At 43.3% G+C, this 72,089-nt stretch overlaps 3 protein-coding genes across 4 annotated transcripts in view; 1 reads left to right on the forward strand and 2 right to left on the reverse strand.

Moving 5' to 3' along the window:
• Positions 1 to 3,652: 3,652 nt before the first annotated feature.
• Positions 3,653 to 32,353, reverse strand: TCEA1 (transcription elongation factor A1). Of its 2 annotated transcripts, none has more exons than XM_031441626.2 (10): positions 32,133 to 32,353; positions 23,849 to 23,911; positions 20,437 to 20,542; positions 17,166 to 17,253; positions 14,002 to 14,144; positions 12,763 to 12,819; positions 11,612 to 11,766; positions 9,287 to 9,433; positions 6,727 to 6,798; positions 3,653 to 5,198 (listed from the first exon to the last, which is right to left on the reverse strand). In XM_031441626.2, exons 1-10 carry the CDS (start codon positions 32,193 to 32,195, stop codon positions 5,190 to 5,192), a joined length of 903 nt encoding a protein of 300 aa, XP_031297486.2. In that variant the 5' UTR covers positions 32,196 to 32,353; the 3' UTR covers positions 3,653 to 5,189. The 2 variants fall into 2 exon arrangements, with proteins under 2 accessions (XP_031297486.2, XP_031297485.2); XM_031441625.2 differs by having other exon boundaries at positions 14,002 to 14,147; positions 32,133 to 32,351.
• Positions 32,354 to 35,581: 3,228 nt separating this feature from the next.
• LYPLA1 (lysophospholipase 1) lies at positions 35,582 to 58,094 on the reverse strand. Its single transcript, XM_031441624.2, has 9 exons — positions 57,932 to 58,094; positions 57,115 to 57,146; positions 49,355 to 49,420; positions 47,589 to 47,636; positions 45,977 to 46,047; positions 43,541 to 43,614; positions 41,157 to 41,258; positions 39,857 to 40,033; positions 35,582 to 37,355 (listed from the first exon to the last, which is right to left on the reverse strand). Exons 1-9 carry the CDS (start codon positions 57,998 to 58,000, stop codon positions 37,302 to 37,304), a joined length of 693 nt encoding a protein of 230 aa, XP_031297484.2. The 5' UTR covers positions 58,001 to 58,094; the 3' UTR covers positions 35,582 to 37,301.
• A 10,017-nt stretch (positions 58,095 to 68,111) lies between these two features.
• The window catches only part of MRPL15 (mitochondrial ribosomal protein L15), a 6,025-nt gene continuing 2,047 nt past the window's right edge, over positions 68,112 to 72,089 (forward strand). Inside the window, exons 1-3 of the mRNA XM_010989541.3 lie at positions 68,112 to 68,348; positions 69,265 to 69,419; positions 70,011 to 70,176. Of these exons, the coding sequence (XP_010987843.1) occupies positions 68,241 to 68,348; positions 69,265 to 69,419; positions 70,011 to 70,176 (429 nt within the window). The 5' untranslated portion in view covers positions 68,112 to 68,240. The remainder of the gene's footprint in view (positions 68,349 to 69,264; positions 69,420 to 70,010; positions 70,177 to 72,089) is intronic.

Below are 72,089 nucleotides of genomic sequence, written 5' to 3' on the forward strand. Positions count from 1 at the left end.
CAAGGTCTCACTGTGGCGAATCACTGAGTCGTTACAACCCTCCAAGGCAGGACGGTGTCCCTGTTCACAGATGAGCAGGCAGAGGGGTGAGGTCCTGGGTCGGAGCCTCACAGCTGGTCGTGGATCTGAACCGGAGCAGATCCGAAGCGCACGCCGAGAGCCGCGGCGCAGGGCGCGTCTCCGGGGGGGGGGGGAGAGGGCTGGCGCAGACGCGACAGAGGAAGCCGAGCCGGGAGCGCCTTCTCTGCTGCACGACTCTGGCTTAAAGGACGGAGGGGTCCAGCCAGCCTCCCGAGATGGTGGCTGAGAACAGCCTCCCAGCCGGCCTCTCTGCTCGTAGAACTCACCAAGGTTCAGGTGGGCGGTTTTTCTTACTCAGTATGACACGACAAAGTAAACACTTACAAAAAGTCAGCCTTTGCATATAAAGGTGATACTACTGTCTCGCACAGGTCAGTCATGTTTTTTCCTGTTACTGAATTTGGAGCTAAACCATTAAGCGTCTTTCCTGACATCGTATAATCAAAAATTTGTTTTGAATCATTTAACTTACAGCAGTCGCTGAACAGGGTTCTCCCTGAGCAACACCAACCTAATCCCTCGGGGGCTTAAACTGTGGCCTTGACAGGATAATCGGTCCACTGGAGTTACCTGTCCCAGTGGAATATTCTGGGAAGGCAAATATTCAAATATTAACTACAAGAAAACTAGGAGTTAAAACTTGATTAGCCTCAGAATGAGAAGTCTAAATAAAATAATTATCTACTTAAACAGAAAATGCTTTAAAAAGTAACTGCATGGTAAATGCAGGTAAAAATATCGTATATTTGAAAGTTGCTAAGAGAGTAATGTTAAAAATTCTCATCACAAGAAGAAAAATCGTAAACTATACGTGGTGATGGATATATTGACAATCATCTTGCAATATATATACATATGTCAAATCACTATGTCATCTGTACAACTCAAACTAATACAATGTTATATGTCAATTACAGCTGACCCTTGAACTACGTAGGGGTTAGGGGCACCAACCCTCCACCAGGTTGAAAATCGGCGTAGAATTTTAGTCGGCCCTCCACATCCTGGGCTCCGCACCTGTGGATTCAACCAAGCGTGGATCCTGTAGAACAATAGTAGGTACTGAAAAAATCCACATTGTAAGTGGACCTGTGCAGTTCAGACCCATGGTGTTCAAGGGTCAACTGTAAACCACAGTTCTTTCAGTTTTCAATGCAGAGAGGATTCACGAGCATTTGACCTTACGGAGATGTATGGATGAACTTAGAAAGAGAATTAAAGTTGGAATTATCCAGGAGGAAGGGCAACGGGCCTGCGAATCGAGACACTCACCTGCGGCTTTAACACTCTCCAGATCAAAAATGCTTCTGTGATTAGCCAGAAGTCTTAGTACTGCTCCCACAGGTTTTGATGTTCTAAGTGCTTTTATTTAGAATCATTACATGTTTACTTAACTCAAATACTCATCCAAAACAATTCAGGATTAAAAAAAAATTTTTCCCATTGCTTGCTACAGAAATGCATCTCAAACTGGCTTAAACTCAAAGTAAACTGCCTGGCTTTCACTAGCCGGAGGTCCGGGGTGGTTCCAGTGTCCCCACAGCTGGACCCAGACGTTCAGTGCTGTCCAGACCGTCCCTCCATCTCAACTTCCCTGGGCTCATCACACACGGTGGGGAGTGGGTGACATGGTACAGGGAGCCCCAGGGGCAGCTCCTGCTGGCCCAGCTAGCCTAGCCCAAGAGAAACAATGCTTCTCCCATCTTTCCCACAGTTACCCAGGGAAGGAGCACAGGGTGGGGCACGAAATGACAGGCCCCGCAGGGTCACATGGAGGTGAGGTGTCCCCTAAATGAACTAGAAAAGATGTTTGGGAACGAGCACCAGAAAGATGAAAGGCACAGCTGTGCACCCCCCCCCCCCCTTCCAGGGCTATACATCAGCTATACTTCCTATTGGCAATATTATAAAAATAACTTGGATACATACTGTGAACCACATATTAGGGCAAAAAGAAACCCTTTCATGTCAAAGCAGCTCCGTCTTCCAATTATGTAAACACCTGGGTTAACTGAACCAGACTGGATGGCCCAGCACCTATAAAATGTTGTTTCTCTTTGCAGTCAGAGTCATTAAGGAAAAAAATAATAGTAATTAGGTGTCTTTATAGAGCGGGGAGAAGAACCAGAACAAGTCATTGGAGGCAGTCATCTGCGCTTTCATTTTCCGTCTACCGGTTGGATAAACAAGTAGAAGAGTACACAGGACCATGTGAACGAATGTTTAATTCATAATAAAACTATTGCATCACTCTGCAGAACTGAAGTAGCAGAGAGACCTCCAGAGACGCAGGCTTGTGACACCTCTTCCTCTAGAGCCGAGGCTGAAACATCGCCAGCCACTGGTTACCCGCCTGCTCCTGCAGGACCCGACCGGTGGGACACTCCCCACATCTCAGCTCCCACAGCCAAACGAAATGGAACACAAACGTAACCAAGGAAAACTATTTCGTGAGTGCCTACTGCGTGACACCCGACCTAGGTTCTAAGCACAGCAACGAGCACGTCCCCCGCAGACGCGTACTGCCCACCCTCACGTCACAGCTCTAGGTTTCCAGCACAGCCATGTGATAAGCTGTCCCAGCACGCCTGTCACTTCTGCCTGATTTCACCCCACTTCAGTTTCTTCAACCCAGTTCTTCCATCACTACCTAGGAGCTCGTCAGGCAGTAATGCTCCTGTTTACCGTGAAGTAGCATCTTCAGTGTTGGTTCCTTGCTTATTTTCGAAACTTACAGAAATATGTGGATTTTACGTCAATGACTATTCACATTACATTTCCCAGTGGGACATTCAAATCTTCCTGAATGGCTAATTTCTACAGCTAAATGGGGGAAGGGGGGCCACAGAGGACAGGACAGAGTAACTGTTGATTAAAACCTCTAAAATCACAATACTTTAACTGTAGTTTTTGATTCAGTTCAAATCCCCAAGCACACTCTGCCCTGTAGATAATCACTGTCAAAATCTAGCCTGTTACTCCTTTTGCTGTCTTGTTGATATTCAACATTCTTCCACTTGTAAGGCACGCACAGATTCCGACGTCTGCATGCACAGGAGCATTTCAGAGCTCCCAACACGGCTTCTCAACACCTGCACCGACGCTCATCACCTCTCAGCTGAGCAGAAAACCATGGTGGAGATTTTCTGCTTTCCCAGGACGGGTCTTCACGAGCTGCCACTCTGTCCAGCTTAGTTCCTCTGTGCATTCATTTAAGTTACTTTGCCCTGGAAATAAGCATTATCAAATATCACCCTTGGGAACATTTACTTCCGGATACTTTATAACTGGTGGGTAGTTTTCAATATAAGACTCACTCTCATATTACATCAGGTGCCCACAAGGGATGCACTCATGTGCTCTGCTCAGAACCACCCCCGCACCCTTCAGCAGGGGTCCAGGAGAAGAGACAGACAGACACTACAGCTCAGTACTAGTTCCTACTTAAAACCAGGCAGCCGTCATTTAACTAAAACTGGGCTTTAAAAACACCTTAACAGTTGAGAAAGGAGAACTTTTTAAACAAAAGGTAAAGCAAGCGTCAATGCCTAAATAAAATGACAAAATGTGATACATGTTTAATAACAAGAAACTTTATTGAATTACAAATTTAAAAATGGATCACTTTATTTTAAAGTGGAGCTACTTTAATTTTATTCTTCTTAAACTTATTCTTTCAAAAAGGTACTTTACTTTTCAAATGATAGGTTACTCTGTGATCTGACAGAGCAGAGATGGGTTGGTACCAGTGGGCCAGTTCTCATACAGGGGTCTTAATCTGCACTGACATCGAAGGGAGCAGCAGTGAGCGATGGGAGAGGGGCGGAGGGGGCGCCCAGCACATGCTGAGGTCTCCCTACGTGTCTGATGCACGCAGATGGAGCAGAATGAAGCATGGGCGTGGCACCGGTGGCCTGAAGACGTGCTACAGCAAGCCCACCGAGGAACCCACGTGAAAATCATCTTCTCTTACTCTTAAGAAAATAGATGGCACACACTTAACTGTGAGGTCCTCACGGTAAACGAGCCGTGTCACAGCCCACAGACTAGCTCGTTCCACAACCTCCTTCTTGTGCAACAGAAAGAGAGCCAGCAAATTAGAGTCAAGACAGAAATGTGCCCCACCCTTTCCACGCATAAGGACCACCGCTGTAGAGACTTCTATAAACCTTCAAGTCCTTGGTCAGCGTGGATCTCCAAATTAAAGTCAAGTCAGGAACTGTTCACAGTAACTACACTCTCCTAAAACGCTAACATCTTCTTCCCAGTATGTCTTTCTACAAGGGGAAAAAAATGGTAGAAAACTTTCCTTCTTGGCCTGTGCTGGGATTTATGAAAAGCCTACTAAGACGGCAACAGTGTTCCACAAAACTAAAATGCATTACAAAGTCAAACAGGCAAATAAACAATAAACAAAACTCATTTCAACAAAGTCATATTTCCAAACATAAAATCTATTAAGAACAAGTAATAAACATGTACAAGAAATTACAAGAAATGAAGATCACATTTAGTTACAAATGCAAAATAATATCTAATTATCCCAGACTTGTGTACATAATAAGTAAAATCAATTTAATATGCTAGTTCAAATATTATGTACAATTTAGATAAGCTGGTCAAGTATTATTTGAATACACACCACGTCTGATAAACTTATAATTATATTACCTCTTCTCCTCTTTAATATTTGCAGGTACATGCCAATATGGGAAAAAAATGTAATTTCCATTTGTGTATCAACTGAGAAGAATAACATTGCTACTGCATATGTTTCAGATTGTAAAAAAGTTAAGGTACACTTTCCTTTAAGAAGAAAAAAAAAGGTAAAAATAAACTGCCAAAAGTTTAATATCAACTTACTTATAAAAATGAAAAAAAATGTTTTGAAACAGGTACCATACAATTATTATGTGGTCTTCCTACTGGTCCGAAACTACAGAAGGCATTTAAGGAAGGGATGCTATGTCAAAAACATGACTAACCCAAGGGATATACGTTACTTTAAAAATCTGATTTGCAGGAAAACTAGTTGGTTGGCCTAGTCTTAAAGCTAATTACAAAATCCATTTTCTTAATGGTCCAGACATTTCGCCAATTCTTCCAACTCAACAGAACTGTCAGAAAAGAAGAAACATCGTGTGAGAATTTTAAGTACAAACCATGGGGTATGCCCTCCCCCGTTTACGAAAGCATGCACCGTACACTGCTAGAGAAAGGGGCAGTTCTGAGAAAGACACTTTATTTTCCTGACGCGAATAGCCACCTGTACTAAGCGTTTGGCTCTTCCAACTTAGAAATACTAGGAATACACAGAGGAAGAAATAGTATAAAATATTTTTTATTAAGTATTTAAAACTTAACAAAAAGTACTCTTTAATTTTTAGGTTAAAAGAATTCATTCCAAATTTGAACTTCTAGAGTAAGCCACTCCAGGCACCAGCTTTCTACATTAACTTCAACTTTCTTAAATCTGACAGGCACTGTGTCAGACACCACGCAACAGCAAACTGCAAAACACCCAGTCAGTCATCACCAACACCACCGCCCACCACGCAAAACAAACCCGAGCACGCTGCCTGGCCAAGCCAGACGTGCTCAACGGGGTTGGAAAAAAAAGGAGCACCCCGCTCTCAGACCAATTAAAACACCTGCCGACTCAGGAGAGGAAACAGTTTCCAACCATGAAGGTCCTCTCAACACCACCAATGTTCCCACTCAGAACTAAATCTCTGTGTGTAACACAATGGGTCCTGGCTTCAGCCCCTAAAACAGCACCCAGAGCCAAAGTCTCACACTATGTGAGGATACCGTCCCCTCGGCTGGCTTTTATTCACTTCCGATTTTCAGAAAATGTTTAACCTATGTGAGTAGTTCAAAATAAGCATTAGACTAAAACGTCTAATGTAACTATAATTTAAAAAAAAATCTTGTATAAATTTCACAAAAACTTTAAAAAATACTAGCATTTCTGGAGTACCAACAGTTATCAGGCACTTTAAATATCTTATTTCTGCTCGTCACCACAGCCTGAAGCGTAGGCCTTACTCACATTTACTACATGAGAAAGGAGTTCAGAGTCTGTCTGGCTCCGAAGACCGTACATTCCTGCCCCGTGGGCCTCCCCAACCCCACACCCCTCACCTCCCCCTCCATCCTGGGCATGCTGTGTAGTTCTTCCACCTCTGTGGCTGACAAAAGTCACTCAGGAATGAACCATTCAGTGACAGCTGGCCCACGTGGGGCTAACAGTGTGAACGAAGGCCCAGTGAAAAGCCCCCGAACCCCAACAGTGCTCGTCCGGGGCCCCTAAATCAGCACTAGAGACACCGGCTGGATTCAACCAGGCACAGTAGCTGTTCCAGAATCAAAACCCACGAAGACAAGGCAGACGCACGCACAGGTTTTCTGCAAGAGCAGAAGTCTAAGCAGCTGAATGGCTCCAGCACGCCCAGGAAGGCGGCAGAGCGACTGCCCACCTGAGACTCCACCCGGCCCTTCCCGCACCAGGCCACCGTGACGGCGGGTAGGTCAGGGTGACACTTCACGTCCAGTGGGGCCCCAGTGCTAGGCAGTGTGAGCACGTCACACACCCGGACCCAGGCAGCCCCGTGAGTGGGGGGCAGGGGCCGGCGGACGCCCTACCTTCCATCGATTTCCACACTCGTTGCAGACGACGAACGTTGTCATGGGCTCATCGGCACTCCGCGTCTGGACCTGCGGCAGAGTCAGGGGAAGATACTTCTCACAAAACTACACAAAGTCCACGCTAGACAAGAACGTTCTACATGAAGATCCAATAACCACCACAATGGTGCCACAGTAAAATGTGTACGGGCCTGAGAAAAGTTCAAATAAGCTAAGTAACGTGGAACGAACACACATCTCCAAACTCCATTTGTCCAAGTCCTCCTTGTTTGTCTTTCCATGTTTAATTTACCCCAAATAAGTGGAAAAATCATCTAAAGTCACACATTACTTTTGGTAAATGGCTAACAAATATGAAAAATTTTCATCATAAGAAACATAGAAACATTAATTAAAAGGCATATCAATTTTCTCTTAAAAATTAGCAAAGATGTAAAGCTTACAAATATTTCATTCCTACAAATATAAACTGCTACAACCTTTCTAAAAGTTAGGCAGCAACAAGGCAAGAGCCTTAAATACCCATTCTCTGTGACCCAGGAACTTGGTATTTGGTTTGTTGTAAGGTGGTAATTAGAAACACTAATAAAGGTCCACCTACAGCTCAACACCACTCATCACGGGCAAAATGCAAATTAAAACCACAGGGAGTACCACCTCACACCCGCCAGAATGGCTGTGAGCAAAAGGGCAAGAAACAGCAAGTGCTGCCAAGGACGGGGAGCAAAGGGAGCCCCTGCGCACTGCTGCTCACACACAACGCAAGGTGGTGTGGCCGCTGTGGAACACAGTATGGAGGCTCCTCAAAAAATTAAAAATAAAACTACCATACGATGATCCAGCAACTCCACACCTTGGCATGTATCTGAAGGAAATGAAATCAGTATCTCAAAGAGATTATCTGCACACGTGTTCTTTGCAGTATTATTCACAATAGCCAAGATGTGGAAACCACCTCAATGTCCTTCAGCAGATAAATGGATAAAGGAAAAAACTGCATATATACACAAAAGAACATTATCCAGCCATAAAAAAGAAGGAAATCCTGCCATTTGAGACAGCATGGATGCATGTGGAAGGCACCGTGCTAAGTGAAATATGCCAGACAAAGACAAACACTGTGTGACATCACTCACATGTGGCATCTAAAAAAAAAAAAGCTGATTTCATAGAAACAATAAATAAATGGTGGCTGCCAGGGGCTGGGGGAGGGAGGAAATGGGAAGCTGCAGGTCAAAGGGCATAAAGTTGCAGTTACAAGAAGCAGCTCTGAGGAACTAATGCACAGCATGGTGACTGCTGTTAGAGGAGAGCTAAGCATTCTCACCACAAAAAAAAAAAGAAGAAAAGAAAAAATTAACTATGTCAGGTGATGGATGTGTTAATTATCTTGATCTTGGTAATCATTCCACGATACATAGGTGTGTCAAATCATCACACTTTAAATATATACAATTATATTTGTCAATTATTCTTCAGTTAAAGCTGGAGGTAAAGATTTGTATACAAGGATGTTTGAAGAGTATAATTTTATAACAACACAAACACTGGAAACAAGTTAACATCCAACAGGGATATAATGAAATACATTAGGGTCTATCCATCTGACGGAACAGTATACAGCTATTAAGATGCTTATGAAGGTTTTTTAAAAACTTAAAGGAAAATGCTCACACTATAGTAGTTAACTGGGGTAAAAGTATATAAAATGATTTACAATATTTAGCTGCAACTACATTTTTTTAAAAGCCCACAAAATACTACAGGCACCAAAATATGGATGACTGTCCTCTCTGGATGGCAGGTTAATGAGTGATTTTTAACCTCCTGTTCAAACTTTTCTGTATTTTCCAAATTGTTTGTAAGTAGGTATACTTACACAATAATTTAAATAAACTTAGTATTATTTTTAAATGTTTAATTTTCTGTCAATCAAAAAATTCAACCTCAATAAAAAAAAAAAGAAAAAAGAAAATTCCCTAAACCTGTTAACCTGAAACATAACAGTTAGTTGTTCTTTAAAGGGAAAATTTTGAATTTAGCAGATTATAGATATAGCACAATTTATTTGGCAAATGAAATTAATGACAATAATAAAAAAAAACATCTTCACACACGCACATACAAACAAAACAACTACTAACGTGGCTCCTTTCAGCTGTTTAAGAATAAAAAGGTTAGTCATAACATGTATGAAGATAAAAGTAATCAATATGTTGCAAAAAAGAAATAAATTATCTGGAAACTAGGTAAGCTAAAAGTACCAGGACCCAAGGAAGGAAGAGCAAAGAACTTTCCCTAAATTACATGATCCTGACAAATAAAAAGAATTATAGGCTGTTTACATATTAACCAATAATCAACTAATTAGCTCTTAGAGAAAGAATGTGGCCATTTCCTTAAATTCTGTATTGTCTTACAAATTTCATTTAATTTATACAGCTTTCACAGTAACAATTTCTAAGAAAGTCTAACTACATTAACGTATTTTTAATTAACAGGAACCCGTCAGCAGCACCCCTCACGAGAGAACGAGGGCCCTTGCGCAGCCACGCACCTGCGTGTAGGTGCAGTTCTTCTTCTTGCACTTGCCGCACGTGAACAGGTCCGTCTGCGTCCCCCCCGTCTTGGCCATCTGGTGCTCTCTGATGGCCTCTTTGGTCAGGTTTTTCCGCATCTCCTTGAGTTCGTCACTAGCCATTTCCTACCGGGGAGACGGCAACACCATTGGTCACAGGCACCTTCTGCACACACGCTGAATGCTTTTTATGCTCCATTAGTTTAGTAATAGGACCAAAATCAACTCTTAAAGTTTCAAAAGTGAAAAATTAATATTTTTCCTCACAGGACTCATAAGAGTTTGCTTCCTCTTAAAAGGTTTTCAAATACTTACAGGTTTGTGCGTGAAATTACCATGTAAAGGCTTTAATTACCATGTAAAGGCTTGTAGACAGTGTAACCCTGTAGCAATGGGCACCTCTAGTATCCAGACTGGTGTCTACCGTTGTCCCCACACCCCCAAGACTGGAACCAGGGACCTCGAAGGAACGTGTGATTTCAGCTTGAGTCAAGACATGCACAGGATGAGTCAGGGTCATCTTCCTGTGCCAGAAAGCATGGAAGCCACCTGACTACCGTGGTTAAGTCACATGGAGAGAGGAGCTACAGGAAGGAGCCCCCACTGGCCACAGGTAGGACGGCTTCTTCAGCCATCATACGAATGGCTGGAAAGGCCAATCTCCACGGGATAAATACAGTCGCAGGGCCATGACGACACTCAGAAAAGAACAGCACAAACACAAGCAAAAATGACAACCCACCCCCACCCCCCTGCCCCGGCAGTTACTAGGGCTCCACCCCTGCTTCTGTAACTGTTAAGCGGAGGGAAAGAATGACACGCCTCCCCTGCCCTTCCCATCCTAAGCAACAGGGCAACCCGGAGCCCTCACTCAGGGCAAGTCCTTCTTTATCAAGGAAATCCAGCTAACACACGTACAAGGAATGACAGGATTTTACAAGTCTCTTATTTGCAACTCCCAGTGAAAGAACCAGTTCAGGCAAGGATGACAGTGGATGAACACACAGAGGAAAGGCTGACAGAGAACGTGACCAGACTGCCAGCACTCAACCCCCGATCGATTTCCACACGCTCAGGGAAGTGGCTCCTGATGTGATGCAGCATGGAGTAGGAAACACCACTTACGAAGTATTTACGCAGAAAAAAGCTGAACCTGTAGGTAATCAAGCCCACGGAACTAGCCTGGAGTTCACAGAAAACGGAGGGGACAGAAAAGTTAAATAATATCACAAGGGAGAAACGGGCAGTTCATACTGTGGGACACAGAAGAGAGAAACTGGTTTCAACAGGTCAGTGTCACTGTCCCGAAGGAAGGGGGCAGGAGTAGAAGAGACTGCTTTAGGTTTATTTAGATTTAATTATGTGCAAGATCTTAAGAGGCCAAACTCAAGGTAACATCTCGACTCTGAATCCTTATACAAAACAAACATACAGTCAGGCACACAATGTGAATGTGAACCAGGCGGTAAATACGCCAAGGAGTTGTCATTAGACTTGTTGGCTGCAGTAATGACAATGTAGTTACAGAAAAATGCCACATTTTTAAAGCCATCTCTCAAGTACAGAGAGGTAAAATGATGTAACAAAATAAAATAACTGAAAATAATTCAGGGGAAAAGAAAGAAAAAGGAAGAAGGGATAGATGAAAAGGGTGACAAATTATTTAAAATACCTGAAGCTTGGGTGAAGGATATATAGGATTTCATAATACCATGTTCTCTACTTTGTGAAAGTTTTAAATTACTCTAATGAGGTTTTAAAAAATTAATTAAAATATAACAATTTTATTAGCTATATAGAAGGACAAATTCACTCTCTTGGATGCTTAGTAAAATAGTGAGATTACAGACACACAACAGTTACTGTCCATAAACAGGAAACAATGAATTTCATTTTCACCATCATTCCTTATATAAATTTAAGGAATAGTCAGTAAGATGTGACCAATTTTACAGTATTTAACCATGAAAAAAGCTTAGAGGTTACAAAGTCTATTTGCAATTAGAGATTCAACTCTTTGATTCTACATGAGTCCAGAATAAGTAAAAACACTTGTTTTTTAAACAATAACTTAAGGCAATCTCCCAAAGATCATGGTAAAGTTATGAAAGGGACAAGTATCAATGCCAAGAGATTTGATCACTGCTGGTGTCTGTCTGATGTACTGTATGTATGAGTAAATCAGAACAGCCAATCTTGGCTCATTATACACTTGGTACTTACAGAGTACTTTATGATTTAAACGGACTTTACCTCTGATGTTGTGGAACCTGTCACGGAAACGTTATATTCAGATATACTCACCTCTGCCGTCATTCTAGCAAACAGGTCCGGAGGAATATTCCCACATAGCACATTCTTCCTTAAATTTGGATTCTTAGCATCCTTAAGATTCGATATTCTACTTCGTACTCTATTCTTGTATTTCATGTCTGTATTCCTTATTTCTTGATATATAGGTATTCGGCCATTAAGGAACAGAGGTTAAATGGTAATGGTGAGACCATTCTTCCTCCTCTTCTGCCACAGCAAGAATTCCTGAAATTTCTAAGCAGTGTTTCCAACCTAGATTAAGTTAACAACAGGCTCTGTTTCTGCCTGATTTCCTCACCTGTAACTGGCAAATAACAGTGGTCATACATCCACGCTATGGAACAGCAGTGCTTTCTCAGTGTTTAATGCCAAGCAGCACACAAAACAAAAGGGTTTCAAAATGTACCTCAGGTACTCAATCTGAGTGAGAACACCTTTGAAAAAGAACTTGAACTTATACATACTTTCCCTTGCCCAAGTCTGAATCCTACCAAGGATCCTAAAAAGCCTCAAAAAGACCACACAGCTCCCTGGAGGGCCTTCTAAGAAGGCCATTCACCCACCATTCACAGTGGCCCTGAGGGTTCATTCCTCCCCGGCTCAGCAGGAAGCTAGGTTAGCAGGTGGCTTTTCTCAGCAGAACAGGCTGAAGCAGGGACCAAGCCCCAGGACCCCCTTTCTAACAAGGACAATCCCCTGGAAGGTTCCTGCTCCGTGCACCTACATGTGAGCCCCTCCCCCAGGGCCCACAACGCGGTGTTTAGCATGAGCACACCTACCTCCAGCGTCATGAGCTCAGAGGACTGTACATGCTTTGCTGCGTCTGCCCAAATGTGAAACCCAACTTCATACTTACTAGTTCACAGTTACTAGTGTGAAGTGAGTGTTTCCATGCCCTTCTGCACAACTTCAATTGAGACGCTACATTCTCAATTTGTAAGGCAGAAAAAAATACAATTATGTGATTTACTTCTGAATGACAGGAAAACAAGAAAAGGACATGGATAGACCTCCCCTTTCCCATCAAAACAATCAAGATAGAAACTGAAGAATAAAATGAACTCTGAATTCTTTACAGAAAAGAAAAATTATACTTAGCCTAGATTACTTAAAACAATTACGCATATACACACAAAGGATATCTTCCTCAATCTGAGATCCTAATTCTTCCTCATCAGCTCCAATAGCGATGTAATCATCTAAACACAGGCACAAAGAATTGTCAAGCATAAGCAATTATAACAAATCAAAAGAAAATTTCAATACAGAGTCAATTAAACTGGGTTCCCATTGCTTCAACCCCATGTGCCCTGCACAAAGACTCCTTTCAGTTTCATTTCATCAGAATCTGGTCTCTTTACTCCCCACTTGGCTCCTGCTTGAGCGAGTCCTCAGCCCTCATGAGTGGGGAAGTAATTCATCTCGCAGACAGTTTCTCAATTCACAACTCCGTAAGTTCTGGCTGCTCCAGCAGAGAGCAGAGAAAGTTACACAAAGAACTATCTTGGCTCCTGCGACTCAGACTTCAGTGCAAAGAAACCATTCATTTTATCTGCCAATCACATACACGGACACATTGAGAAGGCTCCTATGCAAATACTCAAAAGGACAGAAGGAAATAAAAAAAAACTAGGAAGAAAAAAGAAAAAAATACATGAAGAGAAAGGAGAGGAACCAGAGTAGAAAGGGGAGAGTAAGGAGAAGAACAGGCCACACGGACTGTGGTTCCGTGTGACAGAAAAGAAAAAGGGTGACTCTGCACAGGACAATAAATACATACTCCTATATATGGAACCTGGAAGTCAAACTTTTACATAAGAATGAAGACCCCGGGGGAGGAGGGCACAGCTCAGTGGCAGCGCACGTGCTCAGCATGCAGGCGGTTCTGGGTTCCTAAATAAATTAACCTAATGACCTCCCACAACCAAAACAAACAAACAAAAAAAGAACGAAGACCTCCGAATTAAATTAAAGCTCCCACATACAAAGCTCTTTTCTACTTAAGAAACAAGAAATGTAGGAAATGAAATGACAAATATATATATCATACTAACATTTAACAAGGGGACCCAAACACAGTGTCATTAACTCTCAACCTGAGGGGTGGGGTGATTGGTTTGCACATTAAATGTGAGGAGAAAAAAGGCTGTGAAAGAGACAAATGACTAAACTTCAGGAGAAGCACCTGCACATGAGAAGTGCGGAACTGCATGGGAATAAGCAGAGGCCAGATGGCCCGCAGTCTGCCCTCAGTGACCTGCAGCAGCCTCTCCCCGCGGGGCAGTGGTGGCAGCTCTCACTGGGGTCCCACTGGTAGCGCAGAAGTAAGGGGGAGGGCAAGGCCAAAGGACAGAGAGCGGAGCCACGGACACCGAGCTTACCTCCCGTCCGGAGAGCTGCAGCGAGCATCTCCCTGCACTTTAACCGCACGGAGTCAGAGGTGCCCGGGGCCCGAGGGAAGGAGGACACGTACGTGTCTCGAGCGTGCGGCTCGTCCTTCCGGCTGCTTCCATTGCCGCTGGAGCTGCTGAAACACACACACGTGCACACACACCCCGAAACAAGTCAGGAAGACTCTCTTACAGTAAACATCATCACTACCACTCTCTAAAAACTAAAACTTTTCCCCTGATTAAATGAGATAGTATTTCAGTGACTCTTACGTGAAAAAAAAAATTTCCCACGTGGAGATTAAAAAGAAGCTAAAATTTCAGTAAAGATATGAGATACAAGTCTCAAGTATTCTTTAACCTTGATTATTGTTTTAAACATTAAAAATATTTTTAATACACAAAATACACATTACAGCTTAACACAATAAATGAAAAGCAAGGATATTGGTTACGAGAGAGGTGAGGGGATGGCACCAGAGAGTATGACAGCTCTGATCCAAAAATAGAGGGGAAAAAAGTTTGAAAAACCCTGTTTCAATTAGACAACCAATGAGGTTTATACATAAAACACCCACTTCTGGATAAAAACCACATGTAGTGAGAAGTAAGTTGTGAAAATACAAAAATGTCTGGTAATTTCTCCCCAGAAACATCAATGCAATCAAGACAGTTCTGTAATTTTTCCAGTCAACCTAATCATTTCAACTGCTTCTGATTAACTTCTTGTACTGGACTCTTACCAAAATACTTTTCTGGCTGGTTTCAATTAACTCCTATCACATTAGAGATTTCTGCCACAAACCTCTCCAGACTAATAGAGCCTCTCACCCTCCACGGATGTCACTTGCTGCCTGGCTGCAAGGAGGTCCCTCCCTGCCCTCTCCCCTTCCCCACCCCGCGACCTCCGCAGCCGGACCGCCCTCCACAGATGACCGAGGGCACAACAGTCGCTTCCTTCCCGAAGCCTCCTCCAACCTGCCTCCCCAAGTACTGTCTGCACACAGGTGTGTACTACGGTGACTTCCCCGTGTCCTCCCCTCCTAGCCTGAGCTCTGGGAGCAAAGATGAGAACTTATTTCCTCTTCCTTGTACTCCCAGGACGCAGCACACCACCTGCCAGTGATCAATCACTGTTTCAAACTCCACTTCTTAAATCCTTCAGTTACGTGCCCACGTCAGCCCGCGGGTGGCCAAACGCCTCGCGCGGCCTGGGGGCTGTCCAGGTGGACGACGGGGCCTTTTCCTCACTAGCACCACTGCCACTGGCCCCACCCCTGACATCCTAAGCATTTTCCCACATCACTTCCTCCTTAAATTCTTACACCAAAGTGTGAAACCCTGCACGTCACCTAGGTCTTCCTGTAGATGATACCTCTGACTTGTTTCTCCAATCTGTTAAAAATTTTCTTCACTGTACAAGTGTGAGTGTGTGTGTATGTGCGTGCGTGTAGGTGCATGTGTGCGTGCATGTGTGTGTGCATGCGTACATACCAACCACTTACTTTATTAGGCTTCACGTAAGTAATGCTATGCTTTTGCAGATAAGCTCTAACCTTAAACTTCAGTTACTTAAATCTGAAAAAATAATACCAAGAACTCCTCTTTCAATATTTATTTAAAATATTTGTCTATACCTTCACATTTTATATTAAAGGCATTAAATCAGTGACTTTAAATGTAACATAACTGAAAGTGTGTGTTAAAAAATAATGGCCTGTACTTTCCAAAAATATCAAGGTCGTGAAAGACACTGACAGACTGAAAAATCATTCCAGGTTAAAGGAAACCAGATATGGTAACTAAATGCAATGTGACCCGAGATGACATTTTGGAAAATTTTTTTTCTTTTGCAACAAAAGACATTATTGGGACAAATGCTGAAATATGAATGAGGTCTGCAGACTAGGAGGAAGGATCATATTAATGTTAATTTCCAGATATCGCTAACTCTATCACGGTCCTATGTGAGGACATGTCCTTGTTCTTAGAAAACACACACTGACGTAGTCAGTATTCAGGGGTATGAAGGGCATAATGCCCGTAAGTTACTCTCATTTGGTTCAGAATAAAACTCGTGTGTGCGCATTTATACACACATCTGCATACATGTATAGAAGTATCACAGGGGCAATCTGGGAGTCCTCTGTACTATCCTTATAATTTCCTAAAAGCCCAAAACCATCTCAAAATATTTAGGAAAAAAACTGAAGAAATTTTATTAACAACTGGTGTTTAACCCTATCTTTAGCTTACCTTTTTATCATCACGTTTAGTGAGTACTAATATATAAAAGAACTGCGTATGGGATATTAATCATTGTTGTTAAAAAATGAGGAGTATGTTATCAATTTGGGGTAAACAGTGAGAAACAGATGAAGTTAAAATAAGTAGCCTAAAACTTGAGGGCCCAAGAGTTACCTGAAGGGACGGTTAAAAGCCTATCTCTGGGCCCCACCACCAGAAACCCTGGTTCTGGAGCTCCAGGGTAGAGCCCAGGAGTTTGCTTTTCAACAAAGCTACCAGGTTCCCTTCTGGGACCACACTTTGAGAATGAGTGCTCTACATCAAAGTCAAGCCTCCCAAGAACACAGATCTGTATTTCACCTACCAGGTTCCCCACCTATCCTGTCAGCACACCAGACACCGCACAGTTCACCATGTGTAACAGGAAGGGGTGAACACAAAGGCCTCCCAAGAGCTGAGGAACAACCTGAACCCTTCATCACCGAACATGTTTCAAGTTCTTATGATAAACAGCTAAACTGGGAAAGAAAAAGAAGCATCAAAAGGAGAATTAGATCCACGTCCAAAACTATCTAAAGAATAAACGTTGCAAATAAAGGAAGCAGCCACGTGGACCCCTAGGCAGCGCCTTCACCACGCTGTCCCGGTGCTGCTCAGAGTCCACGCAACCACACGCGTCAGGCGTGACGTAAGCAGTTTCTCATTTATGTGCTATCTTCTAATTCTCTTAAACCTCCAGGAAATCTTGTCAGAAACCTTACTTCTATCTGGCTTTTATCTCTCTATTTATGCTAGTGTGATTAGAAAATAGAGGGGAACAGACATGAGACTGTAAGATCATGGGGAAGCGATGGTCACATAAAACCGTGACTTTCAACATAAACGAATTTCCATAAAGCAAAAAATACCTTTCTTCTCTTGCTTCAGGGCTATTCTGCGATGTAATTGCAGTATCTTTTTTCTTTTCTTCAGGATCTTTATCTGTTGATGGTCCATCTGAAAAATTTAAGAAATTCCTAAGTTGTTGACATTTGTTAAAAAAAAAAAACTACTACATTATCATACTATCGTGTTATGCAATAAAAAAACACTAAAACCCTAAGCTTTTAACAAGTAAATGGAGTTTATGCAAGCTGCCCTACTAGCATATGTACGCGGGTTTCACAGCGGTGCTCGGTCAGCATCCCCAGATAAGCTCTCGGTTGGTCCTACGCTAATGGTAGTATAAAAGGGAGGACTGACTACACAGAACAAGGGAAGCAAAGAACAGGGAAAAAGCACCAGCACTGTCATTTAAAAATGAAAGCGCAAAGCATATATTGCAATATTGTTTTAATAATTTTTCATGAAGTCAAGAAATTTGAGGTGGTACCCGAAACATAAGGAATTATTTCAGGGATAGTGAACAAAAGAACATCTCACAGCATATACTGCAGGGCTATTGGTTACGCCTGCCCAGCACCTCCTCTGTCTTAGATGCCCTGTGAACTAACACAGATCACTAGCACGAGTAAAGCACACACGTGAGGACCTAAGGAGGACCTCAGCAATCAGACACTGGCGAGTGAAGCACAGAAAGCAGGTTGGGTCAAGGCAGCAGTTTAGCACTGAAAAAAAACAGTCGTGTTTAAATCAACCAAACAGCCTTGAAAGCTGGGTTCAGAAAATGTCTGGATCTACCGTGTAAATTACCCCATTTGACCTACATTTTGACCCTACGTACATGATAAGAGCTACATAAACAACTCAACTCTCCACGTCCCTCTGTATAAGACATGGAAGAACACACATTCAGCTGTGTGGCAGGACCACCAGGCAACTCTTAAGCACATCCCATGGTCACACTCCCATCCAGACCACTCAATCCAAATCTCTGGAGGGCAGGCATGAGCGTCAAAATTTTTACAGGTTCCTCAGATGACTCTAACATGCCAGTCCGGATAAGACTAACTGACAGAACAATCCAGATCACAATTCTAGAACTTATCCTGTAAAGGTTAGGGTGACCAAACCTGAAGCACAATTCCAGCCCCTACGATACACGTCAGTTCTCACATACTAACACTACCGCCCTCTCTGTCCTGCAAGTCACCTGGAAGCCTCAAGGCCTAAAGACACTGTAGTACTGTGAGGAAGAAAATAAAGATCAATAATGACATTAAAGAATATAGCAAGGATGAGATACGTTCCCAAGGTAACAGGGCAGAAAGCTTCTGAGAGGTGATGTAATAATGCAATACTATCTAACAAGGACCCAGTGCTGTGGGAGGGGCAGTAAAGCTGGCCCCTGACACACTGCTCCAGTGTGGGGTGTGCTGGTGCAGTCCTGAGAAGGCAAAGCAGTAAGAGGTGTGAACGGCCTTAAGAACAACCCCACTATGGGAACAGAGTGGGCAACACAGCAGAGCCCCGGGGACGTGCCCTGGACTCTGGACTCTGCAGATAACCCCCCCAGTGTGGCTACTCACCACGGACCCAAGGGCACACAAGACACCTCATCTCTCAGTGCCTCCGTTCCCTCATCACGAGACGGGAATTACAAGAGCACTGAGCACACACGGCTCTGGGAGGACTAAATGCGCTAACACAGGCTGAGGCTCGGCACGTCTTAAGTACTCAGAACGGCGCAAGCCAGCAGCAGCGGAAGCAGACCTTCCAGAAACCCAGCTAACGACCCAAAGAGAACACTTTAGGCAGAGCTTAAATGCATCAAGATACTATTTATAATAGCTTAAAGTTAAAAAGCTATTTATAATAGCTTAAAGTTAAAATCACATACAAATCTAACAGGTATGTGATTTAAGTATGGCATAATCACACAATAGAGAATTTTGAAGCCAGTAAAAATCTTGTTATAATGATGGAAAAATATAAAAACAATTTTGTTAAGAAGACAATAGAAATACAAATACATAGTGTAAGTAAAAATTACAGCTGAAGCAAAAATCATGCATTGGGGGAAAAGAAGAGTACAAGTTCTCCTTTAAAAAAAGGTTTTCATTTATCCTAAAAGGTTACATGTTCATTTAATTTGGAGAGTTGGAGGAGGGAAAAAGCCTCCTTATTTATCTGTCTCTAACTACAACTGTCAGTTAATCTCTTGCTGCATCTCTCTCCACCCCTCCCCCCCAAAAAAAAGAAGTGGGAGAGTTAGAAAATCAGTTGTGCAGCTGTCACTGTCGGGGTGGTCTGGGCAAGAACCGGTGGACACTAAAAGGGGGCAGGGTGGGTTTGAGGGGCAGCAAGATAGTTTCCGGGTCTTAAAGTGTCTCCCACAGAGTTCCTATTAGACACGAGGGAAAGTCCTAAACGGTGCAGGGTACCCCTTGGTCGGGTCTCACCATTACCACCACCACTGCCTCTGGACACGACACCCCGAGGAGGGCACGGACACATGCATGCAGTGGACACACAACTAGATCTCATCGTGAGAAAACACTACAGAAACCCCAAATAAGAAGCACATTATTGAAAACAAAAGGGAAAGGGTATTTTTCAAAAGTCAATGTCCTAAAAGACAAAAAGGCATAAGAACTATTCCACATTAGGAGACTAGATACTTCCTAGGTGGGACCCTGTTCTGGAGGAGAAAAGCTGTAAAGGACGTTAGTGGGACAACTGACAAAACCGGACATGTACTGTGATTCAACTCCTGGACCAGTGTTACATTTCCTGAATTTCCTGTATTACGATCACTCAAGAAAATAAACTTGTTCCAAGAAAACACACACTTCAGTATTAAAGAGTAAATAAAGCATGACAGATGCAGCCTATTCTCCAATGGTTCAGCAAAAACAAAGTAAGTGTGAGTTTATGCATCAGAGCCAAAGACAGCAAAGATGAAAACTTAAGGAACTAGAAAAAGGACATGTGAGCTACTTTTATTATTCTTGAAATTTTCTGTAAGTAAGAAAACTATTTCAAAAAGCTTGACACCTTCCTCTTGGGAGGAAATATTCCTCTTAAAGAGGAAATCCAATTACAAGTGTTCAAAAACTAGACAGCTAAATCTGACTAGCTTAAAAAGCAGACCCCTCCAGGAGGCCCGACGAAAGCCCCCTCCCATATTACAAAGCACTGATTTCAAAACATCTGCATTCATTAAAAGAAAAAAATGCAACAATCAAATGTCTGAATAAACCAGAACATCATAAATATGTAAAGGAAGGACAAATATACCTAATAACTTTTTCCAGGATTTGATGAGGGACTTTGCTAAAGATGTAACTTCTTCATCTGTGCTCTGCTTGCGAATAGCATTTACTGACATTCCGATTCTTGTGGACTGCAAGGCAACAACAACAAAAATTTGTACAAGGAAATTTATTTCAGGCAATTCAGTGTTTCACTTCTTTTTTCCCAGATGCCTGTTTCCATTTTAGAACAGAAAAAAACTTCAAGTACATGAAATCTTTTAACAGTACACTATAGACTTAAGACACACACATCTTCAGATCAGCATCGGACTCTTCAAGGTTCTCATCACAAAGCTCTGCAAGCATGCAGCCTGCGCCCACAGGAAGGCCGGGGAAGCCAGTCCTGCTGACGAGAGAACAGAACGTACAACGTCTGTGTCTGCAGACAAGGCAGGCTGACACCGTCACGGCTAACACAGGCACTTTGTTTCTCCACAGTCTCCGACGTGCATTATTTCACATAACCACTCACTGCAACTTATAAGGAAGACATCCAAACAAATACCAGCACCCACAGAGGTTTAAACACCAGCACATAACCAAGATATTAAAAACAGTTCACAGAATATAGAAAATTTAACTTGTGGTGATGCTGTGTGCCTAGAGCTATGCTGGGCACACCCATATTTATTAATTTTCCTAACAACCCTTTAAAGTTGAGATCATTGTCCCTGTTTTTAAATATGAAGAGATTGGAAGTACCAATAAATGACTTGCCCAGCATTACACCATTACTAATTGACAAACCTGGAATTTTAATCCAGGTCTGTCACCTCTGAAGTCCATGCTCTTTCCAACACATCAGCGGTTTTCAAAATGTGCTCAAAGAACAAAAGCTATGACAGGTCAATTATAGACGATAAATAAAAAGTGGTAAGTTACTCAGTAAGTTCAGGCTGTCAGTAGACAATCTTTCAAAACATAGTTAATAGATTCAATGCAATCCCTATCAGAATCACAGCTGCCTTCTGTGAAGACACTGATACGCTTGTCCTGAAGTTTATATGGAAGCGGAAGGGACCCAAAATAGCCAAAACAATCTCGGAAAAGGGGAACAAACTTAGAGGACTCACAATTCCCAATTTCAAAACTGAATACATAGCAACAGTAATCAATACAATGTGGTCCTGCATAAGGAGAGACATGCAGATTAAAGAACAGACTTTAGAATCCAGAAATAAACCTCTACATTTTTCATCATTGATTTTCAACAAGGATGTCAAGACAATCACTGGGGAAAAGAATATAAAAAGGTGGAACAACTAGCTCTCCATTCAAATGAGAATGGAGTTGGACTTCTTTATGCCACACATGAAGATTAACTTAAATCACAGACCTAAATGAAAGGGCTAAAACTGTAAGACTCTTAGAAGAAAACATAGGAATAAGTCTCTGTAATCTTGAATTAGGCAATGGTTTCTTAGACATGACACCTCAAAGCAGAGCAACCAAAGAAAATAGATAAATTAGACTACAACAAAATTTCAAACTTCTGTGTTTCAAAGAACACCACCAGGAAAGTAAAGCTATTCTACAGAACGGGAGATAACTGTATTCTAGAACATATAAAGAACTACTGCATCTCAATAATAAAAAGACGTATTACCGAACTTAAAAGTAGGCAAAGGATCTGTATAGACACTTCTCCAAAGACACACAAATGGTCAACAAGCACATGAAATGACGTTTCCTCATTCAGTCATCAGAGAAATGGAAACCAACACCACAATGAAACATCGCTTCACACCCACCAGGATGGCTATCATCAAAGACAGATAAGGGCAAGTGTGGACAAGAATGTGGATAAACTGGAACCCTCATTTACTTGCTGTTGGGAATGGAAAATGGCACAGCCACTTAGGAAAATAGTCTGGCAGGTCCTCAAAATGTTCAACATAAAATTGCCATACCACTCAGCAGCTGCACTCTCTTAGGTATCTACCTAAGAGAAACAAAACATTTTTACATGTAAACTATCATGTCTTTATAACCCCAACACAATTTCTAATCCTAATAAAAAACTCAAATGTTTGTTATATAAATACACCGACTTTCCAAGGAACGAAGCATACAAAAAAACTAAAGGTGTATTATATAGGATAACCCTACCCAAAGTCCACACCTTCTATAAAGCTACGCATCTTTTGAACCCTGGGATTACTATGTTGCTGTCAATGTGGTTATCCCTACATAGATCTGCCAGGATAAGGTCACACCCAGGTGGTAAGGTGGTGACTCAAAGGCAAGGTTACTCTCAGAACTGATTTGCCAGAAGCTGCTGACCCTTGGATGGGACATCTGCCCTGGGAAGACAGGACTTAATGGCTCGCCCCCTCTCTCTTTCTCTGGTCCTACAGTTAGAGGAGGCGTTCTTCACCTCTTCGCACCACGGATCCCTTTGGTAATCGGAAGCTTATGGGCTCCTTCTCAGAATGCTTTTAAAATAAGTTAAATAAGATACATAGGATTACAGAGAAAACCAATTACATAATATAAAGTTACAAAATATTTTCTTAAATGTGACATGGTAATATATGCGCTCCTTTATTGAAACACTGAGTAAGCTCTAGCCTAAGTTTAATAGCCAACATAATAATGAGCAAAACCAGACGTCAGTACACCCATAAGAACTACAATATGAAGTTAGAACGTCTGTGATTTCTCTCAGCTAGTCATAAATAATGCTAATATAATTGTGGTCCACTGCCTTCATAACTGAAAGAGACGCTCAATTTCAGTTAGATGTTAGTGAAAATAAGTGATCTTTTTTCTCAACCACGTACATACCCCTATCACACTTTGCTAAATTCTGACTTAATGGAATAGACATATCAAAGGTGGCACTCATACAATAAGAAATGTGCACAAGAAAATAGCCAGACTCATGTTGCTAACTATTTCCTTTCCTTTTTAACATTCTGACTTTTGTTAAAGTTTTAGGTTTAGTCTTGATGGAACATTAAGACTTCAGTAACGAGTCTCCGTAATGACTACTTGACATCTGACTGTGCACACGCTGGCTGGTGCAAAGAGAGGAGAGCGAGCTGCCACCCTCACCCTGAGGCCACCCTCACCCTGCAGCAGCAAGGGACAGCAGATAGGAAAGTGAAATCCTGGGAGATCAAATCAGGGCCGAGAGTCCAACTTCCTTTCACAGTGAGATTTCATTTCCACTGCCAACCCAGGACATTCGGGTTTTATTCTTCTCGAGGAAGGCAACGTTTTTCTGTAATGGTAACTCAGTTTATTTATTTACGTTACCACCTTAAAAAAACAGAAGTTAATAATGGTTTACACTGTAACAGGAAAATACAAAAATAATTATATTGGTACGGAAGGTGTTTCAGTATTTCACAACTGCCTATTCAAAAATCACGACACACAGCAGCACATACCTGTAGTAACTCCAGGGTCATGGGAATGTTCTTAAGCTCCTTCAACAAATCCAGTGCTCCAGCCTATAAAGCAAAGTAATTTCACAGTGAATTTCCCAGACAGTAAAGCAAGGAGTAACTAGAGATTTAAATTTATGTTTTCCTGTCCACAATTCACTATGGCTCACTTATTCATGTGAAGAGAATAGTAGACAGAGATGCAGATATGACAGAGAGAGTTTTCCAAATAGGGCTTGCGGCTCATTAGAGGATCATAAAATCCGTTTACTATGTTATGACTCAGTTGTTTTGTGATGTTTATTTTCAGTATTTATTTACATGTGTCCTGATGAGAAATATATAGTACATCTCTTACTGTGGTGGTATGACCCACCCCAAATTTCCATGGCAAGCCCCTGTGTGAGGACGGGGGAGTGGGAATGGGGGTCCCGAGGTGCACCCGCTCACACACAGGGAGAGTGGGGGGGGCACCGCCTCACTGGGGTGTCTTGACATCTCTGTGGCTCACTGCTCTGTCACAAGAACACTGCTGTCTCCCTGGTTCTCGCAAAGGAGTAAAGAGCAAATTCTGAAAGAAAATCCAGAATTAAAATCTACGTTAAGCTCACAGGCCTGTCCCCTGCCAGTTCCCATCTAGGATCAAAAGGCTCCCATGTAGCTGAAGATGGAACAAAATAAGACTCATGGAAGATTTATGGAAAGTGGCTCAAGTTAAAAGAGCAATGGAATCGCACGAGAAGCAACAGCTCCCCCTACAGGCTGTGGCCAACACTGCAATTTAGATATTCATTCAATCTACCCGACATCATCTCACCTAATACATCACTTAATCTGTCATACCTTATTTAGTCTAACAGTCACTTAATGTACTTAGTGTACTATATTTGGACACACTATTCTATATACCACTAATTAAAAAACGATTAAACTAGAATAAGAAACTGTCTTATTTCCTCTTACTTTCACAATTCCTTCAGACTTAGAATTTTTATCATACATCAACTTTTACATACAGAAAAAGAAAAATATAAGCAAAACTGGCTAAGGTGTTTCTAAAATTACTTCGCATTCAGCATCTAACGCTTATGAATCACTTACTGACTCAGACTCAATAATATCTGTTTTTAGTCCACAAAAAGTTATATCAAGACACTAATAATGCTGCATTTCACAGAAGAATCCACAAAAGAGCTAAGAGCCCTTAGCTCTTAGCAGGCACCGCAGTGTGCAGAGCTCAACCCCTTCACCCCCACTGCTCTTCAACCATTCGGTTCCTTGGGATTCAGAGCGCGCTCCACTCACGGTTCAGAGCCCCTGACACCCATCCTGCAATGCTGACACTGGGTTTGATGTCCTGCCTGTGAAAATACATCCCAGTGGCCATCTGGCCAACAATACGTATCTCATTCTGCTCTCTGAAATGTGAAAATGTGAAAACGAGGCACCATGCGGATCAGTGAAATACAGCACACGTCAGGAAAACAGAACGCCCCAGCGCATGCCCCTCATATGCACTCCAAAGCAGGAAACAAGCCTGGCATCTCATGGTATCATTATATTTCTCAAATTTAAAATCAAGCAAGGATTTCCAGCCATATAATTTTTCCATCCAAAGCTGACAGACAGACTTAGCTGTGGAGAATAAAACAGTATTAACTTAACTTCTGGCAATAAACAGGTACGTCATTTTAATTTAACCCAGTCCTTCAAGTTCAACAGAAATTATGAAATGGGGGTAAGATATAGCTCAGTGGCAGACAGCATGCCCAGCATGCACAAGGTCCTGGGTTCAATCCCCAGTGCCTCCATTAAACAAACAAACAAACCTAATTACTTCCCCCCACATAAGAAAGAAAAAAGAAATTATGAAACAGGTTATTATGAAGGATTTTAGTGATTCATTGCTTAAAGATCCCTTCTGATCATAAAATGCAATAATTTCTTTTTATTTAGAGGTAACTAAAAAAAGTAAAACATTAAATTGTTAAAAAATAAAACACTGACTTTAAATTTACTATTAATCAAGAATTTCTACAGGCATGACATTTTCGTGAGCGAGTGTCTTCAATCCCATATCAGCAAATCCCCAAACCAAAATCCTTTTGAAAACCGAAAGATTTCTCCTAGATTTTCAATAAACTCATTTGGTAGCAACATCTAATCTCAACAGATGCATGAAACTGTTTATGTTCCACTTCTCCCACTTCACGTGAGAGTGCTGCATTTCACTACAGAAATGCTGATGTCTGATTGCTGGAAACTGCCCAGATCTTGTTGCGGATATTACGAAATATATGATGTATGTACCATATTATCCTTATAAAACCTGAACAATCTGGCACTCTCAAATATATCAGACTCTAAAGGTCTTAAGAGACTGTGGACCTGTATCCTATATTAACCGTAGGTAATTTTCTTCCACCCAAGTCTCCATGGTCTTTCAGATTGATTTCTGACCTAGCATCACTCAGAAAGGAAGTACAGCATCACAATTCTACAAGTTTCCTAAGACAAGAGCCCAGGGTCCCAACCTTGCCCCACTCACTTCCCATTCCACAGTCCCCCTTGGCAGCTGTGCTCCGTGAACTCGGTGAACAGCATCACCAAACAAACTGTACTCCACCCTTCCCCAGTCATCACCTGCCTCCAAAGGTCAAGTCTATCTGATTGCAGCATCTCCTACAGGTAATGATGCAAGAGAAAGAAAGATTCTACTTTAACTTCCAGAGTCAAATTTAGTTCACAGTACTGGCTGGAAAATAAACAACGCTACATATTACTGTATTACATCGTTGACACTGCTGTCTGTCATCAGAAACAAGCACTTTTACAAAGTATGGTATTCAGACCCAGCATCTACAAGACCGTGCAGGACACAAACATCTTTCTCCTCAAGGAGATGTAAGAGGGAAGGAGTAACACAGAACATGCGGTTAAGAACACGGGCTACGTGTATGTGACAGACCTGCATCCACATCCCTGCTCGGTCATTTTCTAATTATAAGATCTTGGGAATATTACTTGGTCTTTTCATGCCTCAGCTTCTTTATATGTTGGTGAGCATAATACACCGACCCCCAGTAGTTAAAATAGTCAGGTGAGGTAATATAACACATACGAAATATCGAAACAGAGTGCCTGACACATAGGAGATGGCTGATGAGGCGTAGAAAAAAATTTTTAATTATCTATTTCTACCACAACAGTATTTTCAAAGAGCCATAAAGCCAGTATTTTAAGTGAGCATTATTTAACCTCAACCAACTCAAAATACTTCTTAGTAAGAATTATGATGCGATTTCAAGGTTTAAAAAACTATGATGCCACTTTTTTTTTTAGAAAGGAAACACATTATAAATATTTGAGTTACAGCTCAGCAACATCACTATAAACTAGGAAATATAATTTTACTGTTACCTCAATTTTGTAGTTATTCTACAGCAAAAGCATAAGTGACAAAAGAAAAAATATATAAATTTGACTTCACAAAAATTAAACGCTCCTGTATTTCAAAAGACGTCATCAAGAGAGTGACAACAGAATGGGACACAATATATGCAAATCCTGTCTCTGATAAGGGTCTAGTATTCAGAATATAAAGAATTCTTACAACTCAATAATCCAAATACTCGATTAAAAAATGGGCAAAGGACCTGAACAGACATTTCTCCAAAGATATACAAATGGCAAACGAGCAAAGAAAAATGTTCATCATCATCAGTCATGAGAGAAATGCAGATCAAAACCACGATGAGACACCACTTCACACTCACAACGACGGCTATCATCAAAAAGACAACGTAATGAGTGTTGGTGACGATGCGGTGAAACTGGAACTCCCATACACTACTGAGAATGTGAAATGTGCAACAACTATGGACAACAGTTGGGCAGTTCCTCAAAAGGCTAAACATAGTAATTAGATAACCCAGCAATTCTACTCCTAGTATATACCCAACAGAAATGAAAACGTGTCCAAAGACTTGCTCAAGAACATTCTTAGCAGATTACCCATAATAAGCAAAAAGTGGAAAGTGCCCAAAATGTCCATCAAATGATGAATGAATAAACAAAACATGGTATATCCATCAGCAGAAAGGAGAGCTACTCAGCAATACAAGGGAATGAAGTACTGACACATGCTACAACACAGATGAACACTGAAAACACGAAGTGGAAGAAACCAGACACAAAAGACCAGACTGTGTGATGCCATTTATACCACACGTCCCAAACAGGCAAATCCACAGAGAAAGAAAGTAGACTGGGGGGAGGAGGGAGATGGTGACTATTTAATGGGTTACAGTTTCTATTCAGAATGAGGCTATTCTAAAATTAGATAGTGGTGACAGTTGAACAAATCTGTGAATGTATTAAAAACCACTGAATCGTATACTTTAAAAGGATGAACTGTATTGTATACCTCAATAAAGCTGTTATAAAAAATTATATAGTCATTCTAAGTTTTGATTTATGCTAATTAATCTAACCCTGATAGGGAAACGAAAGTTCTTTCTGCAAACCAGGTACCATCAAGACTTACATTCCAAGTATCCCAGCTCCTAGGAAATTCTAACATGTTTCAATTTCTCTCTCTGCACAATTTAATCTACTCAGCCCTTAGCCTTCAATGAAGAAAAAACAGACAAACCTCAACGCCACTCACAAAATGTGTCCATAAACTTGAAAATTCTAAGTTCTTACCTGACTCCTCTTTCCACAGTCTAGTGTTATAAATTCTTTACAAAGATAATCCAGAAGGTTTTTTAGCCCTTACCATATCCTAGGCCAAGAATTTTCTATTCATCCATTCTTTACTAAGTTATCTCCAATTTACCACCAAGAAAAACATTTTAGAGATGTTAAGAAACTTGCCTAAGATTACACAGCTAAAGTTTGGAAGAGCCAAAATTTGAACCCAGATGAGTAGTCAGATTTGCTTACTGACATCAAGTCAAAATGACAAGAAAAAAAGCTAAGTAAAGAACAGCCAATATCTGAAAATTTGGAACTAATTTATGTGGTTCATCATGGTCTCAAAGTGTGTACTTGTAAAACTGCTAATACTGATTAAAATAAAGTATACACATGGGGCAACATTCTGGGTAGTACTAGGGTCGATGTTGTGGGGATATTTAGGGAAATCTGTCTGCTCCAGAACAGCAAATACCCTTACTTCCCAGTCGTATATGCACTGAACTGGACCCAGGCAAGGTTCAGACACAGATGCAACGGTCTTCTAGAGAGATGGTACAGCGAAACAAGAGTAGAACTGGATTTGAAGCAAAACGGATTTAGATTCACATCTTAATTTGACCACTTTCTAGCCATCTGGCTTAAAGCGATTCACTTAACTTTCTAATTACTTCATTTCCTTGTTTTTAAGAATGGAGATAATACTTATCTCAACAAACAATCCGAGGAGTAAATAAGATAAGGTAGGTATACTTAGTAGAATGCATGGTTCAGAGCAGTAACTCAATAAATGGTTTTACTATTGTTTAAAAGTGACACCTATGGTTTTATTAAAACAAAATAATATCTAAAAAGATATAGATAAGCAACTAGGTCCTACTGTGTAGCACAGGGAACTATATTCAGTAGCTTATAATAACCTATAATGAAAAAGAATATGAAAAAGAATATATATGTATAACTGAATCACTATGCTGTACACCAGAAACAACTATGAGAATCAACTATGCTTTAGTTAAAACAAACAAACAAAAACTACAGCAAACCAGAAAAAGAAAATCTAATAACGGCATTTAAACTTCAATTCATAACACAACCATTATTTTTCAAGCAAAGTTCACTTTTTCTCAGTATAAAAATAATATGAAAAATAGCTCACAGGGAAAATCTAGAAACCACAAAAAAAAAAAAGAGAGAGAGAGAGAGAAACAAATCTACCATAATCCTGTAACCCACAGAACAACTTCAGTTAAATTATTGAACACTTAAAAAGCTATTTATGGTCTGTTGATGAGCTTTGAAGGGCAGGGAGGGAGAGTCATTCAGACCATTTCCCTTTATTTCATTTGCCTGTTTGAACTTCTGTAAGACAGACAGGAAAAGAGAGAATAAAAAAAAGTAAAAAGAGACAGTCAATCTTAACCTTTCTTTTTGGAGAGACGTTTCATATCGGTAAAGTTTTGTACTACCAGAAAAATAGGATTTGAGAAGAATGAGACTTGAGGCCTATCTGCCGAGCCCATCCTCTTTCTCTCGCAAACACGTTATGCGTTTACAATGTGAGAACTGCAGATAAATACAAACTGGTCCTCAACACGCCTGCCCACTAAGGAATCCTTCGTTTTTAAGAAGCACCAGTTACAGGGAGAGGAAACAAACAAACAAAAACAAACACCTCGGGCACTACATGATTAAAGAATACACATTACATAGCCTGAGTTAGAGAAAAAAAATCACCCAACAAAAGGCCTTTTTTCCTAGGAGCTAGCTTCTACTGTGGGAGTCTAGGTTCTCTCCCCAAAGAAAACAACTTGCCAGTTTAAACAAAGTAACAGACATGTTCAGCCTATCAAATACCCAGAACTCATCACTTGCAGTAGAGAATGACAGGGCTCCATCCATAGGAAGGAAAAACGGCACAAGTAACGTCTGGCACAGAAAACAAACAGGATATCCTTTAAAAGGCCAAAATTGCAAATACAGATTAACAGGGTATGAAATTTCATGCTGGGCAATGCACCTGTCAGAGGAAAAGAGGAACAGACCATGTCTGAAGTCTGAAGAATTCAGTGTTTAACACTACTTCCTGCTCTGGCATGCTGACCAGTAGAAAACCTGGGTCCTGGCTTAATCCAAATTGCACGCTTAATTTGAGTAGGTGAACTACTTGATCTCTGACTTGGTTGCTTATTCTGTAAAGTGGATACAGCATAGCTGTGTCTCCTGAGTCTCAGAAAAATTTTGCACAGACACTTTGTAGCTCTGAAGTGCCGCACAAATCAGAGCATCCCTTTCCTCCTTAACATTAGTTTGACAAAGAATTTTAGAAGTTGAGCTGAAAACAGATGACTCTTAAGCAAAGGACTAAGAATGGCACACACACACAGGTGGTCAGAGATGCAGAAACTGGAACACCTCATAAAAAACCACCAGAGGACACCTTCACATAAACACATTATCATAACAGATAGCGCCACTGGCATTAACCGTAAAACCACTTAGTGAGTAGCCTGCAACGACATTTGTCCAAATCCATCTACCAGCACACCCTCGTCAGTGTGTGTGCCTAAATTATTTCTTCCGCACTGTACCGCCTAACAGGATCGACTCGTAAAAAAGCGTTTAGCTACTTGCCAAGCACACCGCTGGCATAGTTAAACTTTTTAAATTGCTAAACAAACATGCAGGGTAGTTGAGATAATCAAGTGAATGTTTGGCCTTCTTCAAAAATAAGATCCAGGAATCTCACATCTTGCTTTATCAGCTTGAGGTCTAGAACACATCACAGACATCCCTCTATTTGATGTTGCTCGTCGTTGGCCAACGAGCCCGGAGAATGAATTCTCTCAAACAGTGAGGGCTCTCTGTACTCTTTCGATTCTTAAGCGAAATCAGCGAGGCTTTAGCACCATCAAGTTTACAATAATAAAGGAGAACGCCTCGATCAAGTTTACTAGGCTGCACCAACCACGAGGGACCCCGGAGCGCCCAGAGTGGGTCCTAACGCCTGCGGCCGCCGGACCGAACGCCCTCCCTGAGACCCCCTCCCCAGGACTCCCTCCTTAGGACCCTCTCTCCTCAGGACGTGGGACAGGATGTCCCCCCAGGACCCCCTCCCTAGGACGTGGCTTCAGGACCACCCGACCCCCACCAAGACAGCCTCCCCAGAATGCGGCCACGAACAGGACGCTCCCTCAGAGCCCCTCCTCACAACCCCCTCCCCAGGACGAGGGAGAAGACGCCCCCAGGACTCCCTCCCGAGGGCCCTCTCTCCTCAGGACGTGAGGCAGGATACCCCCCCTAGGACTCCCTCCTCACAACCCCCTCCCCAGGACGCGGCCTCAGGATCAGACGGCCCCCGCAGGACCTCCCCCAGAACTCCCTCCCCGGGACGCGGCCGCGGGACAGGATGCCCCACCCCCCATCAGGACCCCTCCCCAGGGCGCGGGCCTCGCCGGCGTCTCGCGGGGAGGCCGGGCCGGCGGGCAGGCGGCGCGGGCCAGGAGCTCCCTCGGGCCGATGGGCCCCCGAGTCCGGCCCCCGCCCGCCGCCCGGCCTCCCTCCGGCCCGCGCCGCCCGCCGCGCTCACCGCGTTCTTCTTCTGCACCATCTTGTCCATCTTCTTGGCAATGCGGACCACCTCGTCCTCCATGGCTCCGGCAGGCTGCGCAGCGCCCAGCCGCGTGGGACGGGAAGTGGGCGAAGCGGGCGGCGGGGCGGCAGGCGAGCCCAGGCGCTCGGCGAGGCCCCACAGCAGGCCGGGGCCTAGGCGCTTCCTCACCACCGAGCCCGCGGCGGCGGCGGCGGCGGCGGCGGCGACGCTTCTCCCCCGCAGGCAGCGGCAATCGAGCTCCGCGCGTGCCGAGCAGGCGCCACCAATCGACAGCGGATGGCTGGGGAGGGAGAGCTGAGGCGCCACCAGCTGGGCGACCAGCCCGCCGGGCGGCAGGGCTCCCCGGCTGTCGTAAAAGTGGGCGGGAGGCGGGGCCAAGCACGGCGCTCGTTCCCTCAGGCCCCGCCCTCGCCCGCCCCGCCCCGCCCCGCGGTTCCCGGTGCCCCAGGCAGTAGCGCCCGCGGAGACCCTCGCAGCGTCGAGCCTGAGCCCAGGCGGTTCGGAGGATGGGACGTGGGCGGGTTTACAGTCGATCGGACCCACCGTGACGGTGGATTGAAGTACAGAACCCCGTCCCTGCAGACCCATGACCGTAGATTGGATCGTTGTGGGCGTCTCCTTGTTTAAAGTCAAGTCATCTGTGAGCTCCTTAAGGATGGAGACTCAGTCTTGTTTCCTGACTCGGAATGCAGGGTGCGCTTTGAATGCAGTTGAATAGTAGTTGACAGAAACGTTCTCATCAAAGAAATTTAATGAGGCATCTCGCCTGCTCTGAAGATCAGTGAGGAAGGTGACAGCCTTAAGCCGAGGCAAAACATTAAAACAGCTGTGTTGTCAAGAGTATGGGCTCCTTCAGTTCTTTGCCCAGTTACTTGCAAGCGTATCCCATACCCAGGTTAACCATCATTAATCCAAACTCACCACCTCATAGTTTTTCTACACTAATGTCAGATTTTGTTCTAGTTTAGTTATTCGGGGGAAAGAGTAATTTGAACCGAATCTTTTTATTTCACTTATTTTGTTTCACTTTTAAATTATCTTTTTATTATTGACTCTCAAATTGTAGTGAGAATATATGACAAGTTACTCGTTCTAAGGTGTTTATTGAGATTTGTTTCGTCAATTTTTATAAATGTTATGTGTCCTGGAAAAGCGTGTATTCTTAATGGCAAATCTGAAGTTCTGTAAAGACCTATTAGCCCAAAATTAATTTTTTGTTCAAATAATTATATCCCAGTTTGTTGCCTGCTTGATGCATCAATTCATGGGTATGTACAAGTCTCCATGTATGATTGTGGATTTGTACATTTACTCTAGTAATTGTCGCTTTTGTTTTTTTTCCAAAGATTCAGTTTATTACTCTTTCACAGCGGTAAGATACACATAACATTGTCAAAGGACAAAACTAAAACAACCTGGTGATGAGTGTGATGTCCTTGATCCAAGGAAAGACACTCCATGGGTGGGGGCACAGGGCCTCACAAACAGTGGGTACTCTTTCCCAGGGATTGGAAGGCAAGAGTGAGGTTTATAGAGCTTAAAAGGCAACCCTGAAACAGGGCATGATTGGCTAAGGAGGTGGGGGTTTCCTTACAAGGTTGGTGGGTCCCATTTTCTAGGGTGAGGTGGACTCACCAAAGCTGGATTGGAGGATTATGATGGTGGCGTTAGGTTCCCTTGGCAGGTATTTCCCCTAAGTGCAGGCTGACTCAGGTTTAGATTTGTGAAGTGGGCCACACCACTTGTGGGACCCCCTATACAAATTAACTTTAACATGAAATTTACCATTTTAACTAGTTTAAAATGTGCACTTTGGTAGCATTTAGTACAATCACAATGCTGTGCAACCATCACCACTATCTAGTTTCAAAAAAGATCTTGAAAAATTTTCATCATCTCAGAAAGAAAAACCCTGTTCTCTTTAATGAGTCGCTTGTGACTCCCCCAGCCCCCCAAGCCTTGCCAACCAATAATTGGCTTTCTGTCTCCATGGTCTCAAATGCTCTGATCGTTCATATAATCATACAATATGTGACTTTTTGGACTGGCTCCTTTCACTTAACATGACTTTGCAAAGTTCATGCTGTGGCAGCTGTCAGTCTTTCATTCCGCCTTACGGTTGGTTAGTACTTGCATTGGAGGGATGCACCGCATTTCATTTATTCATTCATCAAGGGAGGGTTGCTCGGGTTGTTTCTGCTTAGCTTTCTCTGTTCCACATTTTCACTCTTGCGGAATAGTACTGCTGTGAATACTTATGTACAAGGTTTTGTGGAAACACCTATTTTCAGTCCTTTTCAGTATGTACCCAGGAGTGGGTTGCTAGGTCATATGGTAAGTATTTAATTTTGAGGAATCTGTTTTCCTGCAGCAGCTGCACCATTTTACATTCCCACCAGAAATACACTAGGGTTCCAATTGCTCCGCATCCTTGTCAATGCTTGTTTCTACCCATACTTTTATGCTAACTCTCCTTGTGGATGTGAAGTGGCATCTCTTTGTGGTTTTAATTTGCACTTCCCTAATACCTGTGTTGAGCATATTTTAATATGCTTGTTGGCCATTTGTGCATCTGGAGACATGTCGTGACTAATCCTACACCCAATTTTCAACCAGACTGTCTTTGTTGTTGAGATTTAAGAGCTCTTCATATGTCCAGGACACTAAACTCTTATCAGATATGATTTGAAAATATTGCTTCCCACTCTGGGTTTTTTCTCCTGATAGTGATTATTAATGCACAAACCTATTTAATTTTATCAAAGTCCAACGTATCTGTTTTCTTTTGTTGTTTGTACTTTGTGTCATATCTAAGAAACCATTGCCAAATCCAAGGTCTTAAAAGTTTATCATGGCCAGTTTGATGAAATTAACCCTTCTAATTCATAAAATTGGAATGTCTTTCCATTTAGTTATGTCTACTTTAATTTCTTCCCACAACATTTTATAGTTTTTAGTGTGCAAATCTTTTACCTCCCTAGATTGACATAGAGCATCTTCATTCTTTTTTACAGCTGACACTTAAGAGACAGGACAGGATTCCTTTACTGGGAAAAGTTAGGCGTCAGTAGCAAAATAAAAGGAGAAAAACTCTTTGGAGAACCAATTTATGACACCAACTTAAAAATCCCATGAATACGACATAAAAGGAAAAGACAAAAGGAAAACACCAAACAAAACTTAAAACAGGTTAGGAACACTGAAAAGCCAGTTCAGGACTTTTTTTTAGCTTGTTAGCACTGAGGAACAGGAGAAGCCTTCTTCCTGCCTGGTTCCGCTCCAGGCTGACCACACCGGCACCAGGATTTCTCTCCCTGAGGGTATATTCCTGGGGGCACATTGTCATTTTCCTCCTTCTCATTACAGGCAGCCATTCCAAGGCAAACCCAAAAGTTAAAAAAAAATTTCGAAAAAGCCAGTCAGAGAAAAGTGAGAATTGAGTTTTATTTCACATTGATAGAAACCGTGAAAAAGATTTACATTTTCCCACGTTACAGCACAATATTTCAACGGAATATTTCTTGCCATAAGTTAGATCTTGCTGATTTGTGTAAGTGAAACAACAGCTTATAATCAAGGTAGAGCAAAATGACTTAGTAAATGATTGTTTAAAAATTTTAAATCCAGACATAAACATATGGCTTCATTATTAACATTCTCTGTAGTCCATTACCAAATTATTTCTATCAAGTAGCACCCATTTATAAAGATACATTCCTAACATTGTTTTAGTCAGTTGGAATATGGCAGAAAGATTGACAACAGTTCAGAAATACCAAGTGTACATTTTTGCTGCATATTAAACTGTGTGGTAACTATGCCATATGTATTGAGTTCTGACTGACTTTTATTACCCATAAATTTGTTTCCAAATAATTTCCACCAATAACCTGAAATTTTTGATGATTTAAAATCAAGTAATCGCTACTTTTATGTATGCACAAAAAGTAATTTTTAAAAAAAAATCACCTGACTAAAGTAAAAATTTCAAAGAAGTCCACTGGCAGATAAAAGCAAAGCAGAATTTTCTAATGGATTGCTCCTTTCCCACAGCAGCTGGTTTCAAACAGATGTACAAAATCAGTAAACTAAAACTACGCTACAAAGAGAGTCACCTTAGAGCAAATTGTCTTAAAAATTAGTTTTTTAAGATCAGTCTTAAATATTCATGAACATACTAGAATGTGACCTAATTATTTTCAGTCAATTACAGAAAAATACAAACACAGAATTATTTTTGTTACCAGGACTATAGATTCTAGGAACTATGTCGGTCTAAACTTCAGACAAAGGTACGGTTTGAGAAGTAAGTAGCGTAGGACGTTTGAAGGGGTGTCTGGTTTCTTCCTGTAAGCTCAAGTACGTTTTAAATACCATCCTGTCTGCGATTCAGTGTCAAGTCACAGCAGGTACTGACAGCGGATGTCTATGGCAAGGAGGTGGTATCTGGTCTGTTACGAAGGATGAACAAGAAAGAATACATTTCTTTTCTAGAGAGGCAAAAATAATTTTAAATAGAAATTACATTCAGGAAAGAAAAACCTGGTCCCCAAAATAAAGGGCCACTAATTGAAGAGAGCAGTATTACTCTTTATTGACACTTAGAAGCATTAACCCTACTATTAGGAGTAATGTAGTAACACCTCATTCTTATGACGCCTTAAAATCATTAAGTGCACGTGACGCACGTAAATATAAAAATACACACACTGCATGGTGACAAAGTCATCCTGGAGTAAGTCCGTGGACTAAGTCACAGCATGCATAAACCAGTTACATTTTAGCCACTCATTTATACCTGAACAAGTTTTCATTAAGCATACTAATAATTTTCAAGTGATGTAATAAAAAATCTGGTTGTAGTATTTTATTATTTTTCTGAATTACATTTGGGAAAAAGAAGCTAGCTGCTTCCTCTATTTTAATACTAGTAGAATCTGGATCATATTATACAAATACATATACAGAAACCTAAATGATCATAAATTTCCCAAGAGGAGGTTTATTTAGTCTGTGTCATTGGTGCATATTTGCAAAACATTTTAACACTGCAAACATCAGAGGTTTCGAGAGCAGGCGCAGGACAAGGTTTTCTCTCTACCACGAGGATGCTGGTGTGACTCCCACACAAGGCCTCTTCGTGACTCAGTCAACGGGAGGTAGGAGTTTATCAATGAATTGCTTGACATCCATCATTTCCTGTTGGAATAAAGGACTTAATAAGCAGTTACACAAATCAGAAATTAAATCCCCACTAAAGTACCACTAACTAAATCCATGGTGTGCACAGGCAAGGTGGATTCACCTTTTTACAACTACAATTAAATAAAAAGTGTAAACGAGAAAGGAGGCCCCCAAAGAAATCTGAAAACGTTTCCTGCAATTCTTTTATCGCACATTCAAATGCCAGCTCTCATGTACGATCTCGTCCCGAGAAAATGGTCTGTGTTTTGCTCCACTTGAACAAAAGAAAACACTGGGGGCGGAAGGAAGACAACAACCACACGGAGAAGACTCAGAAAGAGCACAGTCACGGGCAACTAAGCATCCATGCCTCTAACGTCCCCTCATTGGAACAAAACGCCAAACCAGCAAATACCGTGTGCCTTTCAGAAGGATTTACATACAACCAGCCTAAGGCAGGCCTGGAGAGACGTGGAGGTGAACACACCGAACACCCAGCATGGAGCAAACTCTCCCAGTCTCCGCACTTCCCGCAGTGTCTCCCAGTTCAGCCTCACAGATGCACACGTCAGCAATGCAGAGAACCTTCAACCTTCTCCTTTACTCAGGAAAGAACGGCCAGCGTGACGGTGGCCTCTGTTACTCACCCTGCGGTCCTGAGAGCCTGCCGGCACCACCTCCCCTCCCCTTCTGCTCCTAACCACGCAGCCCAGCGGCCCCCAGTGCGGGTGCACAGGGAGCCAGGAACAGAGCTTTCACTGTAGGAACTCGTGCACACAGCACCGATGCCTCGCTGGCCCTGCAGCTCTGCTGTCTGGGTGTTTCCTAAGTGGTGGGGTCCTGGTGGGGTCCCTGGGGGGGCGAGGCCAGCTCTGAAAACCAATGCTCCGACCCGCGGCCCCTGCCCCCGCTCAGGGGGCCCTGCCTCCCTTTCAGGATTCAGAGTTCATTGGGTTCCAAAGATGTTCCCAGTAACAACCTAGAACCCAGGGACCCCTGGTCTCCCTGGGTCAGTCGTATCACTAGGGGTCTTCTCTGCCCCTAAAGCAAGTGGCTTAGCCGGGCCGAGAGCTGCACAGAATGTTAACGTGAGCTGTCTCAACGCCTCTTATCCCGGGCCTTTTCAAGCCCCAAACCTACCCTGACGTGCTTCATTCTGAACAAGCGAGCATGTCTCCTCCTTTACCAAGAAGGGAAAGAGGCCCTAACACGGGATGCCAGCGCGCCTCTGGCATGGACACCGGCCTTGTCTCCCCGGGGCCCCAAGTGTCCTCTCCGTAACTCCAAGGCAAACGCCACCCATTTCAGAGCTTACTTACAGGGCAGGGTCCCTGAACAGCCCCCCACCCATCGCCTCCTCCCTCCCTCCCCCGCACCCCCAGGGTCTCCTCCCATCACACTGCGAAACAGCCTTCCCACTCCTTCCCCGTCACCAAACCCGTCTTCGCAAGGTCGGCCCCATCCTCTCTACCCGGCCCCTCCGTGTGGCTCCTCCTCACCGGGCAGGGTGGTTGTCCGAATCAGGGTACTCGCTCCTGCACCCCGAGTTCTCCCCGCCTGTCCCCCGTTCACACCTGACCCCTTTAACCCCCAGAGCTCTGGCCCTCGCCTTCCTCAGGGCGCCCTCCCGCAGAAATCCCTCGCTGGTCAACCCCTCAGTGTCTACCACAGGCCTGACCGTCGGACAAGCGTCTCCAACACCCCGTTCTGATGCCACAGGCCCCGTGAGTCTCAGTCTGTTCACAGACTCACCTCATCTCCTTCCTGTTGCCCTAAGCTGTCCTGTACATGCTTCATGATCCTCTCGGTCATCAGAGCTGAAATCTAAGGCCTCCGTGGTTCGCCCCCTTCTGTCCCACCCCACAGAATTAGTCACCGAACCCTACTGGGCTCTCCTCCTCTGTCTCCAGAATGTAGGCCAGGTCGCAGCTCGCTCTGCTGAGGGCACACGGGAGCTCAGCACAGCACATGTCCCTCCCAGGTGGGGGGGGGGGCTCTCCTGACTCCGTCCTGCGGCCCCTGGACAGGCCCTCCTGTCCCGCAGCCCAAGCTCTGCACACCTACTCTCCAGAGCCTGCCCATCCTTCAAAATCTGGCTCTTTCCTCGTGACCTTAGTGCTTCCTGAGATGAAATCAATCTCACCCCTCATACTTCTTCAAGGACTTTTTAAAAACCTCCCAACGTAGCACACAGAACATTCCGCTTTCTATAAAGTTACTTGGGTAAACATCCTTCTCCTCTACTAAAATTCCTTATTTTAATTAACCTACTTTAGATTTTTAATACAGGGATTTTTTAATTTGTCCTTGAATTATGCACTCTGCTGGCATTAATAGATCAGTGAAGGTTCATCGAATTAAACTGAATAAACTTTGGTCTAAGTCCTACTAACCTATGGTTCAATGTGAATTCATTAACGTCTTTAACCCCCAAGCAGTCAAATGTTACCATCTTAAAAACATCACATGCAGACATTGTAAATCTGTCTCTACGGTTCCTGCTTCCAAACGTTTACCTGTTGACATGAACTGTGCATCATGCCTTCGTAGGTTCTGAAGATGACGTTGGCTGGATTTACCAAGGTTTTTAGCTTTTCAGCAGTAAGAGAACCAAACATTAGGGGGACTAAACGATCCAAGGTTCCATGGCACTGAAGGATGGAAATGTCTCTATTCACGCCGCTGATAGGACCCTGCGAAAACCAGAACAAACCCAAGTTATTTACTCCAGCAGGTGGAGCGCTATGCTGCGTGTGTGAACTGTGGACAGACACCCTACCCCAGGACAGGTCACGTCTGGCTCCTTCCATCCCTGCACACCCATCTCTTTTTAAACTTTTACAGGACGTCTGTACCCCGTCTGTACCCCGTCCCATGTGACACGTCTTCCTAATGAACTGGTTCCTGACGTGGAGTGTAACCTCATTATATGCTGTGTCCTGACACGAGGTGTGTTTTAGCCGAGCCACGCTCTTCTCAACTCTTATTTGATTTAAATAAGATGGTTAGCAACCAGCACTTACTGTGTGCAGCACACCAAAAAGTTACTCTACAGTGCTAGGGGAAAAAACAAGATTTAAAGATGAATTCGAAAATAAAATCACGTCCATACCCCCATGTATAAATGTGTCCCACAAACCGCTTTCCTCTGCTGGGTACGTAGGAATTACATTCTACGGCAAAATCCCGCTGTCAAGCCCTGAGCGCTCAGAAATATTATTTCTACATATAAAAATAGCCTTAATTTTGATATATATCTTAAAATGTAGCAAACACTTCAAATATAGAACTTATGACAATCAGGACTTCTTTCCTTTTTCCTCTTTTAAGGACTTATTCCCCTCTGTGTGGTCTGCAGTGAAGACACTGTAGGGCACAGATAAAGCCAAGTGGCACATCACCAGAGTCTACGAAAATTCTTTTTGAAAAGGGTGACTGATTTCAACCACAGGCTGTGGGTGACAATGATGTGTCAGTGTGGGAATAGACCCCGTGCTGGGGGAGCTCCATGCGGAGGCTGTGTGTGGACGGGGACAGTGGGCATATGGAAACTTTCTGCTCAATTTTGTGGTGAACTTAAAACTGCCCTAAAAAAATTAATTTTAGGGGGAGGGTGGAGCTCAGTGGTGGAGAGCATGCCTAGCATGCACCAGGTCCTGGGTTCAATCCCCAGTACCGCCATTAAAAAACTAGTAATGATAAATAAATCTAAAAGCTTCTCCCCCTAATTAAGTTTACTAATTTAAAAAAATCGACAACCGTGCCCTCAGCATCAGTCTCCCATCCCAGCTGGGTCCCGCACCCGCCTGTCGGCACCTGTGGAAATGAAGTCTGCAATGGGAGCCAGCAGCTGAGCGCCGTGACACCTGCCAGCTTCTGCTGCGTGGTCAGTGCGGTATACAGAGACAAAGCTCCTCCCTGGAAAGACAGGAACGGGTCAGGCAGACCATCTTCTCCAACGGCAACAGGAGTGATTCCTGTTACCCATACTGTACGCACAAAACCAAACTGGGTAGCGGACATCAGATGCAATCCGGCAAACGGCAGGACTACGTGCACAGCCCACCGTGTCGAGGACCTGACTGTCTACACTGAGGGCCGCCCAACCAGCCAGACACCGTTAACAGCAAGCAGAGTTAGCTGCTGCCCTGACAATGCCTTAGGAATATTCTGAATTTATAGTTATGATTTTCTTCTTTGCAAAGTCTTACGTAGAAAATCAAATCTAGTCTTAAACTGGTATTATTTTCCAAAAAAGAATTCAAGATCTGCAGATACACACTGCTATATATAAAGGAGATAAACAAGGTTCTCCTGTAAAGCAGAGGGAACTACATTCGGTATCCTGTAACAACCTATAATAAAAAAAGAATATGAAAAGGAATATATATATATATGCGCATAACTGAATCACTACGCTGTACACCACAAATTAACACAATGTTGTAAATCGACTATACTTCAAAAAAAAAAAACAGAGGCAGGAAATATATTACAAAGAATATAAAATACTTTAATGAAAAAATTGAAGATGACAAGGACGCCACAGCAGACACCTCTGGAGCAGCACCTCCTAGCTCACCACACCCTGCATCCGGGGCCCGCGTTCAGTCCAGGGGACGCACGTCATCCTGACTGTGCCCAGGGCTCACTGAGCCACGTGAGGATGCGAGATTCTTTCTCATTCAGGAGAGTCCTTCCCCCAGGATTTTAAAAGTGAAATTCAGTGACTGTCAGTCTCTGTCTGTGTGGCTGGAACTGTAACACGGAAAAGCGACAGCAGCAGGAAGCCAACTGCAGACAGAGAGGAGGACCGAGCAGGCGGGCAGAGCAGCGGGCGAGGAGGGGGTAAGTCCCGGTGGCTCTGCCAAGCCTGTGCTCTTTCCTGGGCCCGCTTTATTCTCACCCCTGGCCTCCTCGATGTGATCCCAGACTCATTACTTACTCTTTCTTGATAAAGGTATTAGGAGTTGGTTTCTGCAAACTGTAATCAAAGAATCTCGTACACAGACTGTCTAAATCAAGCACTCACTTTTGCACCCACATTTATGTCACAATGTGTAGTACAATGTACATTACCTATGAATTTCAACAAGTATCAAACCAATAACAAATCTTTTTGCTGTATTATATCAACAACCTATCTTTCTATTGAATTCTAACTCCAAATAATTCCGTTAATTCGGACGCTGCCCTAATTCAGGTCGTCTGGACACTAAATTGTTGACTTAGAAGATTTACAGATTAGAAGCTCGGGCACTTTTGGGGTGAGTGACATGGTGAACTAAGATGTGAAGTCAATATGAGGTAACTGCAGACAAAGTATGGAAGGTAGGACAAAAAGTATAGAAAGAAAAGAAGAAAGATGCTAAGAATATACATCATATATTTTAACCTAAAACCTGTTTTCCATGACAAAAAGAGGGGAGAGGATAAAGTCACAAGGTGGTGACGCAGACAACTGATGTCCACGTTCAAGGACAGGACACCACTGAGGGAATCCGAGAATATGGGGCGAGGCTGAGGCACCCCAGAGACAGGACAGATGCAGGGAGGGAAGGAAGCGGCCACACGCTGACCGCACGGCCCCACCCGGGCCAGTGCAGCACACTGCAGAGGTCTCCCCGGGGGTAGACATCCAGCCCCCAGCACTGGGTCGCCCTGTGGGAGCCCCTACTCTGATCTCACCCCTCCAGGCTTACAGGGGAATCTGCTACAGGGGCTCAACTACTGGGAATCTGACTGTGACAAAAAGAGGGAAGAAATTCTCATGTCTTCAACCTACTGTCCCACCAGCCGTCTCCTGGGACAGGGGACTCACACCTGCGTTTAAACAGTTTTGTTTGAAGTGGTCCACAGTGTTAACTTCGTGATCTAACTACTGGTGTACTAAGGTTATTTAGAAAAAATGCATTCCAGGTTCCAATCAATTTACCTAATAAACTGATTTTCAAGACATAATCTATAAAGTGAAGGCTATCACTGAAGAGAGAAAACTAAAAAAGAGTATGACAAAGAGTACTCTCTAATCAATCGTTATTTCTAGTCCATTCAAACTAAAGTCAGAGTTAAAGGTAAGCAGTATATCAGAGCCGGTAACACCCTCCTGGAAAAGCACTTCCCCACAGAGAAAGGGCTGAGACCAGACCTCTGGACAAACACCCCAACGCGCTGGTACACCGCCCCAACTTCCTCCTTACCTGAGAAAACCCTCCCAGAACAATTCTGCTGGAAGGAATGCCGTTCTTCACCTCTTGTTCTATCAGAGCTTTTACTAAAAATAACATGAAAGTTAAATCACCAATGCTTTCAAAGTCAAGTCCATTGATACAATTTACACAGGAAAAAACTAGTAACAGAAAAGTACAAAGTGTATTAACGGTTAAAACAAGTGAAAAACTTGAAGCACTCTATTGAAATACAAAATTAGGGTGCATTTTCAAAAGCTCAGATTTTGCAGGTGTTGCTTTCGCTGTTCAATTACTTCCTGTCACATAATTTGTAAACAAGTTCTTTCTCCAATAGGTGGAGTTGGGGATTCTTTTAATTACGGTCAGTTCTGCTCATACACATTTTATATTTCTCTCCCTTCAATGAACCATAGGCATTTATACCTAAAAGCTGTTATTTTAAAATCATAAGTAGTTAAGTAGTTTACCTGGTTTGTGATTTACAGTGTTTAAACCGTTCATTCTATTATTCAAAAAAAAAAAACCCCACAGTATTAATCTTCCCTATATTCAGCAAACGATTTGGAGAGGAAAACCAAATGAGTTCTTCTGTTTCTGCAAAATGCTTTGACGCTCATCATTAAATATACTACTTGATAACTTGGAGGACTTCCTTTTGCTTTATAATACTGTATTTTTGGGATATCTGTACCTTTTACAAATTTATCTCCTTTCATTTATGACATATGTGTAAGAGTTTCATCTTTTTAAGATTAAAATTTCCAACTTTACATTTCCTTTTTATCAAAAAACAAAAATCTGCTTCTATTAGAATACTGCAAAACCCCTAAATACCCAAATTAAAAATGATTTTTTAAATATAATTTAGTTCTTAGAACAATATGAAAAGCAAGAGGCACCCTGGTGAGTGCATGGAGAACGGGCTAGAGGGCAGGAAAGGAGGTTACGAGACGGAAGGCTTGCTGAAGAGGACGAGGGGTTTACTGCGGGGTATGCGAGCCCCAAGGGGAGAAGATGCAGAGGGGGTCGTGGCTGGGGCTGGGGGACATGAGCCTTGCCAGCAGGGAGCTGGGGGACCACTCCCGCTTCACCAGCTTTACTCCCGGGTTATAGCACCTGCCGAGACAAAGCTAGACCACATCCCGAGACAGCAGTCAGCGGTGCCCTGATGGGTCCTGATTCCCATCCCTGGACCCAATGTCAGCCCTCCCCTCCGTGTCCACCGGCACATCCTCTCAGCCCCAGACAGAGACACCTTTCCTTCCCGGCTCCGAGTCTGAACCTGATTCTCTCCAGTAATACATTAGAGGGAAAGAAACTTCACTCTGCAACCCACCAGGCCACAAGCCCACCGCCCGTCCTCCAAGGATCTAACAACTCAGCCCCAGACCCAACAGGTACTTTATCACCTATTTATCTCTTGACAGAATACTGGCTCTAGGGTTCTATCTTTGACTTACTTTGTGATGATCCTAAAACTCAGTGTTCTTGGTTTGAAATGCCTAAATATCCAGTATGTTTTGAATGCACCTTCCCTGTTTTAAAGTTGAATTATTCTTAAAAAAAATTTTTTTTTAAATATTTTTAAAAAGGATCCTACTGGCTTTTGGTTTTTAAACAATTTCGGGAAATTTCAAACAAATGTGAAAACAGAAAGAGCATGTAATGTCTGCCCGGGTACATGCCACCTCGCTTCTGCCGTGGTCAACTCCCAGCCGGGCTGGTCCCGTCAGCGTCAGGCCACCTCGTCACCTCCCAGGTTACACTGCAGGCCACCCTGGCCATCACGCTGTCTCCACATCAGCATTTCAGCACACACGTGTGTGCAAAGGAAATACGTGCTTCTGTGAGTGTGCTAAAACCAGGCTTCTCCCAGTAAGTCGGTGTTCTTTACGCTTTCACCCAAAATATAAGAGGAGTCGCCACGTTCACGAGGGAGAGCACAAGCAGAGAGTCTGCACACGGGAGCTGACACTTGTTACCAGGGCAGGGTTACCCGAGACGGTCCGGGAGCACGGTCCGGGAGCACAGCACGGTCCGGGAGCACGGCCCGGTGCCAGCAGGGTGCACGCGGGCACCACACTGAAATCAACCACTAGCGTAACTGTCAGTGTACGTCACTACATCGTCATGTCATTATTTTCATCCTTATCTCACATCCCCTTCATGACGGTGACTGGCCAGGACTCTTAGACATGCTACGATCTTCCCCACTTGCCTGCGTCAGTCAAAGCAAAGCGATGGGTCTGACACAGCTGGAGGTCGATAAACGCCTCTCCTCCCCGTCCACCTCATCTTCATGGACAACAAAGGAGTCAAGCAAGGCAGGGTGCGGTCAGGGAGGGAGGGAGGGAGCAGCGCTGCCACCCGCGTGCAGGTAGCCGCTCAGTGTTTCATGCACAGCAGCACAACTACAGACTCCACTATGAAGCTCCTCTTACTTACCATTTTCTGCTGCCTGTTTAATTCCAGGCTCATCCTCCTGCGAGTCTGGTGAAAGCCCAATGATGTCAAACCTGGAAAATAAGACAAAATCCTAAAAGAATCATTTGATTCTAAGAATATCTACTCTTGGTAGGAGTGCGTCACTAAACTCGCGGTAGTTCTGCAAAAAAAGCAAACCAAGGATATTCTCCAGAACATTAAATTCAAATTAAACTGTCTTTGTAGGCCAAACAGTCAACTTAAACGCACGAATCTGACATTCCGTAAGTTCCTTTCACCCAACTAGATACAGATTCTATTAAAGCCACAGTGCCACGTAATTTTTAACGTAGAAACATCTAAAGAATTGCCTAGCCCAATCTGACAGCCACACAGGAATCTCAAAGCACAGCCTAAGAAGTCCGCAGTGAATGCCAGCTGCTCATCTCCTTCCACTGCGTCCTGAGGCAGCCCACCGAGCAGACCTACGGTGCCACGTCACCCTGCAGGCAGGGTCCACCCTGCTCAGCACAGGTGGCTATGCTGCTGTCCAGCCGCCTTCTGCAAAACCTTCCCATCGCACAGCGGCAACCTCCAGCCAGAGACCGGGAGGCCTTCCTCTGGCCCCGGCTACGTGCTTCCACTACGGTCTCAAGAGACGTCAGGTAGAAAGTTTGGTTCTGGATGGGGAGAGGGAAGATGAAAGAATCACAGGCCGAGGCAGGAAGGAATCTGTAAAAGTTACCAAGGAATTGAAAGTAGATTAACAAAGGCGGCGCAGGGGTGGCTTAGGGATGGGAGGGAGCAAGCCGAGGACAAGACGGCAACAGGCTGGAAGTCCTGATGGGGTCTCGACAGTGGTGTGGAGATGGGCACACAAGCTCAGTCAGGTCTGAATGAAGGGACTTCAGAGACAGGGCTGTTCCAGGTGGCCAAGGCCAAGGATGATGTCACCGAGAAGAGGAGAGTCAAGGAAGCCACCCGCTGGCCGAGGCTGTGGACAAGCCGCTCACCCTGGGTCCGCAACTACCTGAAAGGCAGGACGGCTGCGGGGCTGGAGGGGAGGGAGGGGTGAAAAGACCTGCTGGCAGGAGTCCAGAGGGCAGCAGGAAGAAATCAAGGCCTGGAAGTGGCCCAGAGAACAAAGAACTGACACTCCTTCCAGATGGTGAAGCGCATGGGGAGGTCTTCTATCCTGAAACGTCTTGAGAGGGCTGAACAGAAAATGGTTTCCTTAAAAACTCGCCAGCTCCCCAGAAAGGCAAGACGTTGGAAGGGTGAAGAGGCCATGCCTTCATCAGAGTGGAGGCCACGTGGGCTCGTGCAGGCGTCTGGTCACTGAAATCAGCAAAGGTGTATGGAGCAGAACGAGAGACTCCCCGCGTGCTTCTAGTCGCCCCTTGTCTCCCGCTCCTCTCCCTGCTGGTGCAGCTCTGTAAGTTTACCCCTGAATCTAAAGTTTGAAAACCAGTTATAGAGAAACAGTGAAAGGTTAAATTTAAAGTTAATTGTGAATCTTTGCAACTTAAAAATAGTTCATTAAAAACTGCTGTCTGCAAACTCACTTCTGATGAAAGAAAAACAACTAAGTATAAATAAAAAGTTCTTACTGGATAAGCAGAGTCTTACTCACCAAGAAGGCATGGCCATGTTCATATTTAATGTTACAGGCATAACTGGCCTACACGGGAAAGGAACAAAAGCAGAGTAAGAATAATATAACGAAGCACAAAACCTGATAAATTCCAGCAATTAAAGATGGATCACTACTCGAGGCTCACCCAGAACCGCGTGCCGCAAGTGTAATATATCAGCGGCTCCGCAGCATCCACACCTTACAGCTCTGTTCTCCAAACCGCCCCCCAAGTGTGTTCTCAGGACAGAGCAGCAGCCAGGAAGGACTAAGTCTGGCAAATGAAAATATCTTTCTTTTTCAACACCTTCACTTCATAATTTCAAACCAGACACGAGAAGGAAAACCAGTAACCAAGACAGTTGGAAATGTATAAAATACGAGCCTCTGGCTGAGGCACTAAGGAGTGAGCAGTTCACTGCACAGAGACCATGGCATCCATTCCCGCAGGCTCAAATTACATCTTTGCTTATTTTCTAGTTCTTAGCTGTGCACCTTGCTTATTTGAGAGACCTCTAAATAAATAAGGGAAACGTAAGTTTTGCCTAAGTGTCCATATAACCCGAATCAAGGCTATGATGAAAAATTTGCTGGAAAACCTGAGGGTAGACAGGGACAAAGGAAAGGAAAACACACACCCCACAACTACAGCTCACCACCACCCTCTCGACTCATGAAACAAGCCTACCTCAGAGACCTCAAAATCTTACTAAAATTTCCTTGAGAACATAAACTTCCCTAGGTTGGGAAATAGCCTTAAACCGAATTCAATCTTGGGGCCAATAACAATACAGCAGAAATTCCAACACAATCAAGAATTCCGTCTCCTGCAGGGGTCGGACTAACAGAGGTACCCAGCTGCTGGCCGGCAACAGTGGGAAAACCATCTACTCCAGGGAACGGAGTGTTTTCTTACCTAATCTCAGATGTTTTTCCTCTTTCACATTTTAATTCTTATTTTTTATTGAAGTGCAGTTGATTTACAATGTTAGTTTCAATCGCAAAGCGATTCAGTTATACATATAGCACTTGTACGTATATTTTTTCAGATTCTTTTCCATTACGGCTCATTGCAAGAACTGAATATAGGTCCCTGTGCTGCACAGTCGGTCCCTGTTGCTCATCCTCTTTTATATTTATCAGCCCTACTGCCACTAACACCTCTGAGGATGAAATACGAACTGTTGGCGTCTAGTCCTATTTGTCTTCTCCAGGCCACTGCTTCTCGGGACCCTCTGACCTAAGACCTGCTAATCTTACCAGTTTTCTGAGTTTGCTCAAAACTTACTCGTTGCTTTTTGACACCCACAAGCATTCTCAGAATTCGAAACCAAATGTAACCGACTGCAAAGTCTGTGGTCTCTCCACGGGGCGTCACACTGCCTCTAACCGGTAACTTCAGGACTGTTTTCAAGGCAGTAAAGATTTCTCACACACCTGACAGGCAAACCCCTTCAGAGACAGCTCACAGACATCCTGAGCACTTCACAGATGTTTGTGTATCTAAAAGAATTTTTTGGCTGTGAGTTCAACTGATCTCCAAAAGAGGATTATTTTAAATTTCTTAACGAAAAAGAAAAGAAAAGAAAAAATTCAACATAACCAAGATATCATTCTGTTTTAAAGAATTTACTGATCTTTATTTTTAAGCTGAACATTTAAAAGATAAAAATTAATTATATTCAAATACTTTTCTGGAAAAGTAAAGTGATCACAGTTGTCTCATCAGATTCTGAATCCCAAACCTGAAAATTAACAACACTTACGCATGTGGGCAGATATACTTGATGTGGGCACTTCTGATATCTGCAAAGGCCTCCGCCCACCCATGCCTGGTAGAGAAATAATTTGAATAATGCCATTAGATATTGTTTGAAATTCCAGTAAGTTAGTAACAGAATAGTAAATCTCTGAGGGTAAATTTTAACTCCTTAAAACACCACTACCGACCTAGAAACAACGCAGTTTATTATTTACGCTCTACCTGTGGATAAAGATGACCTCTCATGATTTGAGGAACAGTATTTTTCCTTTCATGTATCTCCACTGGGCTTTGTAACTTACAAAATATATTTTTTATCACTTTATAACCTCACAACAATGTTGCTTACAAAGTAGGCAATATAGATAATAAAATTCACATTTTATACAAAGAAAAAAAGCCTCAAGGAGTAAAGTCCATCAGCTGTCTGATGGCTCTACATGCTTACGACACCATTAACAGTAACAACCTTAACGTCATCTCCTTGTGCGCACGTGAACATACAACTGCTCAAAACAGATTGAGGAAAACTAAAAAATGTAAATCATCACAATCCTTCTAGCCAGAAATAGTTAATCTTTTTATGTATTTCCTTCCATTTTTTTCCATGCAGTTCACTTGAAAAATGGACACAGATTTTACAAAAATGGGACCATACTATATGTACACGCAGCTCCCTGCTTGTTTACAGCTGACGCTACACCTGACACTTTTACGTGACCTCTATTAAGGATAAAATAGAACTTAAGCCATTTTATATATATAAAATAGTCTAGAAATAAATACTAAATGCTTTTCTGTTAACTACTTCTCTATTTTAATCTACCTTCTCCAAAAGTGTTACGGACTTAGAGAAAAATTAATGACAACAGTATTAGCATTAACACTTACGTAACACTGACACTGAGCAGGCACTGGTTTAGAAGTTGGCTATGTGTGTGTGCATGTGTATGTGTGTTTCCATGTGAGTTCCTGTGTGTGTCTTGTGTGTGTGCTGTGTGTGCATGTGAGACTTCACTGTGAAAACTACAACACATGTTGAAAGAAATTAAAGAAGACGTATAAAAACGGACATCCCGTGTTCTGGAAGACTTAACTATTCTCAAGACAGCAGTGGTCCCCAAGAGGATCTACAGAGTCAACGCAACCTTGATCAGAACCACAGCTGGCTCTGCAGAAACTGACAAGCTCATTCTGAAATTCATTTGGACATTCACGAGACCCAGAATAGCCAAAACAATCTTGAAAAAAAAATATTGTTAAAGGACTCACATTTCCCAATTTCAAAAGTTATGCCAAAGCAACAGTAATCAAGACTGTGGTACTGTAATAAGAAAAGACATACAAATCAATAGAATAGGTCTGAGAATACAGAAATAAACCCTCACATTTATGGTCAACTTACTTCTGAAAAGGGTGCCAAGGAAAATCAATGGGGAAGAAATAGTCTTTTCAATAAAAGCAACTGGAGTAAGTGGAAATCCACATTAAACAGGATGAAGTTAGACTCCTACCTCACACCATATACAAAAGTAATTCAAAATACGACACACGCTTTCACCACTTCTATTTAACACGGTACTGGAAGTTCTAGTCAGAGCAACTGGGCAAGAAAAAGAAATAAAAGGAATTGGAAAGCCAAGTAAAATTACCTCTGTTTACAGATTTTATGATCTTATACATAGAATACCCTAAAAATAGCTATAATAAAAAGATAATAACAAATACTGGTGAGAATGTGAAAAAATTAGAACCCTCAAACACTGCTGGTACAAGCGCAAAATAGTGCAGCCACTCCGGACAAGTCTAGGAGGTCCTCAAAGAGTTATACATAAACCAGTGACTCAGCAATTAAGCACGAGAACTAAAAACCTATGTCCATGTAAAATCTTGCACAAATGTTCAAAGTAGCATTATTCATAATAGCCAAAAAGTGGAAACAATCCAAATGTTTATCAACTGATGAATGAATCCTTAAAATGTGGTATTTATCCATACAATGGAACATTATTTGGGAATAAAGTACCGATACACATTACAACATGGATGAACCAGAAAAAACATTATGCTACGTGAAGGAACTCAAGACACAAAAGATCACATATCGTCTGATTCCACTATATTAGGTATGAAATACCCAGAATAGGCTAATCCATAGAAACCAGAAGGAAACTGCCGGTTGCCAGGGGGCATGAAGGCCATCTGCTAACGGGCGTTTCTCTCTGGGATGCTGAAAATATTCGGGAATTAAGACAGCAGTAATGGTCAAACAACTTTACAAATATCCTAAAAACTACAGAATTGTACATTTTACAAGTATGACTTTCATGGTATGAATTACAGGAAATTATACATCAATAAATAACATTAACAAAAACAAAATTAGTTTCTCAGAAAGTGAAAGAACTGAACTGTGGCCCATTGTTTGCCAATCTCTGTTTTACATGAGAAACTGAGAACATTTACGTAAGTAAAAGGAGTAGGAATCTTGGGTTCTAGTCCCAACTCTGTCTGTCTCTAGAAGGGTGGCCTCACTCAGTCCAGTGGTTTGCACAAGTGTGGTACCACCCAGCAACTTGTTAGTGATGCAGATCCCTGGGCCCCACCCCACAGCTACTGAACCAGAAACTCTGGTGGTGGGGCCACCATCACCATCGAGCCTCGCAGGAGACGTTTATGCTAAAGGGTGAGGATCAGTGCCTGTCCAGCCCTCCGTTTCCCCATCCACAGCCTGAGCTGCTTGTCCTGGATGATTTCAAAGGTCCCCACAGGCTATAAAATCTTCACCCCCAACCATACCATACAGAAGCACGGCCCACTTGCTTCCAGTCCTTTTGACAGTTTTCAAGGTCAGTGGAAACCTCTGAATTCAAGAATTTAAGAACTCTACACAAAGCTTCAATTAAACACAGTCTATATTCAGAAACCTAGATTAATCAGAATATATTTCCCTTTATTATTAGAAAGCAGAAAAGGAAAACAAAATGTGGACACGCACAAAGGCTTATATGAGTTCAGAAAGTGAATTTGGGGGCACACCCCAAGACAACTGCAAATTCACTCTATTCTGCTTCTCAGTGGCGCTCTTTTTAGAAAAGACTACAAAGTAACTGAAGTGTATTTCCATTATGTTCACTACCCACAGTAACACCGCATGGAACTAAAAACTCAAGGAACCTTCCCAGATGTGCACAAGGAACACCTCACAGTCCCGTGCCCGTCCCACCGACCCAGCGCTGTGACGGAGTCTCCCCTGCACGTTCTGTTCAGTCTCACTAATTGGCCAAGAGCCAAATGACCCAGATGAGTTGGCGTCTTAACTGGACATGACTACTCAGAGCTAGGATGCAGATATGAAGTCAGAGCTAGGATGGTCCACTTCTGGGTGACAAGAAAGTGTGTCAAATACACAAAAAGAAGCAAAACTGTGAGAAACCGTGAGGCCACGAAAGGCAGTGAGCAAACGTTGGCGTAATGGTGAATTATACCCCTCAAAATCCATGTCTAAAGGGAACCTCAGAATGTGACCTTATTTGGAAAGAGGGTCTTTGCAGGTGTAATTTATTAAGGATCAAGGCGAGGTCACACTGGATTAGGGTGGTCCCTACACGTAGTAAGGTGTCCTTGTAAGAGGCAGAGAGAACACAGATAAATAGCAGGAAAGGTCACGTGAAGAGGGAGGCAGAGACTGGAGGTAGGCGGTCACAGGCCAAGGAGCCCCAGGAGCGCACAGAACTGGAAGGGGCAAAGGAGCCTCTCTGAGGGTCCTCGGAGGGGGTGCAGGCACCTTCGGACACCTCGATATTGGGTGTGTAGCCTCTTGAACAAACTTCTGTTGGTTTCGGCCATCCAGACTGTGGTTGCCTGTGGCCCCTGGAAAAGATCTTGCCCCAGAAAGCAAGGAAGTGCTTAAGGAGTGATGGGGTTGTGCTCCAAAGGTGTAAGCACCAGTGAAAAGGGCTCCCCCCTGGCCGAGGGCAGGATGATTTGAGCATCAAAATAAATACAGATTTAACAGCGGATTGTAACCGTCAAGAGTAAAACAGGAATCCAAGCGTCTACACTGATTTAAAATGAATGCATGCATACACAATAAGCCAAGGAGAAGGGAAAGTTCTACCCACACTGTAGACTGCCAACAAATGAATCTAGACCGAAGGGATTTTTAAAAAGATCTGCATTTGGCAACCATCATAATAGATTCAGACAGCAACTGTTAATGGATGCTAAATTCACAGGCAAAACAGATGTTTTCATAAAAATCAAAGTATCTCCCTACAAAATACTTTTAAAGTGCAACTATACTTACTAATTTTGCTGTGGAGGAACCTGTTAGTTAAGACACTATCTTAACCAGGTGATGAAACGTAACATCATCACCAAAGGGACAAACATGAACCTGGGTGGGCCTGAGACCTGCGCAGCAGCAGCACCTCTGTGGCGTTCCTGCCAAAAGGGAGACGTCACTTTAGCCAGTAACTGGCCTGCGTGGGGAAAGTGTCAAGGTCACGGAAGACAAGAAAACGGACTGCTCCAGACTGAAGGAGACTCGAGAGATGGGTGAACTCAATCTAACGAACTAACTTGTGATCCTGAACCCACGAAGGACATCAGTGGGTCAAATCACGGAAACATGAATGGGGTTGGCGGAGGTGATGGTAGCACCAGAGCAACGTCAACTTCTGACTGATGGCTACACCGTGGTCACGAGGCAGCATCCTTGCACTGACAAAATACACACTGAAGCTTTATGGAGTAATGAGGCAGTATGCCTGCAACTTGTTCTCAAATCGGTAAGAAATGTTACCGATTGGGTAATCTAAGTGAAGGGCAGAAGGACTTCTAAACACGATTTCTGTAACTTTCCTGTAAATTTGAAGTTAAAAGTTTCACGTAATAATGATGGCATATGACCCAATAAGGGAGACCTAAGAGTCCAACTGCATAAATGGGGAGTGGCAAACTAATAAAGGGAGTGGCAGGGTCAGAAAATCACATCACCGTCACAGCCGTGCCAGCAAGGATCATCAACGGATGCTGAAAACACTGGGTGAAAGTCTGACGTACAGTCTGCATGGCCTCAAAGTATCTCCCCACGTGCTGCTCTCAGTACACAGGGTAAACAGCAGCAGCGGAGGGGCCTGGCAGGAAGATACCACCTTCATCAGGTGATCCAGGCCACTGTCAGCCATGGGACAGAAGGCACTGCCTGTCTCCTGAGGCGATGCAATGAGCGGGGCATGAAACCTACGTCGTATTTGTACCAAAAATGCAAAAACTGAACCTCACCACGAGGAAATGTCAAGCAAACCTCAACGGAAGGACCAGCCTGCTCTCTGCAGAAATGCCAACGTCACGCACGCCACCACAGAGCTGAGGGACGGTTCCAGATTAAGAGACTAGAGATCTGAGCAGCTCAGTGCCCCGCGGGCCAGCTGCCCGCCAGCAGAGAGGGTTACAACAAAGGACGTTACCGGGGCAACGGCTGGAGTCTGTCAGGTAACCGCCTATCAGATAATGATATTAAATAAGTGCTAAATTTCCTGAATTGGATCATTTTTTGTGGTTGTATAAGGGTCTCTCCTTGTTCTTCGGAGGGACAGGCTAAAGTTTGGAATAAAGAATCGTATTTACTCTTGGAGGTTTTGGTAAACACAGTAACATATTCAATCGAGGTTAGGGAATCTGAGTAAAAGGTAGTGAGGAATCTGTTTTATTCCTGCAATTCTTCTACAAATTTGAAAGCACTTCAAGATAAAACATTTTTAAAATGCTATCAAAAATAAACATGGATCTCTGGGTTGTAGGATTTCAAGATTTTCATTCTCTTTTCAAGCATATGTGCATTTGAAATTGTTTTACAATACAAATGGAATATTTTCATAATCACAACAAAAGCTATTTTTTTTTGGAAGGAAAATTGATCTCATGCAACAGAGTTTGGTCTAAAATGTATTTCCTTGAGTATGTTTCACAGTTTATTGTACACATCATGCACAGGACCACTTTGACGGTCAGATGTGTTTCTTGCAGAACTTTTCAGAGCTTTAAACGTGCTACTGTACACACTGCAAACTCTCAAGAGGAGGACGTGACAATCTAAGAGGCATCACTGAAGAAAAGCTTTCTATTAAAAAAAAAATCACCACAATACACACAACAGATAAGATGACTATCAATCTCAGAAGCATAAAAATGTGGTGAGAATGACATATCAGAATTCAGAAAATATGAAACTACACAGGGTCTCCCAATCCTATTTGGCTGCCAAACAATTTTCATGAGGAATCTAAGACTGCAAGACCTAAGTCACCAGACAGCACATCTTGGCTGGTTCTGCCAAGAAGAATCTTAACAACAACAACAAAAAAGGCAAAAGCTGCCCATTTTTATAAGTAACAAACTGAATCACGTAATTCCCAACATCCCCTGAGTTAACCAAACAAAAGAAGTTTAACTAGTTCTCCAAAAAATATTTTAAACATAATACTGCCCCTTGTCAAACTGGTCGGCTCTGAATTCTGTCGTGTATTCACGGAACCAAGCTGGCACCAGCTCTCCTTAGTGCTCGCTCACAGAGTATTTTCAGAACTGGACAACTTTCATTTCTTATACACACGTACTTCTCAGCCAAGACGGCACGGCTGCTCTTGGTATTTTGAATCTCACGTTGCTCGTTTCCTTCATCATTTCCATTCTTAATTTCAGTCTCAGGAATTTGGCTAAATTGGGGTCCACAGAGAACCTTCCTACAACTGAACTGTTTCTCTCTTGGACCAATTCTTCAGACCTGGACTTTCACTTTATTAGGAAAGTTACAGGGTAGCAAGATTTTGCCTGGCTCTCAGCATCAGGAGGGGCTTGGTGATAAAACAGAGCTTCTCTAAAACCTCTGTTCACTGAAATAAGTAAATAAATAGTAAAATAAGTCTCTCTTTTTCCTAGGACTCCCTGATGGTCCAGAAAGAGTCCTATAAACTTTCCCAGAACTCCATGCAAGGCATGTGTCAGGCACCTCTGCTTGGCAGCCATAAAGGAATACTGGGAATGACTTTTATGAATTAATCTAGCCCAGCGCCTCCTTATAAAGGTTTAACAGTTTCCTGGCTATTTTATCAAAATTTACTTATCTTCACTTTTCCTCCAATTCTGCAATTTTGTAACAATTTTACTTAAGTTTCAAACAGATCATCACTGATTTAAATTTTAAAAACCTCTCCATATAGAAAAAGCCTGAATGAAAGCTAAGTCATCTATCCAAAGTTAGCACAACCAAATGTGTTTCAAAACCTCCCAAGAAATCTGAGCTGCGTCCCCTGCCCTTCAACTGGTTTTTCTTTTTTTCGGAACCTCCCAGCTCTCGTTCAAGACCCCACACTGCTCTTATTTCTTCTATCAAAATCAACCAGTTCTCCTCAACCTGCCCTGAAACTGTACCTCTTCTGGAAAGCTCTCAATTGCACTTGCTACAAACATACCTCTCATCTCTGGTATCCAACAGCCACAGCAACTCAAGGAGGAGTTTGCAATTTTAATATGTTCCAGAAACAGGAGTTGAAAAATGACAAATCAAGATGATGAGGGGAAAATTGTGGTGGTCTTCAAGAAAGAAAGGATTCTACCTCATTACTGGACTGTAAGAAATACTACTAGTAACCCTTTTTTATAACACAGTCCTGGAGCTCCTAAACGGTAAACCTCTGACCGTGGAGGCGAAGAGCTGCATGGCCCCGTTTCATTACTGGCGCTAACAACGGTACCTACCCTGTATCTCCCAGTCCATGAAGGAAAATCACCTAGAAGAGAGGAGGAAACATTAATAAGCGACGCCTAGATAAGCCCCCCAGAGCTGCTCCCCACCGGAGCTCTGCTTAAGGTGGACGCCGGGACTGCGCAACACCGCCTGCAGCAAGTTGGTTAATCTCTACAGACCTCTCTCAGGCGGCAGAAGCACTTAGCTTCTCTCCTTGCAGCTCCTAAGATAATTAACGTGGGGTTTTGGCACTCGGCGAGGTCCCAGTTAGACACTCTTCAGGGCAATCGACCACATTCTAAGAAAAATAGTTTCTCCCTTTCAAGTCAAAGTCTCACATGTACGGTGGAATTTTTCCATCACAAAAAAGGAGCTTCCGGGCGGCGGGGGTGGGAGACCGGGGAAAGTAAGTTTCAAATGCTCTCGCACAAGTCAGCCAGGAACAGCACCTCTGACCGGAAAAGACACCAAGCCTCCAACTTCTTTAACAGAGGACAGGGGTGCGAGGCGAGAAAACCAAGTCGCTCTCCTGCGGACCCGAGACTTCCCGCATCCACAGACGAGACGGACACACGCTCCAAAGCCACCTCGGGTTGGGGCGCGTCTCCACCGGCGCGGGGGCGGGGGCCCCGGGGAGGGCTGGGGGCTGGGGTGGGGGCCCCGGCGGGGTGAGGGGTCGGGGTGAGGGGTGAGGGGTGGGGGGCCTGGGGGTGCGGGGCACCGAGCCTCCGGCCCCGCCGCGACCCTGCGCCGCGCCCACGCAGCCGGGCCGCGCCGCGCCCGCCCCGCCGCCCGCCGGACCTGACCCCGCGCCGGGCCGGCACTCACCGCGGCGGTGGCCTTCCGGGTGGCGGGCACGACGGCGGGCAGCGGGACAGACATGTTATTGCCGCACATACACCGGCTCGACCGACCGCGCGCGTCGGAAGCGGAAGGCAGAGCGGGCGCCCGGCCGGGCCCAAGGGCGTGCGAGCGAGCGGCGAGTCCGGCCCGCCCCACGGGCGCGCGCTCGGGCGCGTGCGCGCCGACGCGGGGCCGCGCCGCCCTCCGGGCCCCGCGCGCCCCCGGCCGCCCGCGCGTCACAAAGTCCGGCCGGCGCGCGCTCGGCTGCGGCGGAGCGGCGGCCCGAGCTGACCTCGCCGGCCCGCGGGCGGCGCATGCTCCCTGCGGGCGGCCGGGGGCGGGGCGGAGTCCCGCGGGGCGGCCTCTCTTCCGCCCTCGGGACCCCGCGGTGGGGGGTGGGCCCCGAGGCCGCTCACCCCCGGCCCCGGTGCTCCCTGTTTCCGGAGCGGGAGGCACTGGACTTGCAGTCGGGGGAGCTTATGCCGTATTTCCACGTGGGGCTGCACCTGTACGTAGTCTGGCGGGGGTCCACTCCCCTTCCCCTTTAAAGTTCAATTGCAGGGGGAAACGCGCAGTTGTCGCCGTTTCCGCAGTGTACTGACTGCCGGATATTGACAGAACACTGATTTAGGCGGCAGACTACTGACCCCTTTTTGGACAGAGGTGGCTGGATGCCGATCAAATACACGGTAGGATCTGGGAGGGGCGGAGATGGAAGCAGCCAAAATTCTCAGACCTCTGCAAGGTTGCAGTTGTCTCCCGGGAAAAATGCACAACGTGAGAGCTTTGAGTTCCCTTTTCTTTGGTGACTTACTGAGGAGTAAGCATGGGGGGCCCTCAGATAGTAGCTCCGAAGAACTGCTCTGAAAAGGAGGGGGGGTGGGGTCGGTCAGTATAGACACGGTTGTGGGAAGGGTGTGCGTGGGAAGGGTGTGCGGGCAGTTAAACACACACCTCAGCAGAAGGTGCTGCTAGTCACAAGCAGCAGGTATCTAGTTACCGGTTTCAGCTCTTTTCTAAGTACGGGAAGATGCAAGAGTTTGGGTTCATAAAATGTTTCTCCTGAAAGTGTCTAACTATCTGAAGTCCTGTTCTACCAGTTTTCCCAGAGCACAGAGTGCGTCATTCCAGCTCTCCACCCCAAACTCCTTTCAGGGTGTATTGAAGGTCAGTTGGCGACTGCAGTGGCTAGTGACTTCATTCTTGTGGAATCAGATGGCAAACGACGTTTTTAGTTGTCACAATCCAGTGGAGAAATGTAAAAGATATACACAGTCTGTTAAAAGAGAGACAACAGGCCACGAATGGAGGCCCTTGTGCTCGGCCCACATCGTCACCAAACTGCAACTCACTACCTAACCTTATCCCCACTTCAATCTCTGCCAGGAATATAATCTTACAGTCAGTCTGGAATTTCCTGGTCAGCGCTAGTGAGGTCATCAGCCTGCGACCCCTTCCATGCCCCAAAGAAAAATGAGGTAATCTGCTCTTTCCTTATTCCCACCCTCTCTCTGCCTTTAAGTCTTCCACTTGTACAGCTCCTCAGAGCTCCTTTCTCCTTGTTGAGTGGGATGCCGATTGAGTTATGAATTACTGAATAAAGCAAGTTAGATTTAAAAAAAATTTTTTTGAATTTAAATTTAATTTCTTATTGAAGCATAGTTGATTTACCAATTACATTTTTTAATTTACTCCGTTGAATTTTGTTTCTTAACAATCCTTGTGGAGCCCAGTGTAAGATCAGGAAGGAAGCTAGTGAACAGAGATCTTTTAAAAACCCACTTTAATTCACGTAACTAGAATGCTGAAGGTAGGTGGTCTTATTTGTTCCTTTTTTTTTCACCATTCTTGTCCTGGATGTGAGTGCTGAGAATTTTGTGGACTCTCAACAATGTTAAATTAATGCTGAATTATGAAAATGAGAGTAATGTGACTCACATTTCACATACGAGTGTACATTTGTGTCAGGCTTTTAAGTATTTGGTTGTGCTGTTAATAGAAAAAGCGAAACTATCTTTAGCTCTTACTATGAACACAACACATTCCAAATCACTAGCATGTGGATTTTTCTAGGCTGTACCATGCAGAGTTCTACCACTGGGTTCCGTCCTCTGTTAGCAAGGAGAAGGACAACTCCTCTGGTGTATCTCAGTCACCCTCCCCTCTCTCCTAATCTAAATGCTGCCTTTCCTGCAAGGTTTATGCAAGCCCTACATCCTCTAAGGAACCTTAGTGTTCTAATTAATTGATCTCTCTCTTCCCTGGGCTAGGGAATTAAATAATCATAATAATTGAAAAAAAGACAAAATTATCATTATTTTCAGATGCTGATGGTACAAAGGAAAAATTTAACAAAAGAAATTTTAAAATTACTAACCAAAAATTCAGCAATATAGCCAATCACTAAATAAATATACAAAAATGAATGGTTTTTCTAGCTACAGATAATAGCTGGTTAGAATATCTAATGGAAGAAAAAATATTCACAATTAAAGTTTTAAAATATATATCTAGGCAAAACTTAACAAGAATGTACCAGACCTATATCAGGAAAAGTATAAAGCTCCCAAGGACCAGAAAAGACAAATAATTGAATAGGATGATGCAATTTTTTAAGGTTATCAATTTGCTCAGAATCAATCTACCAATACAATACACTCCCAATTAAGGAGGGGAGAGCATAGCTCAGTGGTAGAGCGCATGCTTAGCATGCACGAAGTCCTGGGTTTAATCCCCAGTCCCTCTGTTAAAAAAAAAAAAAAAATTAAGTTAATAACCCTAATTAGCTTCACCCCCCCAAAATAAAAAAAACAATATACTCCCAATTAAAAGCCCAGTAACTTACACTTTAATAAAAATTATTTTTAATATCCCAATAATATCTTAAATTTTTATCAAATAGTTGTAAAATTCATAAACATGGGAGAATAAATATGGAAGAGTATTCTGGAATATTAAAAAAGAAACAGAGTAATTGGAGGTACCACCCCTACCAAATGGATGACATTGAAGGGGATCAGCATACACCACCCCGCATATGCCATTTGGCATATGGATTAAGGACACTGAGAGTCAGTAGACGCAGAAAGACACCTTCTCGAAGCTTCCCTTATTTAACTAAGGGCAGGAACTTCTGAGAAATGAAGACTGCCAGGAATCCTTTCTCCAGGAGTACTTTTATGGCCACAAAGACGACACAAGGTCAGTATCAAGATGGTCCTGCACAAACTTTGCAAAATAAACTGTATCTTCCATGAGTTTCCCCTTACGTTTACCTTCCCACAATTTACCACCTCTAGAAGCACGAAACTCTTTCCCTTTGTCTCATCAATGCTACACATATTTATTTCACTTTGTTAACATGGAACACAGGACTCCATGTCTGACTGCATCTTTGGAGTTTTCATGTCATTTCTGTGAGCAACCCCACCCACTCCCAACTGCAGTATGCATATTAAACCTTTTTCTCCTGTTCATCTGTCTTTTGTCAGTTCAATCTGCAGGTCCAGCTCATTTTTAATGTTGTTCAAATCTTCTATAATCTTATCAGCCTTCTACCTATATACCGTATCAACTATGGAATGAGGGGAATTAAAATCCCCAAATATTATTGCTGAATTATCTGTTTTTTCTTTTAATTCTGTCAGTTTTTGCCTCCTGTTACAATTCTTCTCCTAAAATCTATTTTGTCTGATATTAGCATAGCTGCTCGTGCTCTCTTATTGCTGTTTGTGTATCTTTGTCCATTATTTTACTTTGACAGCTTGATGGAGATATAATTTACAAATCACTCAACTCATCCATTAAGGCGTGCAGTTCAGTGATTTTTGGTACATTACCTTATTGACTTTTAAAATTGTAGTAAGATATATTTAACATAAAATTTGCCATTTTAGCCATCTTTAAGTGTACAGTTCAGTAGCATTAATTGCATTCAAAACGTTGTGCAATCTTCACCACTATTTCCAAAACTTTTTCATCACTCCAACCAGAAACTCTGTAATTATTAAGCAACAACTTTCCATTCCACCCTCTCCCTGACCCTTGTCATGTATAATCTACTTTCTGTCTCTATGAGTTTGCTTATTCTAGATATTTCATATAAGTGGATTCATACACTATTTGTCCTTTTGTATCTCACTTATTTAACTTAAAATAATGTTTTCAAGGTTCATCCTCGTTGTGGCAAGTGTCAGATCTTCACCTCCTTCTATGACTGAATAATATGCCTTTGCATGTATACACTACATTCTGTTTATCCACTCATTCATTGATGGACAATTGCATTGTTTCCACCTTTTGGTTTTTGTGAATAATGCTGCAGTGAACATTGGTATACAAATATGTGTCCGAGCCCCTGTTTTCAATTCCTCTGATATATACCTTGAGCTTTCAGCATTTGACCATGATGTGTCTGAGTGTAGAACTTCTTTCAATCTCTGAGGGTTTATTAAGCTTCTTGGGTAGGTAATGTTTTTCGTATTATTTGGGACGTTTTCAGCCACTATATAGTCAACATTTTTCTGCTCTTCTCCCTCCTTTCCTTCTGTTACTTCCATTGCACACATGCTGGTGTGCCCAGTGGTGTCCCACAGTTCTCTAAGGCTCTGCTCATTTTTCTTAATTTTTGTTCCTCTCTCCTCAGATTGCATAATCTCTATTTAAGTTAGTTCTCTGATTCTGCCATCTTGCAGTTCACACCGACTGTTGGGCCCCTCTAGTGAATGATTGTTCGGTTCACCTTTGATGTTCCCCCCAGAACAGTCTTTCTCATTTTTTGCAATATAAATAGGATGGGAAATTGCCAAATCTTCAGTTTCGGTTCCTTTTCTAACACGTACCTCAAAACTCTTCCAGCCTCTACTCATCAGCCAGTTGTAAGGCCACCTTCACAATTTTAGATGTTTGTCAGAGCAGTGCCCTGATTCCTGGTACCAGTCTCTGTCTGTTTGCTGGGACTGTCACTGACAAGGTACCACAGTCTGGGTGGATGAAATAAACAGGCATTTTTTTTTCACAGCTCCGGAGGTGAGATGTCCAAGGTCAGGGTGTTGCCCAGGTTGGTTTCTTCTGAGGCCTCTCTCCTCGACTTGCAGGTGATTGTCTTCTCCCTGTGTCTTCACAACGTCTTCCCACTATACAAGTCTTTGTCCAGATTTCCTCTTCTTGTGAGGATACCGGTCATCTTGGATTAAGGCCCATCCTAAAGGCCTCATCCTAACTTAGTTACCTCATTAAAGACCCTTTCTCCAAATACAATCACATTATGAGGTGCTGGAAGTTAGGACTTCAACACAGGAGTTTTGCAGGGGCACAGTTCCGCACATAACATCCTTCTTGGCATGAAACCTGCATCCTGTGGGCAAGCTGGTGTGAACTCTCTCACGTGCATCTGCACAGAAGGAATAAATTTCAACAATTAGAGATCAGAGAGTGTAGGAGACAGTAAAGGTGAGAGAGATTAACCAGGATAGAAGAAGGAAACCAGAAATGTGGGCTGTCCAGAAGTCAAACAAAATATTTCAAGGAGGGAGTGGTCAACTGCCTTGAATATTGCTAAGAACTCATTTTAGAAGATAATTTCTATTTCTTAGCTTATTGAGGCATAATTAATATACAAAAATGCATATATTTAATGTATACACTTTGATGAGTTGGACATACGCTTACACTTGTGATACCATCACCACAACCATGGTAATAAACATACTCCTCATCTCCAATTTCTTGTGTCCCCTTGCTTTTGTGTGTGTGCGTGCGTGTGTGGTAAGAACACTTAACATAAGATTTACCATCTTAAGGTTTTAAGTGCACACCACATTGCTAGCCATAGGCACAATGTTGTAACGTTATAGATCTCTAGAATGTATTCACCCTGCACTCTTGAAACTGTATACCCAGACGCCAACAGCTCTCCATTTCCCCCACGCCTCTTCCCTAGAAATTGCCAAACTGCTTATTTAAGTCTGACTACTTTAGACGCCTCATATAGGCAGAACCACACAGGACCTGTCCTTCTATTCCTGACTTATTTCACTTAGCGTAACGTCTTCCAGGTCCACCCATGTTGTCACCGATGGTAGGATTTCCTTAATTTTTAAGTCTGTATAATATTTGACTGGGTGCACATCCCACATTTTCTTTGTCTGTTGATGCACATTTGGGACGTTTGTACCTCTTGGCTGTTGTGAATCGTGCTGCCGTAAACATAGGAGTGCAGATCTCTCTTTAAGATCCTGATTTCAATTCTTTTGAATATATACCCAGGAGTGGGACTGCTGGATTACATGGTAGTTCTACTTTTAATGTTTTGAGGAACCTCCATACTGTTTTCCACAGAGGCTGTGCCATTTTACGTTTTTACATTCTGATGAGACCATGCAGCATGAGGAGGGACTAGTGATGAGGGGAAGAGAGGGCATCATGAAAACAGCAAGATTCCCAAACTGGGAGGAGGTGTGGGAGACAGATCACCAGTGGAAAGACTGACCATTAACAGGAGAAAAGCCACTTCCTGCTCTTTACCAGGTTTTACAGGATGAATGCTGTTCTAGGAAGGGTTGTATATTGAGTGGTGGGATATGGAAGAAATTCCCCATCTCATGACTTCTTTTTCTAAAGTAAAAGGGAAAACCATTGGCTGAGAGAGAGACAGAGAGACAGAGAGAGAGAAAACAAAGTAGTCATCATGGAGAGTGAAAAGTAAGCCTTCTAGAACATGGGGATAGGATAAGCAATTTAATAATGTTTGATGATAGTTAATTTGAGGTTTAAGGATATGAATTATTTTTAAAGACAACTCAATTTTTATTTTATTTTCATTTTGTGGTGGGAGGTAGTTAGGTTAATTTATTTCTTTAATGGAGGTACTGGGGATTGAATCCAGGACCTCAGGCATGCTAGGCAGGCACTCTACCACTGAGCTATACCCTCCCCCTTAAGATCGTGAATTTAAAGAAAGCCTATCAACCTGAAAGCCAGTTCTGTGTGGCCAGGAAAGAGGAAAATACTGAAAATTGCTCTAAAGAGAGGAGGTTTAGTAATTGTCGCAGCTTCTTATTTACATATATGATCATTTAAAGTGTATAGGTGTATTGTAATCTGTGACAGCATTAAAGAAAATAGATAGTTTACAGAAGTTGGAAAGAAGTGAGGCAAAGAAGTGGGAGGTGAGGCTTGTCAGCATCCTTAAGTAGGCTGAGGAGCTCATGTACTTTTCTGAAACTTGAAAATTTAAAGTGCTTGTATTACTGAAATCATGTGGATTACCATGAGAGAAAAGGAAAGACCAGGAGGAAATAGTTTAAATTATCTAAATCTTCCTCTATCATAAGACAAGTGAGTATACAAAGTCAAAAATTGATAAAACAATCAGTGATAGGGGCATTTTAACTTGTAAATGTGGAGACAATCACCAGGGGAAATGAAAACAGGAAGTTAAATGTGATAGCCTGTGAAGAACTCCTGCTTTTCATTACGGGCCCTTTCGTATGATTTGATTTTTTTTTTTTCATCACAAATGTATGCATTACGTACTTTAAAAAAATCAAAACAAAAACTGTCTGGATGTGAAGACCCGAGTCAGGGAGCCACCTTTGATAGAACTAGGTCGTTTTTATGAAGGTGACGTTTATTTGTAGCCCTTTCCATACCGTCTTAGCTGTCTTGATATTTTGTTTTCTCCCAATAGCAAAGGGGTTCACTGCTCTCCTGCCCCTGGCTTCCTCCAGCTCCACTAAGGAAAGTCACCTCTCTAGTTGTTTTCTACTTCTCAGCTCTGCTCATCACAAAATCAGCCTATTCTTGGTCCCATTCTCAAAATGACTTCTTGACTCATGGTGAAACTCAGGAATAATCGAATCACTGAAATTCCTTTCCTCCTCTTGTTCCCATCTCTGCCCAAATATTATTTTATGTGTGATCTCACTTAGGGAGGTGAGATAGACTTTTATATATATGCTTTTGTTTTGTTGGTTTTTGATCTTAGAAACAGAAAGGTGAGTCAACTAGGCTTTTCATAGTGTGTTACCATTACCATTCACACAAAGTACCTCGTGTGATTTTATCCCCTTTATTTCCATCCCCCACTTCTATTCTCCAACATCCTCAAGAATTTTTATTTTAATTAGTAAGCTCAAAGGAATCAATCTGTATTGACAGACTGTCAAGGCACTGGGATCGGTGGGGGGAGATCATTTGGGATTGTACGAGAAAGAGGCCCTTACCAAGGGACCAGGTTATACTATTTTATAGGGTTCATTTCATTCTTTTACATGAATCAGTAGTCATTATTCACCAGGGCTGGAATCAGGATGGATCTGAAATAGCTGCTGAGATGTTTTCTTTTTATTTCTTATCATTACTTACTATTTTCTTGTTGTTTAATGTCTCCTTAATGTGATTTAAACAGGGATTGGCACAACACCCCAAGCATATGGGTCCTTAATATTTTCCTGCGATGATAACGATGATGTGGGACGTCCGCAGGCGTAAGGATGGATGACTTACCACACACCCTTAATTTACATTCTTACAGCACAGACGAGACTCAGCAAGTTACTTTGACTATTTAATTTGCTTTATCAGCATGTTGCATACAGGATAAACAAATCTGTAGCTGACACTTAACTACAATTACTATTTCCACTGTAATTAACTGGTGTCCACCATTACATAACCTACACAACACAAGGCATCTACTTCCCAGAAGTGCAGCACACTGTTTTCTAGTTCTTGTATCTCATTTATTCAACAAATTTTTTTTCGATGATAAAAAACACTGGCATTAACACTCATCAGAAGCTCATTACTTAATGCAAACAATGATTTTCTAGATGGGGGGGAACTATGGATCTTTCTATACATTAGGGCACATTTTGCAACATATTTCCCAATTTTCTTCCCATAAGTATGAAATTTCTAAAGAAAAAAATGATGAAATATATTGAATTGAAAAATCTTAAAGGCAGAAACTAGCTAGCTTGTTTTTTCCCACTATATTTTCTTCTGTACTTTTAAATAGTCTGGACTTTATCTTCATATTGTTTTATAGAACTCATACATCTGTATTTTTCTTGTATTTGTGCCATTAGGTCTAAAAGAGGCCTACTTTCTTTAACCTTTTAAAAAAAATACTCATTTTTGCAAAGTCTCTACTAGATTCAAACAACCTGGAAGCAAGATCCTGTTTGACTTCATCCAAGTATATTTTCCAGTAAGTTCAGTGTCTTGCTCACAAATATTGCTTTTAAAAAGGAAGAAACGCCAACTTTTTCTTTCTGTAGTTTTTAATATTTGATTTTAAATAACTTTAAAAAAGGTTAAGTATAGACGTAGCTGCCCTCCAAAAATTTCTCACCTTCACGACTTGCGATCCCTAGTCGGAACCGGCAGGAACAAGCCTGCTGCAAGGCTGTGAAATACAGAAAAGAACAATAAGAGAAAGAAAAAGGAAGGAGTACGCGCTATATTACACTCACTTAAGACAAAACTAGGGAAGCTGATTTTTTTGAGTGAAAATAACGTGACATATTTTGTGATGCAGATATTCAATTTTATGTTATTAAACAATCCTACTTATGTAATATGAAGCAAAGCCTGACCCCTGGCTCTGCGGCTTGCTGAGACCTTGGTCAAGGCACCGACGTTGCCACGTCTGTGAAAGGTAAAAAACATCTACGCCACGAGGGGCTGTTTAGCCGAAGAACCGAAAGAGGCTGACTCGGCACGCGTGTGACTCTCGCCGACGTCTCCCCCGTGAACGGGCGAAGCTAGGATCTCCGGGACTCGGGCGGGCTGCAGTTTGAACCTTATTCACAGGCTGCCCCCGTCGGGCAGGTTGACAGCTGGGCCCCGGGCACTACTGTCCTGTCTCAGGGGGTGAAAGCAGCCAAGCTCAAGCCGGCACCGTAGCGCCCAGGGCGCGCCCAGAGGACAGGCGGAGAGACCCAACCGGCCGGCCACGAGAGCTCCACATTCTCCAACGCGCAGCGTCTTCAGCGCCTGCTCTGTGCGGCGGCAGAGAACGTCGTACGTTCAGAGCCGACGTCAAGCAGCGCCGTCCCAGAACACGATCTCATCCCCAGGAAGCTGAAAACAAGGCCGGAGCCCCCAGAGGTCAACAGACCACCCACTCGGCCGCCATGGCGGAGCCCGGCTTCCGGCGCGCCCTGCGGCTGGCCGTACCGCGAGCCCTGCAGCACGACGGGGGCGGGGCCTCGGCCGTAAAGCAGCGCCCGGAAGCACTTGGGTCTGAGCGGCCCCGCGCCCTTGCAGGTTGTCGGGCGCGCGGGTCATGGCCGGCCCGGTGCGGGGCGGTGGGGTCCGGGCCCTGGGCCTGCTACGGGCCCTGCCCCGTGTGAGCCTGGCCAACCTGCAGCCGAACCCGGGCTCCAGGAAACCGGTAAGTGGCTGGGGGCGGTGCGGGGTCGCGGGTCCGGAGGCACTGGGGGAACGCGGGGTCCTTAACTGACGCGGGAGAAGCTGCCCACGCGGTTCCAATTGGCAGTAAGGTTCCTGTTTAGGAGCATAATTACGTTAAGTAGGCCGGGAGACCGAAGCTGCAGGAATTACCAATGACTGTGTCTTTCAAAACGAAGTCCTTTTCCAGTGTGCCTTAACCTTTGTGGGAAAGATTGATTACGTTAGGTGTCTGTTTTGCCAGTCACCAAACACGGCTAGAAAGGGTGTCAGTGGACAGACTGTCGTTTTAAAAATAAACTCGTTGTAGGGAGGATATAGCTCAGTGGTAGAGTTCACGCTTAGCATGCATGAGGTCCTGGGTTCAATCCCCAGAACCTCCATTAAAAATAAATAAATAAGCCTAATTAGCCCCCAGTAAATAATTCACTGCTTTCATGAAATGACAGGAAGTAAATTAAGAAAGGTATTTTCTTTGTAAATTCACATTTAAATAAAATACTGTATGTGGGTAACAATGGCGTAGTTACAATTAAGTCCAAAATAAATGCGCTTGAATCTCATGTAAACTTGGCTTGTTCTGGATGTTTAATTCCAGGATTTGTGTCACTTCCAGCCTAGCAAAGAGTCCTTTTTCTCATCTCGTCCTTGGAACTTTGCCTTTGAAACACATCCTGGGCTTTGGTTGCAAGAACTAGCTCCATCTTCAAGGGAAAAGTTGCAAATGTAGAGTGTTTGGACTTTTTAGAGCAGCTAGAATGGTGCCCTGCATGTAGTGGTGTTAGCTGGTACTGGTCGGTTGGGTTGAATGAAGGGCCTAACGAAAAGAAACAGCTCAAAGGTGAAATACAGTTTAAAAAGATGCGTCTGTAGCTCATAAAACATTTCTTTCCTTGTAGGAAAGACGACCAAGAGGTCGGAGAAGAGGTCGAAAATGTGGCAGAGGCCACAAGGGAGAACGGCAGAGAGGAACTCTGCCCCGACTGGGCTTTGAGGGAGGCCAGACCCCGTTTTACCTTCGAATCCCAAAATACGGGTTTAATGAAGGACACAGGTAAGTTCGTTTTGCTTTTTTTTTTTTTTTTTTTCGCTTTGCTTCTTAGCATAAAAATCCCTACTTTTTACTGAGAATCATCTTCAAATAGCTTGGTAGAAGTTTAAATCCACTTTGAAGCAAACTTTGCTACTGTTTCTCTGGAACATTTTCAGTAGTGAAATTTAGCATGGATTAGTAGGAGAAAAAGCCAGGCGTTGCACTCAGACGTGCAAGGTGGAGCCGATAGTGCCAGCTCTCAGGGTTGTCTAGAGCAGTAATATATATATAAAAGTCTGGCCCAATGTAGTTGCCCAATAAAAGGTAATTGCCATTACTTTGAGTTTCATTTATAATGTAATTCAGATAGTGGGTTAAATTTTCCACATATTTGTTTATTTGTGTAAATGAGTGAAATAAATGCTTCCAGAGGCAAATACTGGTTTTTTTTTCATTGTCAAAAATCAAGGAATATTACATGTTTATGCTGTCCTCAGGATCTTTTTTAAGCCATCTAAATTGATAGAGGGAAACACAGGACAGAGCTTTGAGTTAATCTGAAGATCCTACAGGAAGGTAGGCCTGACTGAGTTTTCCACCTGTTACTTTTAGCTTCAGACGCCAGTATCAGCCTTTGAGTCTCAGTAGACTGCAGTATCTTATTGATTTGGGTCGAGTTGATCCTACACAACCTATTGACTTAACCCAGCTTGTCAATGGAAGAGGTGTGACCGTCCAGCCATCTAAAAGGGATTATGGCGTCCAGCTGGTGGAGGAGGTAAGCCTGCATTCGGTTTTTTGGAGTTAAAACACAGACGGCGTTCTGACTTCCGTATAATCAACACTGTGCCTCCTTTGTGTTTATCCCCTTTGATTTGTCGTGACCGTCATGTAGTGGCGACTGTTATACTGGGTTGTGGTTTTGGAAAGCCGCACGCTGTCTTGGGGGCCGGGGTGGGGGGGGCTCCGCTCCCATGTGTCTGTTCCGCTTGCTCCCTTGCTCTCCCTTTGGTTCTCTGTTTGAACGTCATCCTACTAGGAAGATCTTTTTGATGTTCTTTATAAAGGAGCACTGTCACCCGCATAACCCGACTGCCTTACTTTGGCAAAGGCTTCTTTGAATGTATGAACACCTGACGTTCATTACCAAGTAATGCATTTGAGTGTCATTGTCTTCCTCAATGTGATGTCAGTTCTTTGAGAGCAAGTGCTTTGATTCATTGCTGTATTTTCAATATTGGAAATATTAGCTCATGATAGTCACTCAGTATTTATGGAAGAAAGGAATAAATCAAATCTAGTTCTCATTGTAGTGAAGATGTTTTCTATTTATAGAAATTGGCCAGGAGTTTCATAAGGAAATAAAAGTGCATTGTTAAGCAGCACCTGTTTCTTGTATGTCAGTAATACAATAAAGCTGTGTAAGTGACTGCATGTCCACCAGGGGGCAGCATATGTTTACAGGAAGACCGTTTCGATTCCTTTGAAAAAGTAAATGTGGATAAAAGCTTTCTGAATAAAATGATTTGAAGGGAGAATACCAAATACACGAGTAAGCCTCAGTGCTCTGCTTTGGGTGTATAAGGAATACACATGTAGATCAACATGTGGAAAAGCCCACGACCTCACCAGGCATCAGACTGTACATCCAGCAGCTTTCGGGTTGTGTCTGTTAAACCGGCAGAAGCCATTCTGCGGTCTGCCCCAGGGCAGTGGTTGAGTGCAGTCACACGTCACCTACAGCCCTGTAAACTGGGTAAACTTTTCTGGATTTCAGATTTGCGGTAAATCATGGGTAGTGACTGTTTTGATCTTTCAGTGCAAAATTACCAATTTGGGAATATATGTTCTCAAGGAAGAACAAAATGAAAGAAACCTAATTAAAGAAATTGTAAATACGCTTCTTAGTGTACTGGAGTACTGGAATCAACCCCGGTGCCCAAGGGGAGGGAAACGGTTAAGTCATCTATGGAGCAGTAATTAGAAATCTCAAATGCTACGGCAAGACCTTGTTTTATTGATCAGAGGTCCCACTGACTGTGAAAATGCCCACCAGTGTCACAGGTGGGGAATGTGAGAGAATGTGTCTTGGAACTGATGGCATGTTTTGAAGTTGGAAGCCAGCTTGCTTCAGGCACACCAAAGTAGCAGATTTGTATCACTGCAAAAAGAACAGTGACCATCTCTTTATTTTTGCCAGACTCTGTTTTGAAATTAGAGTAAAATATGACATATCTTAACTCAAGTGACCAAGGACAGGACTTTAAGCAGTTCAGTGCTACATTTGTATTTCTGCCGTCCTCTCCGCCTCCTTCCTTAGAGGGCCTGACCCTTTGACGCTCAAATGCCGTTGTCAGATGTTTTGTTTCTCGCCGGTTCTAGCTTGCTGATCCCCCTCTTTGACCATCTCTTGGCCTCTGGCTTACGCGTGGGTAAAGAATGTGTGTTTTTGTCTGTATCACACCGCGTGCTGTTGTGGCAGGAATGCAGGCACCAGGAGTAGACTCCCTGGCTCTGTGATCTTGGGCAAGTTGCCTAACCTCTCTGTGCGTCAGTGTCGCCATCTGTGCTGTTGGTGTGGCGATAATTCTGTTGGTTGAGGGTTGTTTGCGGATTAACTAGTCTCCTGTTAGTGAAGCAGTGGGAAGGAGTGCTTATGCTGGTGTCCGCTGAGAACATACAATGGAAATC

The sequence above is a fragment of the Camelus dromedarius genome, chromosome 30 (assembly GCF_036321535.1).
Source record: "Camelus dromedarius isolate mCamDro1 chromosome 30, mCamDro1.pat, whole genome shotgun sequence".
NCBI classification, from domain to species: Eukaryota; Metazoa; Chordata; class Mammalia; order Artiodactyla; family Camelidae; genus Camelus; species Camelus dromedarius.

Bases quoted from the DNA above. Each gene is read 5' to 3' on its own strand.
- LYPLA1 (XM_031441624.2), bottom strand. From the start codon at position 58,000: ATGTGCGGCAATAACATGTCTGTCCCGCTGCCCGCCGTCGTGCCCGCC. The intron at 41,259-43,540 runs GTAAGGAGGAAG...CTGTCTTTCCAG, and splicing joins TTCTGGGAGGGTTTTCTCAG to GGAGGAGCTTTGTCTCTGTA. The intron at 40,034-41,156 runs GTGCCGACAGGC...TGGTTTTCGCAG, and splicing joins TGCAGACTTCATTTCCACAG to GGTCCTATCAGCGGCGTGAA.
- TCEA1 (XM_031441625.2), bottom strand. From the start codon at position 32,195: ATGGAGGACGAGGTGGTCCGCATTGCCAAGAAGATGGACAAGATGGTG. The intron at 23,912-32,132 runs GTGAGCGCGGCG...TTTGCTTTATAG, and splicing joins TGGTGCAGAAGAAGAACGCG to GCTGGAGCACTGGATTTGTT. The intron at 9,434-11,611 runs GTGAGTATATCT...TCTCCCCGGTAG, and splicing joins TTGCTAGAATGACGGCAGAG to GAAATGGCTAGTGACGAACT.